Source organism: Eretmochelys imbricata, chromosome 13, assembly GCF_965152235.1.
Source record: "Eretmochelys imbricata isolate rEreImb1 chromosome 13, rEreImb1.hap1, whole genome shotgun sequence".
NCBI lineage: Eukaryota > Metazoa > Chordata > Testudines > Cheloniidae > Eretmochelys > Eretmochelys imbricata.
In genome coordinates, this window is record NC_135584.1 from 15101571 (window position 1) to 15173659 (window position 72089).

General features: G+C 39.7%; 1 protein-coding gene across 2 annotated transcripts; it reads left to right on the forward strand.

The window, feature by feature from the left end:
- The first annotated feature begins 26647 nt into the window (after positions 1-26647).
- Positions 26648-41120, forward strand: ZFP64 (ZFP64 zinc finger protein). Of its 2 annotated transcripts, none has more exons than XM_077832164.1 (6): positions 26648-26786; positions 28742-28978; positions 30374-30535; positions 31740-31802; positions 32497-32748; positions 38093-41120. In XM_077832164.1, the coding sequence occupies exons 1-6, from the start codon at positions 26738-26740 to the stop codon at positions 39391-39393; spliced, it is 2064 nt and encodes a 687-aa protein (XP_077688290.1). In that variant the 5' UTR covers positions 26648-26737; the 3' UTR covers positions 39394-41120. The 2 variants fall into 2 exon arrangements, with proteins under 2 accessions (XP_077688290.1, XP_077688291.1); XM_077832165.1 differs by lacking the exon at positions 26648-26786 and adding an exon at positions 27601-28037.
- Positions 41121-72089: the final 30969 nt, after the last annotated feature.

Here is a 72089-nt window from a genome sequence, read left to right on the forward strand (position 1 = left end):
GTGGTCTAAACACTACATGTCAATAACTGAAGAGCCAGTTCTGCATCCATCATTATTTTCTTCTTACAAAAATGAAGACCTCTTAAGACTTGGCTGATATTTGACCATTTGCTTTTAATTTTTCAGTCAAAAATATAAACTTGAAAACCCCACCATCACACATATCACTGTGCAAAAACGCATTATAACTTCTAAGTCTCAAAGAAATGCACAGCCCATGTAAATGACCTAATTACTTTATCTACAGCTGGTGTGTCCCAGGTCAGTGTACAGATATATGCAAAAGCCAATGGCAGCTTTGGGAAATTAGCTTTTTGATTATAAAAGAGCAATACATGTGTTCTCTCACGTGTAAAGTGTGCCACTCACTGAAAAATAATCACATAACATTGCTGAATAGGTAACAGAATGGACAGGAAATGTACTTCTGACTAGGGGGTGCTCTTATTAGCCATGTGCTCAAGGGGGCTGGAGCACATGACTTATGAGGAGAGGCTGAGGGAACGGGGATTGTTTAGTCTGCAGAAGAGAAGAATAAGGGGGGATTTGATAGCTGCTTTCAACTACCTGAAAGGGGGTTCCAAAGAGGATGGATCTAGACTGTTCTCAGTGGTAGCAGATGACAGAACAAGGAGTAATGGTCTCAAGTTGCAGTGGGGGTGGTTTAGGTTGGATGTTAGGAAAAACTTTTTCACTAGGAGGGTGGTGAATCACTGGAATGGGTTACCTAGGGAGGTGGTGAAATCTCCTTCCTTAGAAGTTTTTAAGGTCAGGCTTGACAAAGCCCTGGCTGGGATGATTTAGTTGGGGATTGGTCCTGCTTTGAGCAGGGGGTTGGACTAGATGACCTCCTGAGGTCCCTTCCAACCCTGATATTGTATGATTCTAATATTATGTGTAATATATATGTTATGTTATTATATGGCTGTTAGATATTTTTGATGGTAACTTCACATGAGAGCTGGTCAGCTAATATCCTCTGATAATCTTTTTGAATTTCACAAAAATTTTCATATAAAATATTCTATGCCTATTTTTTCTTTATTTACCCAGCTTTTCTCTGGATGGTCATAGCTACAGGGATCATTATTAAAAAGTTAACACTTACCTCTGCTACAGTGAAGTAACTGAGGTGTCATGACTCTTTCCTGTTCCCGTGGCATATGAATCAGTGTTCTAAAAATTCACTGTAGCAATCACAAAATTCTGCTGGAAAGAATCACTCAGTAAAATCTATTGAGATTTCAGCCTACCACCTCCCTTTGTTTCATAACTAGGAGGTGTCTAATAAATGCAAAATCTCAGTGAATAGAGCTCAGCGGGACCTATTTTTTTCTCCTGACTCCCGTGATTATTATAATTTGATTTTTATAGGTGTCTATCCTAAGACCCCAGCTAGGGAGTAATCTTTACTGAGTCATGAACTTTCACATCATTAAATCTCTCTACATTTATTTTAAACATATCAGAAGTGTCAAGTAACTTTAGATGTACAAAATTTTATTTGCATTGGGTAAAGTGAAATTTAACCACTTGGGAAAATAAATGAAATAGTTTCCTGAACAGTCAGGAAAGCAGTGAGGCTCCTGAGTCTGTGATTCTATTCATATGGCTATATAGCATATCTCTTGCATAGGCCACGACACGTGTTTACAAGGACAAGAATCTGAGTAATTTCCTACTAGTTTGAAGGGAATATTAAACTCTTCTGTCATTAGGAGGTATATTATTTATGTTCCCTTTTTTATTGTTGTTGTTGTTGTCTATTTTTTAAAATATTTCATTGTTGGCTCAATGCTGACTCCTGATAGAAAATGATGAAATGCCCAATATGTTAAGAAACTTTATCACTAAATCAGGAGCAAAACTATAAATTTTGGCTTTTGAAACCAAACTGACTGTTGAGGATCATTTTGCTCCTGAAATATTACAGCAGTAATCAATTTGCTGTAAAATCAAACAGTTTACCTTGGCAATCTATAGATGGAAAATACGTTATTCTTGAGCAAAGTTTATGCCTTGCCCAAAGGATAAATTAAATTTTATGGGAAAGATATACATTATTATCTGCTTATCTGCTTAACATATTCTTTTCCACATCATTATAAATATTTTAATCATACATTTGATCTTATGTATATTAATATGGTAATATTTTCCCATATAGGACCAAACACAGTTAATTCCTCACAGAACAGGGGAGAATAGTCCAATCTTCACCAAAAAAAAAAAAAAAGAAAGATAAAAATTTTAGCAGAGACAGGTAAAGATGGGGCTAGTTTGTGATCCTCTTGTGAAATAAAATGTTCCTGAAGTGAGGGGAGGAGTCAATTAAGTCATTATTATTAATTATTGTTTTATTATTTCACATTTATATTACATTTAAACTCAAGATTGGAGTCATGTTACATTAGGCACCGCAGTGCCTTGAAGGGGTTTATAATCTAAGACAAGCAATGTCTGAAAAGTGTGGGGAGACCATCAAATATATACGTACTTATATACATTTGCTATTGATTTTTAATTGCATAAAGGAATAAAAAGGAATCAACTTTCCCCAGCTGCCCCTCTGCTTAACCTTCATATGCTGGATGATTTCCTCTGGAAGTTACCATTAAAGTGGGTATTCAGAAAGGATTTGATGGAGAAGAGAGGACTAAGGAAGGCCTTCTATGCATAAGGGACAGCATAGAAGAAATCCTCAAGATATTCGTGGGAGGAGTGAGAAAGAGCATGGCATTATTGGTGGGATAGAAAGTCGATGTGATAAGAGGCAAGAGTGGATAAGTAAAGAGAAGCAAAAACCAATGGACTACTTACCTGTAACGGTATTACTCAACGAGAGTAAGGAGGCAGACTCAAGCCCTCTGTGAGTAGTTTATCTGGCCATCTTTAAGAGTAGAACAAGACAGCAAAGAAGGAGGCCGAACGCCTCATCTGTAGTCTTCAGTGTCTGTCATCTCAGTCTCATGTTATTCACTTGGAATACTCAACGTGATCCTATGTTGGTCAAATGTGGAGATATGAGTTGGGATTTTCAAAGATTTAGACATGAAAATCCTACTAATTTCAATAGGAGCTGTGTGGTTTAACAGTCACCTTTGAAAGTCTCAGATATAGGTTGTGGTAATGTCATTTTCCTGCTTGACAACCCTTTTCCACTCTAAACACTCACTAGTTTTCTTTCTGTCACACAAGTTATCCATCTTCTATTTTTTTGGTGATATGGGTACTCTTGACATATTTAATTTGTAGTCACCTTAATCAGTACTTGCTTCTCCTCTTTGTTTTCCATAAGTACTTGTCCCCATCATTTTTTCTTATCCTAAATAAGTACCTAAAATAGCTATGTTTAGCCTATACCATGGCCTCACAACAGGGAATATCTCTGTGCCAAGAGCCTTTCCCAACTTTTAAAGAAAGGAAAATTTAAGATGAATAGCAGGAAAGGGAAATCCCTCAATATGGGATCCCAACCCTCAGTATGGGACCATCCTGCATTGTCAGGAAGATGAACTTGATAACCTACCAGGTAACTTAACTTACTCACTGGGGTGCTGTGAGGATTAATCAGTTAATGTTTTACAGCCCTATGAAACTGCAAAGTGCTATGTAAGTGCTAAATATTATTATTTTTTATTATATCCTTTGCACTTTACATGCAAGAGTGAACCATTTTGAGAAGACAATGCAAGTGTGTCTATTATTATCCATGTTCTCAATCATCATGAGCAAGTTCTGCAACTCAAATTTTCATCTCAAGAGTATGCTGCTGAAATGTAATTATTGGAGGTGTATTAATGGTCTGCTGTCTCAGATCTTTTGTAAACGTTAATCCTATTCTTATAAAAACCAACTCTAAAATGTAGCTGTTTGGAGTAGGGGCCTTCTTTTTGTTCTGTGTTTCTACAGCACAGTGGGGGTCCTGGTTGATGGCTGGAGCTCATAGATGCTACTCTAATACAAATAAATAATAATAGTCAACCAGAGGTAATGGTGTCACACAAAAGATCCAAAGCATACAATAACCTGAAAATTATAATGATGATGCAAATAGTCAAATTCTGCCAAGAAATTGTGACTCACATAATATGTAATATGGGAAACCAGATAGCAAGTGTGAAAAATCAGGACACTTTTTTGGGGGGGGACAGGGGTATAGTTGCATATATTTAAAAAGCCCCTAATATCAGGATGGTCCCAATAATATTGGGACATCTGGTCACCCTAGTGTTATAAATACTGAGATGTAATCACTTTATGAACATGGTATATAACCTAGTCAGTGACGGGAAGTTATTGTATACTGGGTCATCAGACTTTCCTGTACAAATGCATTGATCCAGCTTAATATGGGCAATGGGAAAAATAAATAGGAAGGCAACACAGTGGTCCCAGATAGCAACTTCCCAGAAAACCTCAGGAGGAATTACAAGACAATGGCACGTTTCCAGGCTATAGGCCACAATGACAAAGCTGTTTTGCCAGGCTGGGAGGCTAGAGATCAAAAGAACACTTAGTTAAAAGCCTTGCCAGCAAAAGAAGTGAGGAGAGGCTGAGGGTGGGGGGGAGACAAGCTGACAGAAGAAAAGCTCTGTGGAAGAGTCTATAGGGAATTAGTCCTGCCAAGGTCCCCATGTGGAGGATGGTTAAACACCTGGTAAACTATGCATGCATATAATCTGTTTTATTGTTTTTTAATATGTTTTCATTAAATTACTTTTGTTCTGAATAAATTATAATTGGTTTTAAGGAGGCTGTCTGGGGACTGCAACCAAAGGCCTGAGTCCTGAGTGGTAATGGGAAACTGTGAATTTAATGATAGTTTTGCCACTTTCTTCAGTGGAAATAAGATTGGGCCCAGTGGAGGGACAAGGATATACTTGTGATATTTACTATTCCTTATCTTTTGGAAATGAATGGCACAATGGAGGTGGTTCCAGTAATCATGGTATCTATCTCTCACAACTCTACTATATTTGATTATTATTTGATTCTTGCATCCTGAGCAGAAACCTACCAGATTTGTCTGTCTCAATTCTGCTAAAGCTGAATATTTTCATACATATGTATGTATATCAAGTTTTTATGAGTATAATTTGGGCTTTTCAAAATAGTGACACAATAACAAAGCAAAATTGAGACATGCATGTAATTTAAATAATGATTCGGTTTTCTCTCTCCCTGGTGCTGGCACTTTGATGGTATTTTCCCTTCCATCTTCCTTCTGCTGTTCGTTCCCAATGAATGGATGTAGCTATGAGGCGACCACACCTAATGCAAAAGGTGTTTGCTACTTCTGCCAACCACATATCAAACCTGAGGGACTTGGACGGTTGTGCATTTGGTGCTCCTGCTGAGTTTGCTAAAGGTTACTATAGCAGTACTCTAGAAACAGCTTAAGATGGGAAGATAAGCTACAGGAACTGTCAGGTGGCAGCTGCCATTTACCTCTGGACACCATTTTTCACTGTCATAGACCCAGATCTTCAGCTACAGCCAAGCAGCATATCTCAGAGGGGAGTGTGCAAAACTGGCCTTCACATTTCTTTTCAGCTCAAATACACTCAATGAACTGTTCACATCAGCTTACAGACATAGGGCATGATTTTCTCCTCTGGCAGATCTCTGCTCCATGCAAGAAAGAGTGGGGAGCATCAGGTAGCCAGTTACAGCTCCATGATTATCAGGGCTACATTCAGTCCTGACAATGCTTAGAGCTGCTGCTGCTGGGTTATGCTACTGGCATAGAGTTAGTAGAGGATAAACTGAGGGGAGTGGAGCTCTGCCACACCACCAGACATGTCCCCTGTGCAGGGGTAGGGAAGCAGTAAGCACAGACCCAGATCTGGCATATTTACACTTAGCAGAGAGCCAGAGGAGTGATCCTGCTGGGCATTTGCAGCCTGATCTGAGCAGTGCAAAGAGATTTTAGCACTGTAGAGAATCTAGCTCAAAGAATTATTCACAGAAAACACTCTGTGAATAATTTTAAAGAAAAGAAAATTAAAAATTGCTCAGGGGCAATTTGTGAACAGAAAAAAGTGGTTAAATTTACCTAATAAATTATTTACAAGGTGAATAATTCATAGCAGATACAGGACAAGTTTAGAAGAGTGTGGTTCAGAGTCAGTAGGAAACTCCTGTAGTAAATGAAGTTGACAGAGAAAACTTTGCACTTTGTAAGACACAGTTTACTAGGCTGCAACATAGGAATTTCCATATAGAATCAGAAGAGTGGTCCATCTAAAGCTGCAAGAAACCCTGTAGTGGACAGTTATGAAATAACGTGCCCTAAAGAAAGCTTCTTTTTAACCATGGCCCCAATCCTGCAAACACATTCATATGCTTTAACTTTAAGTGTTGGAGCAGAAGAACTGATCAGGACATCTTTTGATAAAGTGGTTTTTTTTCCACCAAAAAATGCCAGTTCATCAAAACCAAACCTGTTCACTGGACAGGGTCAGTTTCAACAAATTTCCTGACTTCAAAAAGTTGAGAAAAAGTTTCAAAATTATCAAATGTCCAGTTCTGACATTTTCTAAATGAAAAGTTTCAGTTCTTTTTGGTTCAAAATTACTTTTCATTTGGAAATTTAACTTATTTTATACTAAAAAAGGATGGTTAGGGCACTTGCGTGGGAAGGTCAGTTCCCTGCACTGCCACAGACTTTCTGTATGGCCCTGGCAAATTACTTGGTCTCTCTGTGCCTCACTTTCCCAGCTGTAAAATAGGGATTATAGTACTTCCCAGGAGTGTTTGTGAAGATAAATACATTAAAGATTATGAAATGTTGAGATACTATGGTAATGGAGGTCAGATAAGCACTTAAAACAGATAAAATTACTGCCCTGCTTAGCTAACGAGATCTGCTGAGATCACAGCCCAAAGGGAATTTTGTAAGGCCAATAGCCATTGATTATGTGAGGTACTATGTTTTGAGCCCTGCTGCTGCAGAACCAGCAGGAGTTACAAACACTACTCTCAAGAACAGTGATATCAGTGTGGTGTGAAGAAGAATGCAGATGCTCCATGCTCGGTTTGTTTTATGCTCCATAAGAAATTTTCTGAAATTGAAGAGACCAGTCTGACAGACATTTTCTCTCTCGTGCTGATTGGCTGGTTGCTCCAATGCCCTCCTACACAAGCAATTCACTTCAACCTCTCTCCATGTGTCCTCCATGCTCCTCTCCTTTCTTCCCTTCCCTTCCCTGTCTCTGTTTCTTTCCTTCCCCTTTTCACTTTGGCTCCCACCCCTGTATATCCGCTGCTCTTTCTTTTGCCTTTTCTTTTAGCAATTCTCATCCTTACAAAAACTCAGATTTGGTTTTGTAAGGAGGAGAACCACCATGATGTTGACAAACCATCACATGGATCACTATGCTTGAATGTTGTATCCCTTTTTCCCCAACTGCTCATCTATTTTTTCTAATTAGATTGTAAGCTGTTAGGGCAGGAAGTGTTTCCTACTATGTTTGTACAGTGCTGTGCACAATGGGTTTCAAATCTTAGTTGAAGCCTGTAAGCATAACTGCTATACAAATAATAAATAGGTAGTTATATAAGATAAATAATTTTTTTCCGGGCCAAATTCCAGATTGTGCCCATAATTATGCAACATCCCTGTGCCAATAAATAATGCAAGTGCTCCTACAAATTGGATAATTCCTGTGCAAATGTGTACCAGGAGTGGCCATTTCTACTGCAGCTACCTCACTTGTGTCCATAATAGTGAATGCAAATTAGGCATTCAATGGCACATGTACTTTGCACACCTAAATTCTTTGGAAATCTGATACTTTATTTTCATATTTCAAAGGAGTTGTTGCAAATGATAGCTTTTATGTTTTTAAACCACTATCATACAGTTTTGCTGGTCCATCCTTAACCAACTTTATATTTTGCTTAGCTTTTCCTTCTTGTGCACATTTATAATTTTATGTATAACCTATTTGTAGTTTTTTATTTATTATCTGCATATATGCTCACACAAAGTTGTGAATTCATTGGTTTAAGTTACACACTTAATGTTATTTTAACATAGGGATTTTTTTAATGTAATGATATTTAATTTGCATTAGCACAAGTGACATACAATGGATCATGCTATTATCATGATTTATATCAGATGAACTGGCATAAATTCAACATTATAAATTGAGCCTATAAATGAAACTATTATTTTACAGGCATTACTGTAATAGAAAGGCTAAGGACCCTCCAGTCAACCTTAGTCAAACCCACTCTTTAGAGTTCTATATTTTATGCCTGCAATAAATGCTTTTGTGAAAGCCCATAACCCACTAAAAAAAAGTCATTCGAAGTCTATTAATTATAATAATACTATCCAAAAAACTGTGAGGGCTTATTTTTGTGACATCACTCTGATTTCTTACTGCCTTAAATTATCCCTTTGTTGGCTTGCTGAGATTAACAGTCATACTTTTGTCATTAAATATAAGGAGTTTTAAAGCCTGATCCACCTTAGCTCTAATTGATATTGCTTTCATTTGGCAGATAGTGACCTGATTTATAATTTAAATATGCATCATTATATGCATCTCTTCTGTATAATGAAAAAGCAAAGTTACTCTCATCTTTTTCTGCAATGTTAACATCAAGGAAAAGTATCTTTCTTTTTTCCCTTTTATACTCTGAGCCTAATTGAAAACTGTTCATTGAATTTCAACATGATAGAAAAGTCTTTTTATCTCTCAATTTGTCCATTAGCTATTATAATTGAAGTATCTGCTACACAGCTGAATTGATATTGTTCTTGTTTAAATTCTGGATTTCTCTAAATCTTCCATGAGGCATCAACTAAAAAAAAATATGGGTTAGGAGACATTAGCTAGCAATAATGCCTAAATGGGACATTAGACTAGCACTCCACATGTATAAAGCTTCAGAAAGTAGGAAGTCATCTAATTTTGCTGGGGAACGTGTTGCATAATAATCTTAACAGCATGACCGTAAGGATTGCTAATTGCCACATCTGTTTAACATCTGTCAGATGTTTGCCATATGTTGCCATCAATATTCCAACTGAGTACATTACAGGGAGTTTGATTGTCTTCAACTGTTATTTATTTGCCACAGACATTACGAAAGCCAGTGAGTCTATTTATGTTAGATCACTAATTATATTTTAAAAGCTTAATGCAATGTCCAGTTTTTCAGGTTCTCTAGACCCCATTTTTGGGATGTAACCATTAACTTTACTTTTCTGCAACTTTCTGAACTGATTATGAAACTTCAACTTTATGATAGTAAATAATTTTTCCACAAAATAGCTTATTCATGTTATTTTATGCTTTAATAGTGAAGTTTTTAAGATTTGTTAAATATACCACTCATTTACAAAACCCTCTTAATAAAAAAAAGAATAATAATTAACATACTACCTAGATCTTATGTAGTGCTGTTCAGCAGTAGATGTCAAAGGGCTTTACAAAGGAGGTCAGTATTACTATCCTTTGCAGATTTATTAGCTATCATGTCCATAGTTCAGGGATGGAGATAGTTTCATTGTCAAAAAAGAGGGTTTGGTGGTTGGACTCCTGAGTTCTATTCCCATCCCTGAAACTGACTTGTTCTTCTGGAAAGCCTCACAATGACCTTGGATAAATCATGTAACCTCAATTTACCCATCTTTAGGAAAAGTTAACACCTACCTACTCCACAGATGTGACATCAGGACTAATTCATTAATGCTTAACCAGATCCTTGAGTAAAGGGTAACATGGTGCAAAGTGTTATTCATATATTTATATAAAAAGACCAATATGCTTGGTCTTTTAGTGATAATTTAAATTTTTTAAATCTATATATTTTACTGGACTATGCTAAGCAACACAGTACTTTTTTGTTAAATGTTACTATTAACTAGAAAGCAGAGATTGACAGACTGCAAACGAGGCAAAATATGTATGATCTGATTTAATATGAGTTGATAGATGTCACTGATCTTCATTATAAACAGTGTGTGTAAATTCCATATGATGTATTATTTATCCATAGTAGCTGCCTTTTTGTTTCATTAATAAACCTGGAAATCAGAGATATACAGTTCTGATGATGAGATTTTGGCAATACGAGACATTCTGGTATTTGTCTGCAATTGCTCAATTATTTGCTGATTTTTTTCTTTCTATATAAATTATTTAAAAATGGGATATTTGTTCAAGACTCTTTTGATTTTAGCTCATTTGTCCAGCTGAATTCTTTTTTCTTCTTTAATGAAAAAAGATAGTGCAGTGTAAGGATTTCCACTTTGACCTAAACCATAGCTCCTTTTAAAATTTCCATTCTATTGCACCACATGGGCTATGTTAAACTTGTTTGCATTAGGCTATGAAAGGTCTGATAATCTTAACCAAAGCTCACAGTACAATGAGTCGTCAGCTGAAAATAAATCATCTTTTGGTCAAAAGCACCCAGATGCTACTATACTACCCATAATTAGAAATAGGTAGTAGGATTCCACTAAGGCAGTGTTTACTGATATGCACATTTTGTCCTGTCTGAGGATATTAAAAAAGATACAGATGTCAAACTCTAGAGGGCACCAACAGTAGCAAATGGACATAGTGCACTATCTTAAATCTCATTTTGAAAACTAATAGTTAAACCTAATCTCTGATCTTCACATTTTTAACCCAAATTAATCTGAGAGGAAAGTGTGTCTAATATGTTAAAACGTTAAGGGAAATCTTAATAAAGTTGACATAACTGGAGTAACAAAAGCTTTGGATAAAGTCCCTGATTAGATGGATCACTTGATGATTACCTGTTCTGTTCATTCCCTCTGGGGCACCTGGCATTAGCCTCTGTCAGAAGACAGGATACTGGAATAGATGGATCTTTGGTCTGGCCCAGTATGGCCGTTCTTATGTACTAATCCTATGGGAACTTGCCACTTTCCAGGTGGATATTACCTGGGAGACAGTATATTTCTAAGCTTTTTAATGGGCATTGTTCTGGACTCTGGAAATCTGACAGACATGAATTATTGGAATTTCTTTCCCTTGAAGGAAAACAATTTTGGGAGGGGGGGCGGGTTTATGATAAATAGCTCAGTAAAGTTGTCTGTCCAGTCACAATGTCTGTCCAGCACACCAGTAGTTTAAAAAGTTAATAGGATGCTTGCATGCATTAAAAAAAGGATAGAGTAAAATAACATTTTTAAGTGAATGCAGTGGCATAATATTGAAAATAGGAGGCCTTCTTCTTGAGTTCTCTGGCCATTTTGTGGCTGCCCCACTTAAGGAAGAAACAGTAGACACTGACCGAAAGAAGGCCATTGAAGATGGTTAAGGATATATTGGGGTTTTCTTATGACAAGATATTTAAAATACTCGGGCCAAGATTTTCATAGTAACCTCCCAGTTCCCAAGTCAGTGGGAGCTGTGGGGGTGCTCAACACCTCTGAAAATCCTGCCGCTTTTCATGAGCTGTTGAAGAACCTGATTTTTAGAAGCACTGACTACCAGAAGCGGCTGTTGGGAGTTAATGGCAATCGTGGATCTTGAGTACCTCTGAAAATCAGGCTTTCTGTATACTTAACTCTTTGCCTCCAAGTGAGAAAATTTTGGCCTAAGTTTATTCAACTGACTGAGGTTTTCAAACGTAAAAAGTGATCAGTACCTTCCATTTAGCCCTTCCCATAAAAGGCAAGCAAAGGGACCCTTGAAGAAATGAAAGGGCAAAACATTTAGAAAAGGCAGGGATGAGGCTGGTTTAGGAGCCATCTCATCAAGCTATGTAATCCAATGACCTGGGTGAGGTGGTCAAGACTTTGCTTACACCAGTGAGTTCAGGCAGACCTTTAAAGGGAAAATTTCAAAGACACAGAGAAGAGTTAGGTGCCGACCTGCCATTGAAATCCTCTGGGAACTGGGTACCAAGCTTTCCTGTGTGCCTTTGGAAATCTTCAATCTTAATCATCTAAAATTGATCCATGTTCTCCAGCCAATCTCCTTATTTTCTTCTTACGTGCATTTCTAATGCTGTTTCTAGACAATTCAATTGTGATTTTCTTATCTGTATACCACGGAGAATACCATACAAGACTTTATAAATAGCCATTAAGTTTATCTGCCTGTCACTTGGTTTTCATTATGCCAGATGACAAATGTTCTTGTCAAGGTTCCTTCCCCACTCTGAACTCTAAGGTACAGATGTGGGGACCTGCATGAAAGACCCCCTAAGCTTATTCTTACCAGCTTAGGTTAAAAACTTCCCCAAGGTACAAACTTTGCCTTGTCCTTGAACCCTATGCTGCCACCACCAAGCGTGTTAAACAAAGAACAGGGAAAGAGCCCACTTGGAGACGTCTTCCCCCAAAATATCCCCCCAAGCCCTACACCCCCTTTCCTGGGGAAGGCTTGATAAAAATCCTCACCAATTTGTACAAGTGAACACAGACCCAAACCCTTGGATCCTAAGAACAATGAAAAATCAATCAGGTTCTTAAAAGAAGAATTTTAATTAAAGAAAGGGTAAAAGAATCACCTCTGTAAAATCAGGATGGTAAATATCTTACAGGGTAATCAGATTCAAAACACAGAGAATCCCTCTAGGCAAAACCTTAAGTTACAAAAAGACACAAAAACAGGAATATATATTCCATTACGCACAACTTATTTTACCAGCCATTAAACAAAAGGAAATCTAAAGCATTTCTAGCTAGATTACTTACAGACTTTACAGAAGTTTTTGAGACTGCATTCCTGATCTGTTCCCAGCAAAAGCATCACACAGACAGACAGATACCCCCCCAGCTTTGAAAGTATCTTGTCTCCTCATTGGTCATTTTGGTCAGGTGCCAGCCAAGTAATCTTAGCTTCTTAACCCTTTACAGGTGAAAGGGTTCTGCCTCTGGCCAGGAGGGATTTTATAGCACTGTATACAGACAGGTGGTTACCCTTCCCTTTATACTTATGACAGTTCTCATATAGTATGAGAAGACATCATGTGATTGTTTCAAAAAAGGAAAAAAAATACTTGTCAGCATTGTACTTAGCCTTGTAGTGGGTATAAACTCAATAATGCCAGCACAATCTCCATCCTTTTTCCTCCCTGAGGTCCAGGAAGAATGATCTCTATAGCTTTTGGGTGCTTCTTGCTATCCATTCTATTGTGGACAGTGGTGAGCTCCTTATCTGGATTATGGTTATGTGGCCAAAGCATTGCCTCATCTTCAGTTTGATCATTCCTAACCATTCCATGGAGCTTATACACTGAAAAGAGGGATGAGAGGCAATTGTCAACAGTTTGCTCTTTTAAATATGGATAGATATTACTCATGTAATTTGACAGTTCTTGACTCTCAGCTGTATAATGTCAGTGAAATGGTAGGAATTTCAGCAGCCTAACTTCTGTCTTACTTCAAGATAAGTTTATGAACTGTAGCCCGAATCCATGCAACGCATGAGCAAATCAAAACTCATGTCATGTTGAACTGCTGTACTGATGCCTGCTTCTTACTGTTGCTTGACATGTCCGTATGGTCTTAGTTGTGTGGCGGTTTGTAAGTTCATAATTACATTGTAAAGCTTTTGGGGCAGGGATTGGCTCTGATTATGTGTTTATACAATGCATCGTGCAATGAAGCCTTGATCCTGACTAGGGTCTCTGAGTGCTAACGTAGTACACATAGTGTGTAATAAACATGATGACAGGTGATGGTCAATCTTCATAGTCCTTCTACTTTCATCAGTTATGCACTTTGTCTACAATGTGGAGACTCTTTGTAGCATTAAAAGGCTTGTCAAATAATGTGAAAATGATAACTGACATTCATATTATGCTTTTCATTACAGAGATTCTCAAAGAGATATACAAGAATCACTTCACCTTGCCCACATAGGCAACCACCTCTGGAGACTGCTGTGGCAGCTGTTTTCCAGTGTATAGCAACACTACAAAACTGTTTAAGGTAAGTTATGTGTCATTGACCACATTTTCATACATTTTAGTTGCTTGACTGAATGTCTAATTTGTGCATCTGATGTGATGATTGCTATTGCACATCCAATTTGAGGAATGTTATGCAAAAATTACTGATTTTTCTGTTTAATTTTAAAAAATAACATTCGGAGGAAGAAAACACTTAATATTCTAAGACAGTGGTTCCCAAACTTGTTCCGCCGCTTGTGCAGGGAAAGCCCCTGGCGGCGCAGGCCGGTTTGTTTATGTGACGCTTCCGCAGGTTCGGCCGATCGCGGCTCCCAGTGGCCACGGTTTGCTGCTCCAGGCCAATGGGAGCTGCTGGAAGCGGCAGCCAGTACATCCCTCGGCCTGCGCAGCTTCCAGCAACTCCCATTGGCCTGGAGCAGCAAACCACGGCCACTGGGAGCTGCAATCGGCCGAACCTGTGGACGCGGCAGGTAAACAAACCGGCCCGGCCCGCCAGGGGCTTTCCCTGAACAAGCAGCAGAACAAATTTGGGAACCACTGTTCTAAGCTGACACCTCTTCTTGGGGTCTCCAAATTCATCTTATCTGTGTCTATCTTGTAAACTCCTCAAAGAGTTTTGTGTCTGTCCAGTGATAAGCACATTGTTGGCACTTAGCAAATAATAATAAATATTAATTAATAAAATGCGTGTATATAAATCAGGTGTGCAGTTGTGTCTTAACAATATGAAAATCTGGACCTATATTCCTTTTCATCATGTATCATTTTCAATATAAATACAAATAATTTTAGATTTCAAGAATATGAAATGTGTACATAAGCTTGTATTATTACCCTGTGTATAAATTTTGATGTAGGTATTTATCGAGTTAAATAAATGTAATTAGGGCCATATTCTCTTAATTGGCAGAGCTGTGCTTGGTACAGGACCAAGTGGGTGGAAGGCAACAGTAGCTTTCAACTATCCTTTTGCCACAATCTTGGGGACAATCTGGGCGTTGCCTGGCCTCCAACATGGGTTTAAACTTACACTAGGCTGCCCAAGACTCCATGGGTTTGTTCTGAGAGCTGGAAATTGCTGGGGCTTAGGCAAGGAGTGGTGCAAAATAAGGTTGAGAATCAGCTTCTTATTTTTTAAAGTGCAGTAATTATATATCCAAGGGCAGAGTTTGATCCAAAATGTATGATGTGTACTAGCAAAATCTCTTTTTTGATTGTTTTGCCATCTTTAGAGTTGGTCAGAAAATGGGCTTTTTCAATAGAAAAATTCAATGTTTCAAAAAACTAAAAAAAAAACCCCAAACCTAACACCTTTCAGTTTTCAAGAACCAAAAACTGTAAACATTCACAGAAAACCTGAAAGTGTTTGGCTGAAACCTGCCAAAAACTGAAAAAAATTCTGCTGAAAACTAAACCTTTTTCAGTTTTTGGCCAAAAAAAAAATTGATGTTTAGATTTTCAGTTTTCCAACAAGAAATAAAAAAATTTGGAGTAAAGCAGACTCTTTTCATAAACATTTTTCTTTTGTTGAAAATGCAGTTCTACAACAGAAACAAATCTGAGTGGAAAATTTTCAACCAGCCCTTACCACCATCGAATGCCAGGATGCAAATAGCTTTGCAGCCTCTGACATTTGGCCTCCAAACTTCTGATACTTTTCAACAAGACAGAACTGGCATCACAGAAATGGCAATTTTAATTAAAACTTTCTCATTCACATACAGTACTGCATATCAGCAACATACCTGAGAAAACAAATACTTCTCAGCATATACAAGTTCAGCAGTTTTGCTGTACACAAATAGGTGATGCTTTATAATAAAGGTGAGTTCCACATAGATCCATTTACCCCAAACAAATTCTAGCAAATTTTGATTGCTTCTCAGCTTTTTCCTATGGTAGCAAAGAATTTCCTGGTGCATTCCAAGACATGATTTTCAAAGTGTGTGAGGTGAGGAAAAAAATCAAATTAATTTTTCCTCACAAGTAAAAGACCTCCGACTACTACCTTCAGTAGCTCAGGTACATGTGCTGCGGGGCTATGCTGTTTCTCATGTGTCAGTGCTATGTACAATTAAATAAATAATCCACAGAGGTTACTGAAACTAATTCAGTAATAGCAAATTATAAACACAGGTCTGGAGACCAGGCTTTCCAAGTACAATAATACTCGTAAGGTGGGCAAGAACAATCTACAAAAACTCTTCCTAATCTTGGTCCAGATTTGGGGCTGAGATTTTTAAAGATGCTGAAGGAATTTAGATGTCTAGTTCTTATTTAATTTTAATGGAATTTCTAGTCTTAATTATTTTAGGAGATTTTTTAAATTTAACTGTAAGCTTTTTGTTTAAAATTATTGTTTTCTTATTATTTTTAAAGCTGTCTTTGCTACCTCTTCTAATGCCCATAAAAATACCTTGTATTTCAATAGCACCTTCCATCTGATGATCTTCAAGTTCCTTACATATTAGTAACTAAGACCTGTGTGAAAAGATACATTATTATCCCTGTTTTACAAATAGGGAAACTGAGGCACAAAAAGCTGCATATAAAACCTATACCTCTTAACTCCCACTCCTATCCCTAAGCCACAAGACCATCCCATCTGCCATTTATTATGGCCATCTACTGATTTCCCAACTGCTCTTTTTTCTACTTCACCTCTCTATTGGACACTTAACCCTACATTTCCAAAGTGGTGCCTGTAGTCTTTCAACTCCCATTTATATCAATCGGAGTTAAGATGCTAACTCAGTGCACAATTCACCCTTGGACAGAGAGGGGCCAGCACAAGAAGTGGTGCACTATGTTGGCCCGCTACACAGGGTGAAATTTCACCCTCAGTTCATGACAATTTGAAAATGTAAGACACGGGCTGAGTCTGTCTAGATGTGTATGATGTAACTGCTGCATAAGTACTGGCATCTTCCGCAGCAAAGAGATGCATGTGTCATGCTGAAAATTTGTTTCCTGTGGCAAATCTTTGGAAGACCCTAATCTGCTGTAGTCTTTGAGTCTCAAGACACTTCTTAGAATTATCTGAGTAATTTACTAGGGAAGGCATGGCATTAGTGGCATGAGCAGAGAACTGGGAACTTGATATACCTTTCCTTCAAAATTTGACAGTGACTCCCACTGTGATCGTGAGCAAGTCCCCTTAACCTCTCTCCCTCATTTTCCGCCAATCTGTGACATGGAGATAAAAAAAATATTCACCTCCTATGGATCCTATGGGTGCTATGAGGACCAATTAGTTAATGTTTGTCTAGTTCTTTTGAAAATAAAAACGGCTAAGTATGATTATTTGTAGCATATTCTTATTTCTTTGTTTGATTTGGGGGCGGGGAGGAGAGAGGTGCAGTCACAGAAACAGCCTCATGAGACGTACATCTTATTTTCATGAGAGTCCCCAGAGATAGCAGTTATATTACTCAAAAGTTAACTTTATGTTGTAAAATACAGGTAGCAACCAGTCAAAAGACACAAAGTGTCTCTGGAATTTAAACTTGAGTGTTTTGCTTAATACAGCTGAGCAGAAATTTGTGCTGTCAGTGAAGTTTTCAGAGTCGGGCTATGCTATTTAAAATGGAATTTCACACTAATGAGACTAAAATAAAATAATGTCTGGAAGGAGATTTCAAAGTACACTCAATTGTATCAGTCACCGCATATAAACAGAGAAAATTGCATCCGTAACCAAACAGCATCCTCTGCTGGACAATAACATTTATTCAAATGGCTTTTACCGAAATGTTGACATTTTGTTTTGAAGACAATGTTTGGAGTCATACTGATCCTGAAGGAAAAGGGGAGAAAGTACGGTGCTATAGATTATACATTTGGCATAAAGAACTACTGTAAACATTAGTCTTTAAAATGGTGCTTCATGTTAAATCTCTAAATCTGGATAGAAAGTTAGACTCCATTTACTCCAAGAGTAGATCTTAGAAGCACAGAATCGTAGGACTGGAAGGGACCTCGAGAAGTCTTCTAGTCCAATCCCCGGCACTCAAGGAAGGACTAAGTATTCTCTAGACCATCCCTGACAGGTGTTTGTCTAATCTGCTCTTAAAAATCTCTAATGACTGAGATTTCACAGCTGCCCGAGACAATTTATTCCAGGGCTTAACTACCCTGACAGGAAGTTTTTCCAATGTCCAGCCTAAACTGCCCTTGCTGCAATTTAAGCCCACTGCTTCTTGTCCTATTCATTTTTAGCACATTTTGACTTTATCCTTTCATGTTTTATCATTAATATAATTCCTTTGTGTGCGTGGAGGGGGGGATATTTATCAGACCTGGGTTAATAATTTGTAACAAATAACATTCAACAAATGCACTCGCTCTCTCTGAATAGACTGTAAACAATTTACAATTTTCTCCACTGTATTTTTTTATATAAAAATTTTTGGGAAGGAATTTCTGTAGCTAATTTTTAGTCCATGGTTCTTTTATAAGCAGTTTGTTGCCAGTATTCGATACTCCATCTGTTCTGAGTAGAGACACTTGGTATGTTTCTGTTCCTTGGATAAACCCTAACTCTCATAATCAGGTTTCCAGTGCAAATCTGAAATTAGCTATCAATGTCTATTCTACAATATTCCCTTAAAATTCACTGTTCTTGCCAGTAAACTCATTTGCTACAAGGTTCACAGAAAGCAAACACCGAAGGGAGTGTGACCACAGTCAGAAAGAATTAGTTTTAAAATTCAAATTAATATTAGCTGCATTTTTGCATAGTATTTGCCCAGCTCTAATATTTAACCACAGAAATTGCTCTAAAGGAACATAAGACATTACCCTGCCATATTTGCTATCCTTTAACAATTTCATGCTCCTTTCAACACCTGGACAAATAGACTCTGACAATTTCTTGTGACATGATGTAAACCTTTAGGAAGGATTATTAACTTCGGAGTGCATGGGTGATGCAGAGTTCAAGAACATCCCTGGTGCGGTGCAAAAGCAAAAGAGGCCTTAGGTTAGGACTGAATAAACCAGATGCCCCAGTAATTTAGAGGTTTGTAGTTGAAATTGCTCAGCATGAATGTCAGCTGGGTGTTTTGTAAAACAATCACTATAAACAATTAAAAATGTGTTATCAATAGGGCTCTTTGCAAACCAAACCTGGCAAAAAAGATTTGTACATTGTAAGGCCAAAAGGGACCATAAGACCTCCTGTGTAAAAGGCCAAAATTAGGATCCCATGCAAACGAGGCTTAGCCTAAATGGCCAGTATGGGATCAAACCTTTGACCTCAGTGTTAGTAGCACTACAGTTTAACCAAATAAGCAAGCCAGCCCACAACAAAAAGCTTTCTCAAAACAAGAGAATGAATGAGAGGCCTTTATATAGTCAGTCTAATGCTCTCCCAGCTGACCTATTTTTTTGTCAGGTGAGTAGGGTCAGTCTATACTGGGATTTATTCCTTAAGGGTTATATTGAGTTTTTAAATTCAGTCCTGGAGGCTGGGGCAGTGCATAGCTGCACTGTTCCTTCCAACTCTGAGACACAATTCCTTCGCTGCTCCACACTTGCTCCAAGGATGAAATGTGCTACTGCAGCCTTTAAAAGAGTCCTGCTTCCTTCACCCCTTGCAGTCAGTCAGCACCACTGGCTGTCACACTGGGAAAATGGGAAGAACCATCATTGCACCAATTTTCTTGTCCATTAAATGTCCATTCTTGTCTGTCATATTAAACATCACAGGTACTAATAACATATAAAAGAGCCTTTACACACATGAATCATCCTATTGAACTCAGTGGGAGCATTTGTATGATTAAGGAATATGGGCATGTGGTTAGGATTTGCAGGTCCAGGCACTAAGAATGCAGTATACTCCCCACTAGTTTCATAAATGCTTCAAAATTATACAACACAAAATGCATTTTTCCCCAGTCTTATCCATCATCACTATGTCAAGTTGAAGACATCTTTTAATTAAAAAGGTGGGAAGGCTTGTCTCCTATGGCTAATATAGAAGCAGTGATCATTTTTACAGTCATCACACATAGTGAAACACTCTTAATTCCTTTTATTTCTATTTGCACAAATTGGGGTGGAAGGGGGGTGGAGGAGCCAGAGAGAGTTTTTATTTTATTTTATTTTATTTTATATATTTTGTGGAGAGATCAATAGGCATTACCAGTACTTAAATTATGTGGCCTTATCTAAATGCTTGGACTTTATGAAAGATGATAAGATTTGTAGAGAAAAACCTCAAAGAAGAATATTATTCTTGGTAAGCTTTGGTGTGCATGAGTTAATAAATTATAGTAGTCCTGGTCCTTACGAATTCTGTTCTGTCTAAATTTCAGTTTTGTTTTCCACTTTCCCTCCCTGGCGGAGTTGAACCTGGGAATAGCATCACTCAATGGCTCATTAGTTTGATAAACTGGCATAAGTGACTATAGCTACAATAGGTACCTCTAGAACAGAAGCATTTATGGGGCTCACGGGAATTCTGAAAAACACCAGAAAGTCTTTAGGTACTGAATCACAGCCAAGTATTCTGAATCTTTAATTTTTTTATTTTTTTTCTGCAAGAATGTCAGCACTAAAATATGGAATATGCTTTTCCCACTTGGTTTCTATTACTTGTAAAGCATTCAAAAGCTTCTAGAATAGAATTATCTCTGTACCATGCTAGAGAGCAAGCAAAACTCCTCCGAGTATTAAAGGAGTCCCTCTGCTGGGGTTGCTTTCCATTTTCGACCCAATAATATCATAAAAATGACTAAATATTAGTCTTGAGCTGTGCAATTTTGAATCCATCATATATTTGTTAGTTATCATGTTTATCCTAGCAGTGTTTCACCATGCTGCTTTATTTATACAACACATGGCTAAATAAATTTCACAAGATAACTAGTTTATTTTCAGAAGTGACATATCCATCAAAATAACCTGTTAATTATGACATAGCAAACCTTCAGTATAAATTGTTTGTTTTAAAGGTTGTTCAGGTTATGATAGCAGCCAACCAGTATCTAGGAAAAAAAGAGAATTTTAAAAAGAAGCACAAAGCAATAAGAGAAAGAAGGAGTGACAACCACAACAGAGACAGGGCTGGCAAAGATGAAAAGTAAGATGCAGATGCCTTTTTTTAAAAAATCCAACCACTTTAGAATTCTTTGTTGTGGCTCTGAGGAAGCACATACTAAGCTTAAGCATGAATGGGAGTTATGTATGTATTTAAAGTTAGGCATGCAAGTATGTGTTTTGCTGAATAGAGATATATTTAAGCGTATGCTTAAAACTAAGCCTGTGCTTAAATGATTGCTGAATCAGGGCCTGACTGTCCCAAATAGCAAGAGGGAAATTAGCATTCAGTGCATCACTAGTAGGACTCTGGGTTTTCCCAAAGCTACAGACAGCAGATCTAGGCTGCAGAACCAGGGCCGGCTCTAGGTTTTTTGCCACTCCAAGAGCGCAACTGCCCAAGCAAAAAAAAAAAAAAAAAAGGGTGGTCGGAATGCTTACTTTGCCGGTCCTGTGCAGAACCTGTTGAAGAAAATATTGTGAGGATCAATTAATTTGAAGTTTTAGGACCCAGTTTAACTCCCACTGAAGTTGCTGACCACAAGATGCTAGGTACTCAGCACTTTGGAAAACAGGCCACTCATTGAAGTACCTAAATATGAATTTCACCATTTCATTTTACAAAGCTTGACCTGTATCCTGTAAATGCACAATATTTTTCCAAGTTAAATGAAGGTATAAATGGTTTGATATTAGGCCTAGATCTTCAGAATTATATGTTTGTGCACTTAAAACCTAAATCAGGTTGTGCATTTACCACAGCTCTGCATACAATTGGTGCATATGCAAACAGACAGCATATGTGCACGCAAATGATGCAGCTGGTCATTTGTTTGTTCAGCTTCACACACACTGTAAGTTAACATGTAAATTCCAAAAAGTGAGGCTGATGAACATTAGTAATAAATCATTGATGTGTGGAAATAAATATGTATAATCAGAAGCTTACCTGGAAACTGAGTTTAATCCAGGATACTTACCCCTAAAATTTCCTAATCATGGCCCTGCATTTTTTATTTTGTGATGGACAACAAAGCTTGATTGCTGCACAAAACCCTGAAAATTTACCCAGCATAGTTTTTAAACCAACTTTCTGACAATGAATAATTAGATATATTACAAGGAAACAAATTGTTATTTGGTTATATTATTCATTTGAGGTATATTCTCTGTTGTCAGTGTGTTATGTGTTAGCACAGTGAATAATATTCACACCGAATTATTTTAGGGTTCATAGAGCAGTAAGAGATATCTTCATTTAATCCGATCGCTTAATCTGAGAAGCACACTTATATTGAAAATACTGTATAAATAGAGAATGTATTTGATGTCAAACTACCTACCTTGCATTATGAATTGAAATGACATTATTTTAAAACATTTGAAAAAGAATTATTGTAATTATACGTTATCATCATGGAGACAGATTACCTATTCTTTTAACATAATTAATTTGATGCACAATGAATTTATGTTGCTGCATATGTCATTATCCATCAATATAATGATGAATTACTAAGAATTATTTTCTAGAATCTTTATTTTAATTGCCCTGTTTATTTTTCTATAAATCCATCCTTCATTTGTCTCTTTCTCCTATCTCTGAAAATTTTAATTACCATTTACATTTATTTTCCTTTTCTCGCACCCACTGGACCTGATTCTCATTTCACATGCAGTGGTTTTACCCCACTGTAAATACACTGGGTACAGGGGAATAAATCCTGATTTACATCAGTGCCTGCAAACTTAGAATGAGGCCATATGCCTTTTTTAATTCCAATAATTTTTACCTTTGTACTTTTCGTAATATTTCTCTTCTCCTACACCCATTCCTTTAACATTCCTTTAATCTGATTTTTTTTCTCTTCCCTGTTAAACCTTTCCCACTCTATCTGGTTTGCAAGACAAATACAACAATAAAAGGTATAATATTTTAGGAGTTTGTCTCACTTTTAGAGCTTTATCTATAGTTCATATAAATTAAAAGGTATCTTTCGGTTTACTTCAGGGGATTTTGGATCAGCTCTCTGGTTTTTCTACGATGGCAAGCTTGGATAACACTGCCCCTGTGTGATCTCAAATGACATAAGGATGTCTGGAATTTTTGTATAAAGGTAATAGTATATGCAGTTCTTGCTGTGCATAAATCCCTTTCCTTGGGAAACGAGTTAGGCCATGATTGTCCAATGCAGTGCTCTGAAATGGCTGTTTAGAATTCCCTGGTTAGGGAACTGTTTACACCCGTATGTTTTTTAAATTCTTCTTTCATGATTGACATTTGTCTTTTTTGGGTCTAGTTCACTTGCACAGCACTTGGAGAGGGTCTGCAGCAGTGTGATATTTTCATTTCAGTCAGGTTAAGGGTGAAAAAGATTACACATGCATACTGATTTATGCCTTATAGATTGGAAATAGCGTCAGGTGTGAGCTCCACAGAGTCTGCTCGGCGGTTCAAGCTCTCAGTCTAGTATTATACTGGCAAAAGTCAATCCTCGTAAAGCAAGGTGCTTTATTTATTATTTATGTAGCGCCAAATGTTCAGTAGGCCCTATAAAGTCAGATATGAAAACCTGGTCTCTGTCCAAAACAGCTTTCAATTTAAATAAAGCCCTAATCCTGCAAACATTATGCACTTGATAAAATTTACTTCTGTGAGTCAAGTTATGCTATGCTTAGTGTTTATAAGAATATTTCTGTAGAAACATCTCATGAACTGGGTGATTCTTTTGAAAGTTAAACATTGTTTAGTGTGATTAAATATGGAAGTTCGCTGAATTGATCTTCAGCGGTGCTGTAACTCAGAACTGCTTTCTAACATTGTGTGTGAAGTTCCACAGATTAAAGAGTACAAGAGTGCAGCTTCACCCCTTTTTCATTTCAGGAGGTGTTGGCAAATGTCTTTCCTCAGAGTGCCCTCAGTTCTTTCCTTGCAAGCATAGGGAGCTAAGAAGCTCAGGCTGCTATTGACATGCTGGACTGCCCCCAAAATGCTTGTTAGTAGAGAAATGGCAGGAATAAGGGGAAATAAATTCCTTTATGAACTGCCAGCTGTAGGAGTGATGTTTGCCTGCATCTAATGCTATGTCTACACTATGAGTTAGGGATATAGTTTCCAGCTCACATACACATAGTTGCACTAGTCTGATGAGAGCTACCACAAGTATAAATATAGTAGCGTAGCCACGGTAGCATAGCTTAGCCGTGACAAGTACAAACCTGCCTGAACCCCATAAGTAAGTACTCGACAGCTGCACTATTTTATACTTGTACTTCCTATGAGTTAATGTAAGTCTTCTTTTTAATCCTATTCAGCTGACTGAGCATCAAGAGTAACAGTGATTGTTGGGGAACTGGATGGTTCCAAAGACTGGTAATGCATTGGCTACTGTGCCTTTCACCTCTGTCCACTGGCACTGGAACAGTTTTTCTAGTGGGGGTTCTGAAAGTCATTGAACAAAACTGTAAACCCTGTATATGATGGAAACCACTTCAAGCCACGGGGCGCTGCTGCATCCCCAGCACCCCTAGTTCCAGCGCCTTGGTCTCATTGGTTCAACTCCAGTCTTCACTGGTATCAATTAAAAGTTGTTACCCAAGTGTCTCTGGACATCCAGTCCAAAGGAGAAGGCACATTAGTGAGTAAATTTTCAATTCTGTTGCCCATGCTGTATCTGTTGTGTGGATAAAGGAAGGACTTCAGTCTTCCTGGGTGTCATTCTAGCCCCTTCCACAGGTAATAAATTCAGTGAAAACAAACAAAAACCCAAAACAAATAATGTCTGAGATCTGTAGTATTTTCTAATTGGGTCAGGCTGATGTTCTGATGGAAGGGCAATAACACAGTGAAAACTTATGAAAACAAATTATTCTACACTCCAAAATACAACTATAGCTGAAATGAAGTATAGTACTATTGCAGAAAAAAACAATTTGGTTATATTTACCTTGGATAAAAGTAAATATGCTGGAAAAAATAGTAAAAAGGGTGAGAGCTAATGTTTCAATGATGAAGCCTTCTCTAAACTGTGGAAAAATAGATTAAGGTTGATTGTTATAACTATCCTAACCATGATATATTTTGGACACACTCCAAAGAAAGCGTCATTAGCACTTACCATATTTTCTACTTCTAGGTTGTTTTCATAAACCCATTTTATAGGCAATAACTATATATTTATGCTGACACAATAGAAGGTGTGTTTCCAGAGTTTCAATGGAAATTCTGTAAGTCTAATCTAGTGTGATTTGAGAATCCCAAATGCATTTCTAAAACCATATCAATGTTCAGGATATAATAACCACTGTGGTTTAATTCAACTTTGGGGATTATTCTAAATCATTTTATGGTATTATTTAGACATCATATCTAGAACTGGGATTAAAATTTACCTGTAGTTTCAAAGGGGGATATATGTAGTGTTTTCAATCATCATCCTCCTGTACCTACCATGTGTTATTCAACACATTTGTTCAGCAGGCTCTGCTCTGGAGACCAGAACTAGGATTTTCCCCTCCTGCATCCTCGTCAGTCCTATGTCTGTAGCATATTATTTTGGCAAAATAAATCACCAGAGATATCATATAGATGCCACTTTCCCAGGGGAGTAAAACTAGTTGTAACATGAACTGTAATTTGAAACTATCCGTTTAGTGTATACACTAAACTGCCAGTATTTATAATTAACTACACATAAAGGACTAGGTGAAAAGAATATTCAGAGTGCAAAGTCAAGCACTCAAAAGTGAGGAAATATCAGAATTAAATTTGCCTGTTCAACCTTAATTTGCCCCCTTTGTGCAACTGCATTAGGATATAGTCTTTAATCACATAATACTTTTCCAATCTGCTCCCTCTATGGTCTTCTCCCCTCTGCATTTGAGGGAAACTGTTTTCCCTTCTATTCTGCCTCGGAACTAGCAGAGGAATCAGTGAGAGCACAGCAAAGAGATTATTCCTCCTTTTACAGTTGATACCTAGTACGCAGTAGCCTACGGAGTAGAGGCACTTAAAAACGAGGAGGCCGGTGGCACCTTAAAGACTAACATTCATTTGGGCATAAGCTTTCGAGGGTAAAAAGACTCCATGCATCTGAAGAAGTGGGTTTGTTACCCATGAAAGCTTATGCCCAAATAAATGTCAGTCTTTAAAGTGCCACCGGATTCCTCGTTGTTTTTGTAGACACAGACTAACAGGGCTACCCCTCTGATACTTGGAGGCACTTAATTTGCCTTGCAGTGCTTGTAAATATCCGAGCTGTGGGAGCAGTCCCGGGTGCGCCGTGTGTGGGATGGGTAAACACGAGCACCCTCTTGTGCAGAGCTGGGGAGAGACAGGCAACAAGCAGCGTGGAGCTGTATGAATGATAACCAGCAAGCCCCAGCCTGCAGACACACACACAGCACCAGCCTGCACCGAGTGCCTATGGAATCCGCAGCAGGCTGCCTGGCGCTGTACAGAGACCCGGCTGCAGCCTGCCCAGCGTAGAGAGACTCTAAACAGGCACCTGCCGAGAGCCGCCCAGAGAGGCGAGGGGCAGCAGCCGCCCGCTCCCCTGTGTCCCCACGTGCCGTCCCAGAACTAGCAGGTGGGTTCCGGGCCCCGTGAGGGCAGCGGCCTCCGCGGCTGTCACTGAGCATGCTCACAGCGCGCGGGCACGCTCGGCTTGGGCTTCTCCACGTCCGTCCCTGCCCGGGGCGCGGGGGTCCCCGCCGCCGCCAGTGAGCCTCTTGCCGGGGGGTGGAGCTCCCGGGCCAGGCCGTGCCGCGCGCCATGAACCCGGGCGGCGGGAGGGCGCCGGGCTTCCCGGGCCCCGTGCCGTGTAAGTGCCGAGCGGGCAATGCGCGCTCCGGGGCCCGCGCTGGGGAAGCCGAGCCGAGCCGGGGCCCGGGCAGGCCCCGAAACCTGAGTAGCGCAAGAAGCGGGCGGGAGCCAAGCCCGGGAACGTGGCTCGGGGAGGAACGCGGGGGAGAGCAGCCAGCGGGCTGGGCGGGCTGCCCCGCCGCGCAGCGGGGGCTGGGGGCGGCCGCGGAGAGAGGCTCCCCGGGCGGCCCCGCTTCGGAGTTCCCCCGTCGGGCCGGGGCCTGGGCGAGCAGCAGGTGCCGCCGCCCCAGGCGGGGAGCCGGGGCGCAGCGAGGGGCCGGTCCTCGGAGAGAAGGCGGGCGGCGGCCAGAGCCATCAGCCGCCGCTCAGCGCGGGAGGGCGGACCGCAGCGGGTCCCGGGCTCCGACGCCCCGCCCAGGAAGAAGCCCCTTCTTCCCGGCAGCGGGCGAGAGGCGCTGCCCGGCGGAGATGGACCCTGGCCTGCTGCCGCCCGTCCCCAGCTCTCCTCCTCCGGCCACAGGCTTGCGGAGGAGACGGGCAAGGGGGGTGGAGATCGGGGGTCAGGGAGAAAGAGGGATCTGGGGGGTGAGGGGCGGGGACCGTTCTCGCCCCCCACTGGGGAGGGGGCGTGAGACGCTTGTGGGGCGTTGGGGGCGGGCAGAAGGCTGGGGGCGGCAGGAGTAGGGCACAGAGGTGTGGGGGCAGACAGGGCTGTTAAGGAACAGTAACGGTAAGAAGGAGGAGCTGTGAGTGGGGGAGAAGGCAGCGGGAACAGGTCGGGGACTTAAGGATAGGCCACATGGGGCAGTTAGGGATAGGGGAGGCAGGGGAAGAAGTTGGATGTTAAGCAGTAAGGGCAAGGGAGGAGGCGGGGCAGAAGGCGGTGGGAGGTAAGGGCAGAGGGGAAAAGGCCGTCTTGCTGCTTGGGCTCTGCTGGGCAGCACAGAGGATGCCTGCAGGGGAGCCAAGCAAGAGTTACCCTGACACCTCACTCCATTCTGCTTCCAGGACTATCCATGTTCATTAAGGACCCATCCACCCACAATTGGAGCACTGGGCAAGGGGCTACATTTTCTGGGAAAGCTCCCCAGGTGCATAGGGCAAGCCCCCTGGGCTTAATGCAAGGAGCAATGGTGTAGGTCCTTTGGTCCAATTCACAAAGGCATTTTGCAGTAGTGCAAGCCTCCTGGCTGTGAGAGTGTCACTGCGCAGCATGCAAAGATGCAAGTTCCCAGAGCGCAACTGTCATGTAAGCCCCTATAGCCTAGTGAGTAACATGGAAACAGAATGTAACATTATCAGCAACCTAAGGTTCAGCATTGCAGGCATGCAAGTTTCACGAATCAAGTTTCCCAGGAATCTTAGAGTAACTTTTTTTTTTAGGTTGGCTATGATCGAATGGCTTTGCACTTCAGGCTGCTCAGCACACTCTGCTCCTACTGAAGTCAGTGCCCAGAAGCTTCATATACCACTAAATATGTTTAGTTTTTCATTGGTTGTAATACCCATGTGCTGTCATCTGCTGAATGCTATGCCTCTTCACATAAAAGACAGTATTTATAGAAAGAAAAGGAGTACTTGTGGCACCTTAGAGACTAACCAATTTATTTATTATTAATATTAATTTATTAATATAAATTGGTTAGTCTCTAAGGTGCCACAAGTACTCCTTTTCTTTTTGCGAAGACAGACTAACACGGCTGTTACTCTGAAACCTGTTAGTATTTACAGAGTTCAGCATCTTGGTTTCACAGTTCCTATTATAGCTCTCCCAATAGTAGGTGAAAGGGAAATGTTGCAGTTATTCAATGAGAAATTGGAATGCATGATATTCTAATTGAGGTGTTGATCCATTTGATAATCTTATTGGAGTCTCTCTTTGCTTTTGTGTAGGAATGTTTTATGTTTTGATTTCATCAGTGTAAATTATTTGATCTCCTTCCATTTTTGTAGTTCCAGGAGGCACCACTGTCCTAGTGGAGCTCACCCCAGATATCCACATTTGTGGCATTTGCAAGCAGCAGTTCAATAACCTCGATGCCTTCGTTGCTCACAAGCAGAGCGGCTGCCAGCTGATCAGTGCAAATGGAACCACTAGTACAGTCCAGTTTGTTTCAGAAGAAACTGTGCCATCAACACAGACTCAAACCACAACCAGAACAATCACTTCAGAGACTCAGACCATCACAGGTATTGCTTAGGAATTTGAAAGCACACATCCTATAGAAAATTGAAATGTAAATCCATGTACCCCAGCACATTACGTTAAAACACCAATTTGCACACAAGTATTCACATATGATTTGGTGAGGGAAGGAGAAGCAGTCTGACTATGTTAGTTTTGGTATAACACTATGCACTTAATTTGACAATTAAAACTGTGAATCTGTTTATAGACTGATACAACATGCAGCCAACACTTAATGAAAGGGAAACTGTAATCAGTGGCAGTATTCATGAAAAATACTTAAATTACAGGACATTTTTAGTGGTGCCCTTGTTAACAAACACAGGCTTAGAGTTTTTTTGGTCTTCAGTCCAGGTCCTTCTTATAAGAGAACACTGCACTGGAACAACTGCTCTCACAATTAGTTAGCTAGAAGTATTTACTCAGTATTCCTACCTCTGCAGAGGTTTAAGTTAGGCTGAAGCATATGCAGACCTTTACTTGCATAAAGTTACATGCGTGCATGTTTTCAGGCTCAGGGCCTCATTTAGTTTGAATTAATTTGAACAGACACATTAATTTTCAGAGAGATTTGCAGAAACGTTTTGGGATAAAGAATCTGATATACAAAAGCCTTAAAACTAGTGAAAAGATAGGATAGTCAAGTGGACTGAATTCAGGGCTGGCTGCCAGGAATTTTTGAGTTCTAATCCCTGCCTGTGATTCACTGGATTTTGGATGAATTTCTTAAATTATCTGCCTCTTATTTACTCACCTGTAAAACAAAGGCAATAATACCAATCTATTTGATGTTAGGAAAGCGGTGAGATTTAATCAACTTAAAAGCCATTAATTAGTCTGCATTAAAATGTTTTTTCTTACTCTGTTTACAGTTGACACCTAAAATTCCTATAACTGAAAGAGATTAGATATTTTAAAAAAAAAAACCCTATTTTTTCAGTTTGTTTACTTCATACTTTTGACAGCATTTTGTATAAAGCCAGTTTTGCTGTTTCCCCTGAATACTGATTTAGGGCTTCGATCCTGCTAACATTTAACAACGTGTATAACTGTATTTATATAAGTAATCTGTCCCCACACAAACAGCAGAAGAAACTGACTCAGCCCTGAGTCCTGTAATTGGATCCACACCATCACACCCTTGTGCTTGTGTAAAATCCCATGGGTTTCAGTGCAATTTTGTACTGGTGCAAAGGACTTGCAGGATAGGGGCCTTCGTCAGTTTCTTTTTTTGTTTACCTGGGGCTTTCACTTGTAATAGGTAGAGAAAAACATTTTATAAAAGAATAGGCAAATGTGATTGTAAAACTAGAACTAGGTACGGGTGGTGCTTAATAGAATTTGATACGAACTGGAGATGTTTATACTAAGAAAGTGGGCCATTTTTATGTTTTTAGTTTCTGCTCCAGAGTTTGTTTTTGAGCATGGCTACCAAACATATCTGCCCAGTGAGAGCCGTGAACCTCAGAGTGCTGCTGTTGTCTCTCCATCATCAAAAACGCGTTCCAGAAAATCCACTACTGCAGTTGTCCAAAAGAAATTGAACTGCTGCTATCCAGGTTAGGTATTGGCTACGTTGTCCTTTTTTTCTTTCATTTTTGCAATTGGTGGGCTTAGGATAGTTATAAATATGCTAGGCTTGCCTAATTTCATGAAATTAATCTGTACAGAATCTAGAAGACAGCATGATATGCTCCTTTAGGCCTGATCCTACACAATTAAAGTCAGTGGGAGTTTTGCCATTGACTTCAGTGAGTGTTGAATCCAGCCCTCAGACTCTGATCTTGCTCTAATGATGTGTGCTGGCCAGGGTCACTGGGGCTCTACCTGGCTTCCAGGTGTGCTGACACACATCGCTGTAAAAGTATGTCCTGATTTGTATCTTCCTAACTGTGTTCCCAATCTTGCAACTCATGTGAAGAATCCTGAAAGTTATTTGCACTGTATCCACAGCTCTGATGAACCAAAATGTTTGCAAGGATGTACTGATTTTAAATATTGTCAATATTTAAATCATATTAATCAGTGAAGTTACTGTATAAATTCCTGCAAAACAGATGCTTAATTCTTTCGTATAGGATTCAGTTCTGCAAGCCTTGGAAGTTAAACTTTCCTCACATGAGTAGTCTTGTTTATTTAAATAGAGTTTACAGTATTGTTTCAAGTCTTTCCTTTACCTGAGAATCTTATTTCACATGCACAGTCTTAGTATGCACACACACAAACTTTCAGGGCCCTACCCAGTATTCTGGACTCAGGCAAAACTCCTGAGAATGAAGGCCCCAATGTGTTAGCTAGGCGCCCACTATCTCTAATCTGAGACTATATATGAAATTAATTAGTCTCCCTGTGTCCCCTGTGTACTGTAGAGTGCATCTCAAAACCCAGGCAGAGATTCCACACAATTTGTTTTAGAGATTACCACGAAAAATTCCAGAATGAGTTAATGCAGAGAATGAATTATCTTCTAGGGAAGCACTAGAAGACTAAAGTTTATAGGTAAGTATAGCTACTTACTTATTGTAAGTAAGTATATGCAAACAAGATGTGGACTTCATTTTCCGGCAATGTTGAATGCCGTCTCTTTATTTTTATACAAACACAGAGCCTTGATATATTTGACAAAGAAATGTTACAGATACATGCCGAGAAAGGCAACATCCTGAATCTGTCAAAGTACATGTCCCCTGTCCCGTTGTCTTGTTAGTTTCTCTTAAATTTAAAAATCTAATTTTTTGTTTGTGGTATCTAATTTATTTTCAGGTTGCCAATTCAAGACATCCTATGGTATGAAAGATGTGGAACGTCATTTAAGAACACACACAGGTAAAATCTAAAACCATCACCTTCTATTTTTCCTTCTTGTTATTGTCAGTAGATTTTCCAGCAAAATAAGCATCTAGTTTTAGGTGGTACAACCTACATGTTCAAGAGGCACAATCCCTCCCCTAGCTTCTTGGAATGCAAGGACTGTCTTTTTGCATGCCAAGTCTCTCATTATGGTACAAACTACTTTAGTGTAGGCCAGTTTGTAACTTAGTCATCTGGCCTTCAGAGTTCAGAACATTAAAAATGATGTATGCTTCACTCATCACTGACACACGAGAACCTCTGTGGCATGAATGGGAAGCTGTTTTTCAGTGCATCACCGCATTGTACTATAGATTAGGACAAGAAGTTAAAGAAAATCTAGTTTGACACACTAATTCTAAAAAAATATACAAATCATTTTCAAATGAACTTTCAAAAGCTAGTGTAAGGGGACAATTTTTTCAAAGGGTCTTCTGAATTGTAGTTGCAGTGTTTGCATTCCTTACCATCTTTTCTGTGCAGATTAGGAGGAATGGTTAATCTGGAGGTGTTTGAAGGCATAAACATTGGAGTTTAATTAAAGGAGGCCTTTGGAAAATTCAGGCTATTGCGATTTGAAAATTCTATATAGTTTCTTTTTGTTTTGTTAAGTTCCAAGATTGTGTCATTACAAAAATTGTTATTTTGACGCTCTTTTGATGGTTTTCAGGAGATAAGCCCCATAAATGTGAGGTGTGTAGCAAGTGCTTCAGTCGCAAAGATAAGTTGAAGATGCACATGCGTTCTCATACTGGGGTGAAACCTTACAAGTGTAAACACTGTGACTATGCAGCTGCTGACAACAGCAGTCTCAACAAGCACCAGCGCATCCACTCAAATGAGCGTCCTTTTAAATGCCAGATCTGTCCTTATGCGAGCCGCAACTCTAGCCAGCTTACTGTCCATCTCAGATCCCATACTGGTAAGTCTAGACTGTAAGACTTCAAAACGTGTTGGGCCATATTTGAGGTATTTTAATGCTAAAAATGTAGATAGGTGCCCAGTGGGATTTTCAGAAGTGCAGAGGTGTCTGACTCCCAATCTGGAGTCAGTTATAGAACAGTTGCAACAGTTTAACTAAATTGATTGAGATATTGAATTAGTTAAACCAGTACAAACTCCAAATGTAGACACCCTAGAACTATTTTAATTTCTCCATAATTCATCTAGTTTACATCTGCAAATGACCAAATTCAGCTAAACCTCCATAGACCACTGCTGGTGGGTCCCCTCCAGATCAAGGCTGAGGCATGTTAGCAAGACAGTAAGAGGAAACTGGCCTTGCTGCTGCCCGTGCTATACTTGTTCTGTGAATAGATGATTTCAGTCTCCAGGGTTGTCAGCCCACACACCTTTTGCAAACACTAAATCCATAAGTTCTTATAGTTAAATTATTTTCCTAAATTCTCTTTTAATCAGAGATTAATTCTTGTAGTTTGTATGCAATTTGCTGTAAAGATAACTGATCTTTTTTGTGACAGTACAGTTATCTCTGACATATGATGCTTTTCACTTATTCTGTGGTATTAGATTGGTTTCCATGCTTTTTACGGGTTTGATAAGTTCTGTGAATGTTAGCTGCAAAGCGATTACTATTCAGGGTTTACTATATTAGCTTTGAACCTGCTCTAGGTTCTGATTTTGAATTGAGGTATTACACTGTACATTAGTTCAGATGTAGGCAGTGTGGAATTTATTTCCAGCAGATAAAAGAAATAAATCACATGTGAAATGTGGAGGAGCGGCGGGTCAGACCAATCTGTCCTGAGCAGAGGAGTCTTTTATGCTTCACAAATCTGCTGTGATGCCACAGGCAGGACAACTAGGGAGTTGTTTTACAACGTTCACCTGTTTCTGCTGCTACATAACAGGATGTGATGGGCAGTAGGAATTGTACATGGGGGAGTCAGATAGTAATGATAGATAGAGTCCAGAGAACACCTGATGTAGATTTACCTCCTCTAATGCAAGTGTGCGCAGGTACATATATGTAAGCTGTAGCAGTTGTGCCTCTCGAAGGATTAATCCATGGAAGAAGGAAAACAGTAGTTTTGTTTTATTCTTCTTCGCTTTTCCACCAAAGTGTGGTAGATTTTTCACTGCCACCTGTGAAGACTGGTTTCAGAGTAACAGCCGTGTTAGTCTGTATTCGCATAAAGAAAAGGAGTACTTGTGGCATCTTAGAGACTAACCAATTTATTTGAGCATAAGCTTTCATGAGCTACAGCTCACTTCATCGGATACATCCGATGAAGTGAGCTGTGAAGACTGATGAATTGGCACTTACATATTTTCTGCCACTGGGAGGCCAAGTGGCCCTGATTCGGAAGGGTTCAGCCAGTGAAGAACAAGGAGTGAATAAGCCCTTTGTGATTTTTAGCAGATAAATAGGGTGACATGGGCATGAGAACGCAGGCTTGCTTTGCCAGTTTAAAATCACAGCCTTTGTGTCAAGTTACCCTTTCAGGGCCACATGCTCCCCTCTTCCAAATAAATAATTTGACTTATTATACTAGAACTTGTGGAATTAAAGTGGTCTCTTCCCTGCTGTTCCAGGGTGGATGAGGGAGAGAGGCATGTGCCAGGAGCAGATTCTCTAGGATCTGCTGAGAAGTCAGCATAGTTCCCAGTTTATCCACATAGAAAAGTTACCCTTCACTTTAGGTTTCATGACTCTTCACTTCATTAGTAGCACAACTCCCTTTGAAACCATGCTGCATTTGCCTTTGCCCTTCCAGGCTTGAAACTAAGATGAATTGCAAACAAAGAGGGGAGTTCTTCAAGTAAGTCTTGTATGGATTACCTCTGGGAACACCTCATTCTGTAGTGGGGATCAGATTTCGTCCCTCCCTCCTATCTATCTCTGGAATGCCTATTCTTGTCCATGGTGGCTAGGAGGCAAGAGGGAATGTGTGTAAGTGTGAGCTGTGTTCCTGTTTCCACAGATTTGAGGTCTTTTCTGACCCCATTACTACTTCCCTTCACTGCTCAGTATGCAATGTCAAGTCTTTAGAGTTTAGTTTCTTGCTCTATCTTTCCCGAGTAAATCTTTTTAGATATGAAGAACTTGTAGGTGTAATTTGTTGCATATAAATACAAAGCTTTAAAAAATGATTACATCCATATTATTGTTCACTAAGAAATTAAATGGACTGGATTGGGTTAAAAGAAAAATTCAGACAGGTATTCAGGATGCAGGTCCTAATGGTACTGATCAACCATTCTTTGTACTGCAGGAAATCTGTTAGAAATTCATAGAGGTAAATGTTTTTGTGACCTACAGTAGAACCTCAGTTACGAACATCTTAGGAATGGCGGTTATTCATAATTCTGAAATGTTTATAACTGAACAAAACCTTATGGTTGTTCTTTCAAAAGTTTGCAACTGAACATTGACTTAACACAGTTTTGAAACTTTACTATACAGAAGAAAAATGCTGCTTTCCCTTTATTTTTTTTTAGTAGTTTACGTTTAACACTACTGTACTGTATTGGCTTTATTTTTATTTATTTATTTATTCTCTGCTGCTGCCTGATTGCATACTCCTGGTTCCAAATGAAGTGTGTGGTTGACTGGTCAGTTCGTAACTCTGAGTTTCTACTGTGTATAATTTGGAGTCAGATTTTATAAACCCTTGCTAATTTGATTAATCCTTTCATTCTCTTAATTTCAGTGGAACAATTCACATGAGTATTAGTTTTCAGGATCAAGGCCCTGAAGTTCTTTGGTACCTCTGCCAGTGTCAAATTATGCAAGGCCAGTAGTGTAAATATGTATAATAGATCAATCTGCAATTTAAAAAAACATGTATTGCAGAATTTGAGTACAAAAGTAACACTGTCAGTCCATTATATGAAAATTGAGCTATTGAAATATGCACTATGCCTTCATCAGTAAAGTAGGTAAAAATTCAGTAACGGAATCTTACAATTCAACTAGAAGAGTATGCAGCTGTGACTGTAAAATAAATAAGCTACACCAGCAACCAGTGTATCTTCGTTAATAAAAATCTTTGTCACAAACATAATACGCTATATATCTCAATTATTAAACAGATGTGAGATTTGCACAGTATGCCACAACTTGATTTGAAAAATAAGCAGCTAAATCAATGACATGTAGCTGGATAAACAAATTATGCAAAATTATACAAATATCACAAAGATCTATAAAATATTAACTATTAAAATAAATTAGCCATATGCAGTTTGATTATTAATGAACAAAGCATTGACTGAACTTAGTACATTCCTGCATTTTATTTGTCTTACATAGCACCCTATAGTTCTTTCACTTTTCTCCTTCCATGGCGTGACAGAGTAATAACAAAATGATGTCTTACTGTTCAAGTGGATCAGAGAAGAACTGTTAAGAATGAATAGTATTGTTTTGAAAATGCTATTTACTACAGTCTGCTGCTTCTTTTGTTTTTTAAATCATATTCGGAACGGAGTCATTGTCTTGTAAGTCCATGCCCTGGATTTGATCCACTGATTATGAATTAAATATATGTGGTTATTTTGGCTGCACATATTGTGACAACCCTACAAATGCAAGAAAATGCAAAGAACAGAGGTTTAGGCCCTGAAGATGCAAATGCTTATACATGTAACTAACTTTACCCATGTGAGTAGTTCCCTTGAAGGAAATGGATTATTCCTGAGGTTAAAGTTGAGTGAATACAAAAACGTTTGCAAGATTTAGCATTTGAATCCTTTGGCACAGATTTTCAGCTGCAGCAGTTTCTAGACTTCATGTGTGTGCCCATAAAAAATTGTGCACGTACATGTACTGTGCAGGCACACACCTCTACGTGCGTACTAATTTTAAAAAAATCTTTTAGCTGTAGTTTGTGGAAAGTTGGTTGGTAACATCATGCAGAATCCTCCATTTCCAACAGTTGAATTGCATTACAAATTGCAAGACAAAACTATACGCTAAATAGTTCCCTAATGTTACATTTCTCTATAAGTAAACTCATATGAACCCACACATCATTATTTATCTTTTGCATGTTTCACTCTTTTTAATTTTTCTTTTCCAATTATTGTGCCCCACTACAATTAAATTTTTCCCCATACAAACTGTAGGAAAATCCTATAAATCTGGAGTAACCACTGTATTTTCTGTGCATCCAAGTACATGATACTAAGTGTTGTCCTTCCCTATCACCTTCCCTCTTTGCTTTTTCAACATTTGCTTCAAAAACTGAAAATCTAGCTCAGGGATCGGCAACCTTTGGCACGCGGCTTTGGCAGTTCCCACTGGCCTCAGTTCGTCGCTCCAGGCCAATGGGGGCTGCGGGAAGCAGCGGCCAGCACATCCCTCGGCCTGTGCCAGTTCCCGCAGCCCCCTTTGGCCTGGAGTGGCGAACCGCGGCCAATGGCGGCTGCGAGCAGCCGAACCTGCAGACGCGGCAGGTAAACAAACCGGTCCGGCCCGCCAGGGGGCTTATTTGAAAAATAAAGGTGCAGATTCTACAAATGGAAGAAATTTGAGCCAAATATCCTAGGGCAAATGTGGCATAGAAGAATAGGAATAGACATGTGTACATTATTTTGGAGGATGATTTTTAATTTGGGTCTTCAGTGGTAAATATTTTATGATCAAAATATTTTAAAAAGATGATTAGCTAGTAATTTAATTCCACATAGTTTGGAACTGATTTAACACTCCATCATGCTTAAGTTCTCAGCATGACTACAGTTATGTGTATATGCTAACGTATATGTTTAGGAAAGGTTTATAATGCATCAAAATCTAGCAAAGAGACAACTTTTTTGTTTTTTAATGTTTATCTCAATTAGTTAAAAGCATTAGTTGAGATGTTCAGTCTTATTAATGAAGGAGGATTGAGAATCTTCAGTAGCTTGTTTTGGAACAGTGTTCCACCATTTATACCACTAAAATGAACTAGAAATGGAGAACATCTGGAATACAAATACCAAGAAACTGCAGGGCCTGCAAGCATGCCCACATATTCTCTCTACCCACAAGCACTGTGCGCCAGGAGTGGCTACTGTGTTTCCCACACAAAAATGTCTCTGATCAGCTACAGATGAAACAAGAGAATGCAACGTTTGAATTTCAGCTCATTAAAGAATTTAGTGCATTGTGGAAATATGATGGGAAATTTTAACTGGAACAAATTGAGTTTACGTACCAGTTTAAGTTTATGCAGTTAATTGCAACTTTCAGTCTATCCCGGAAGTACTGTAGATTCATGGCTTGACTCCTCTAATTTAAATGCGTGTTTTGTTGACAGGAGATGCTCCGTTTCAGTGTCGGATGTGTAGTGCTAAATTTAAAATCAACTCGGACTTGAAGAGGCACATGCGTGTGCACTCTGGAGAGAAGCCATACAAATGTGAGTTCTGTGATGTCCGCTGTGCCATGAAAGGGAACCTGAAATCGCACATCCGTATCAAGCACAGCATGGAGAATACGCTCAAGTGTCCAGAGTGTGAGTTCCAGTGCGGAAACAAAACAACCCTTCGGCATCACTTAAGAGCCCATCAGCCTGAGCAGCCAGTGAAGTGCTCAAAATGCAATTACTCTTGCTCTAACAAGGCAGCTCTCAAGGTGCACGAGAGAATTCACTGCGAGGATCGCCCTTTCAAATGTGACTTTTGTAGCTTCGATACCAAGCAGCGGAGCAATCTGACCACGCACGTGAAGAAAGCTCATGGAGACAAAGTCAAGATCAAAAAGCAAACTACTGAGAAGAAAGAGGGAGATAAGTTAAAGCATGGCAGCTCCAGGCAAGTAGCCAAATTGGATGCTAAGAAAGCATTTAAATGTGGCCTGTGTGAGGCTTCCTTTGTCCGAGAAGATTCTCTTAGGAGCCATAAGAAACAGCACAGAGAGTATAATGGGACCAAAAGTACTGAACTGGCTGTATTGCAGTTGCACATGGACCCCAGTAGGCAGACCAGTGCCCCAATCACTGTAAGTCACCTTCAAGTCCCCATTCAAGCCACTCAGGTTTCTCCTTACAATGAAGGAAGGGTCAAGATCATTGCTGGCCATCAAGTGCCTCAAGCTAATGGAACAGTTCAGGCTGCTTCAGTGAATGTTATGCCTCCCACATTAGTTGGCCAGAATCAGGAGGACCTATCTGCGAGTAGCCAGTTGCAAATACTGCGCCAAGTCAGTCTACTGGCACCGCCTCATCCCCCTGTTTCTCAAAGCGAAGCTGTGTCAGTGGGGCAGCCGGCCGTTCTTCTCACTGCCCAGGACCAAAGTGACAGCAATGCTCTCCACCAGACTTTGATTTCTGCTGCTTCAGTCAGTAGTCACAGGGCTTCAGCAAGCCAGACTTTCATCAATGATTCTGGAATCAGCTGCTCTGACTTGGAAGGGCTCAATGCTTTGATTCAGGAAGGGGCAACGGAAGTGGCTGTGGTTAGTGATGAAGGTCAGAGTATCTCTGTGTCCACTTCAGCTCCCCCTCCTCCCATCTTTTCCTCATCCTCTCACACACAAGCACCTAAGCAGACCTACTCCATCATTCAAAGTGAAGCCCATACAGCTTCGCTGTGTCCTGCAGACTCCATACCGGATTAGTTTTAAAAAACTAGCGCAAATTCCACCCTGGATTGCCTTGTGAAGCCTTGGAGTCAGTGGGATTTTCATGACACTTAGTGAGGGCCAGTTTTTCAGGAGTCCTAAGATTGGCCTCTGAAGTTCCATTTGCACCACTTTGCACATGTAGTCGTATGTTGCATTCTCACATACTCATACAGTGACTTGCACATGAGGGTGTGCACAATTACATGTATTGGAAACTAGAGGCTTCAGTCTTTGAAAAATGTGAACCTGAATATCAAAGCAACTGTTTAAAATTTCACATTTAAAAAAACTTCCCAGAGCAGGATTTACTTTGCGCAGCAAATGTCTTATTTAAACAAAATAGCTTTTTTTTAATCAGATGCAAAGAACATCTCGCTTTAAGATACCATCCCCTGTGAAAAATCTGAGGGCAGGCCTATATTACAGGGGAAAGTCGATCTAAGCTATGCAATTTGAGTTACGTTAGTAGCGTAACTCAAGTCGACACGTAGCTTAGATCTGCTTTCACAGGGTGGGGGTCCAAACTACGCTATGTCAACAGGAGACGCTCTCCTGTAGACTTCCCCTACTCTTTTCCATCTGGTGCAGTACTGGAGTCGACAGGAGAGCAATCTGCGGTCAATTTAGCGGGTCTTCATGAGACCCGCTAAATTGACCCCTGATGTGTCGATTGCCACAGCATGGATCCACTGGTAAGTGGAGACAAGCCCTGAGCAAGGTGGCTTTGTACAACGAACCAAAACAGTTGTTCAGAGACCCATTAACACCTAGCCAGCCTGTCCCAAACCTCCTCTTGCAGGTTACTATAGGACCTGCCCTGTAGCTGTGCTCTACTGCATATAAGCCCTGATCAGGCAAAGTATTTAAACATATGAGTAGCCCCATTGTTTTAAGTGGAACTACTCTCATGCTTAAAATTGAACACGTGCTTAGGTGCTTTGCTGGATTGGGGCTGTGATGGGAGCACCCTCTGTGGTTAATCTGTCTGTTGCTAACATAGTACAGCAGTGGTTCTACTTTTTGGACTTTGTACATGGTACCAATAATTTCCCCAAAACAAACGTCTGTTCATTTTTTTATTACTTGTTAGACAATTCAAACTACTGGACATAATTCTAATAGAATTTCGTATTATCTAGGTGCTACTATTTAGATGATAAAAAATTAACAGTATATTAAACAACATTAAGAATTAAGGGCCCTAGTCCTTCAACTGCTTATGGATTTGCTTAACTTCACTTGAATAGCCCCACTGAAGTGTTTGCAGGATTGGGGTCTAAATTTGTAAATGTTGATTTTTTTTTTCATTTAGATTCAGAACCAGACTAATCAGGATGAATTGGAGCCAGATTTTCAAAAGTGCTCAGCACACAGCAGCTCCTAATGTGACAGTTCTCACCAGACTTTTCCAAAATGCTCAGAGCCCTTCTGGCTGAGTTTTTTTTAAAAAAAAAATCTGGTCACTGATTTCTAATTACAGGAAAAGTCTATTGAAGTCAGTAGGAATTGGGGGCACTTAGCACCATGGTTGAGACGCTCATGCAGAATCAGGCCCCAAAGTATTTCTGTTAAAATAATAGGCTGTTGTCTGTGTGTTGGTGATATTTTGTGTCATAACAGACTTTTTATGCAAATCATGTATACAGCACGATGCTCTGTATCAGAAGGGTCCTTCAAAAAAAAATACAATATATTTTTCCAAATACAGTGCTGTAATTTTATGTCATTTGTTTTGGTTTTGAATTATTTGTTTTCAGTTGTGTGATTGAAAACAAATGTATTTTGCATTTCCATCTCTGTTCTTTATATGTAAGAATGCAGCATAAAGAGAGGAAAAAGAAAATGTCCTCAACCTGTTGCAGTACAAAACCTAATTATAGATTCTGTTTTGGGAATCAAAAAGCTAGTTAATTTAAAAAAATATAACTACATTAATATTAGTACAGAACAAGATAGAGGTGGTTATTTGTGTGCTTAACATCACCATGCAATGAATGTGTATTTATATAAAGAAGAAATATGTACATGTCAGTATTTGGCTTCAGTCATAAAAAATCAGTGGATCTGATTAACAGTTTAGTTAGGTCAGTGGTTCCCAAACTTGTTCCGCCGCTTGTGCAGGGAAAGCCCCTGGCGGGCCAGGCTGGTTTGTTTACTTGCCGCGTCCGCAGGTTAGGCCGATCGTGGCTCCCAGTGGCCGCGGTTCGCTGTTAAAGGCCAATGGGAGCTGCTGGAAGCGGCGCGGGCTGAGGGACGTACTGGCCGCCACTTCCAGCAGCTCCCATTGGCCTGGAACAGTGAACCGCGGCCACTGGGAGCCGCGATCGGCCTAACCTGCGGACGCGGCAGGTAAACAAACCAGCCCGGCCCGCCAGGGGCTTTCCCTGCACAAGCGGCAGAACAGGTTTGGGAACCACTGAGTTAGGTATATAATATGTGCCTTTTTAGAGAGAGAGAGAGAGAGTGTGTTTCTCCATGGATATGAAAACATGTTTTGATAGGACACATAAGTAGGGCCATATTTGAAATTAGTTTTATAGTATCTCTTTAAAAAAAAGTCCGTTTGCACATGCATTTTCTTCCAGTCATACTTATGTTTGCTTTCACAAATCTGAATCATATCCTTAAAAATGACATGGGAAAATGCAGACACAAATTATAGGTACAGTTTTAGAACCCTTCACTTTTGTTGACAGAGGAGTTGATTAGATGCGTTTTGTATGCATGAATCCACCAGCAATGCCAACTTATTCCATGAAAGCCCTCAATGTAGTTTTTGTTGAGGCCTTAAAATCATGTTCTTTTTAAGAAAGCAGTTCAGAATAATAATCTTGATGCCTGAATCCTGGCTTTGGTTTGATTAGAACAAATTAGCAATATATACCCTCCAACCTTCTGGACGGGAGAAAAGGCTATTGTTTAGTTATAAAATAAATTTTGAGAATGTTAAACAGGGAACTAATTTATTAGTAAAGAAGATGGCTTCTTAGCTCCCAAGCTACACTGCTGTTTAAAGGAGAAATTTGTGGATATCTACATCAAAAATATTATCAACAGTCCATACTCTAATATAGTGATTCTTGTTCTCAGCCTTCCATATGATGGTTCCATTTGCAGCTGCTTCTCTTCATAGCTGTCTGAGAGTCATCTGTGCCAATTCCTAAAGTGCTATGGATAGAGGCATGCTGATTTATGGTGAGCTCGCATCTGAGGAGGACTAGTTGCAAGTCATTGAGCAAACCCGCTGTAATGTAAGATCAGAAACGGAATGGGAAGGGAGGTTGCTGTACGCAAAGCGAAGAAGAGGAAAAGTATAGTCTGAGCAATTAATTGGGAGCCTGGAAATTTTGAGTTACAATCCTGACATACTTGGGTTCCCCAACTGTAGAATGGACATAATACTTACCCTCTCAAGCATGTTGAAAACTTAATGATGTTTGTAAAGCACTTTGAAGATGAAATAGCACTTCGTGCTCATATTATTTATGGTCACTGATCTTCAGGGTGTGAACTATTGCTTTAGCTGATAGCATAATATTTTACCTATGTTTGAATTAAAGTGCACAGTAAAATATGTGATGATGTAGTAGATCAAGATACATTGGGACTTTTACCGCACTCGAGCAGTATCGCATGTGTCCTTATTGTGTGGCAAACTGGGGTGCTGTAGATTCATGCCCTGGGTTGGCGAGTAGTCAGTTGTCAGGTAGACAGACCCTTAGTGTTCTCTGTTCCTCCCAGTCAAACCATCTATAAATGCTTCCGGGTATGTAGTCAGTGTGCACATTCTAACTTGTGAGATTGAAACTGGGGAAATGGTATGTAGTTTGAATATAGTTACAGTGGGCAGGCTGTAGGGAGGAGCAAGCAATAGGTAAAAGAAGACATTAAACAAAACAAGCAAACATTTTAAATCTTTTAGCAGCAAACAACATTTTCTCCCCTCTCAAGACAAAACTTCATTGAGCTTCTAAAACCCTAATGCTGTAAGGGAGGGTATTCGGTTTGATCCCTCATTAGTGGAACGACATGGCAAAGCCCTTATTGACTTCTGTGTTAAAGGAACCAGCCCCTTTGTTGTACGCAATGATAGGCAATTGGAGAACAACATTGAAAGCAAACTCAATAAACCAAGCACCAAAGGCTTATGCCCACTTTAGGCAAATATATATATTTTCAAAATAAACGGGAGAAAAAAGACAAAAGAACAAAAAAAGTAAAGGAATGGGAGAGGAAAGGAGAATGACATCGTGGTTTCCATCTGCTAGAGAAAAATAATCAAAGGTTTCTAAAAAGTTAGACCCAATCTTTTCAAATTTGACAGAGGTCCCCCTTTTCCAAAAGGTACTTGCTCTTTAGCTGCCAGGTGAGCCAACTTGCTATGCCAAGCTTCTGTTCCTGGAGGCAGTCTGTTCTTCCACCTAAGCAATATAAGTCATTTGGATACAAGCACTGCTTTAGAGAACGAAGTTTTCTATGAGTTGGAGAGGTTAAGATGATGGGAGGTATCTGTTATCATATTAATCCTCCTACCTACTTCTAGCCAAAAGTATTATTGCATGGGATAGTCCCAAAACATGTGAGCCAGTTTGGTCTGGGAGACCCACATTTCCAGCAGCAGTCTGTTTTGGCAAGGTCAATGCACTGCAATCTATGTGGGGACCAGTGTCAACAAAAACAGCAGAAGATCATTGTTTATCCTTGCAATGTTCTTGTGTCTAAACCTGAAAATCTTGCTCCTACTCTATTTAAATAATGCATTTGGACACCTCTTGACTATAAAATCAACGAGCAAAGTCAAATTCTGGGCATAAAAGCAAATTTGCTCATAGGGGAATCTATGATAATTGGAATTTTAGGTGGCAACCCAGACATATGAAATATTTAGGAATCCTCAGCCCCAGTGAGCTGGAGAATCTGTTCAAAATTAATTTAGAGCCCATTTTAGTTCATTGAGATATTTGGGCAGAGGGTGAATCCTTACTCTTAGCCTTTGGGCCAAAATTTATATTATCAAAATGAATATGCTTCCCAAAATGTATACCCTGTGAGTTCTCCCAGTTACTATTCCTCCATTTTATTTTAGGAAAATTAACAATTTTTTTAAAATACTTCTCTGTGGGTGGATAGGAGGCCAAGACTGGCTTTATTTGACTATAACAGGGTTCAAAAAAGAACTAAAGTTCATGGAGGATAGGTCTATCAATGGCTATTAACCAGGATGTACAGGGATGGTGTCCCTACCTTGTGTTTGTCAGAAGCTGGGAATGGGCGACGGGATGGATCACTTGATGATGTTCTATTCATTCACTGTGGGGCACCTGACATTGGCCACTGTCCACTGAATGCATCCGATGAAGTGAGCTATAGCTCACGAAAGCTTATGCTCAGATAAATTAGTTAGTCTCTAAGGTGCCACAAGTCCTATCGGAAGACAGGATACCAAGCTAGATGGACCTTTGGTCTGACCCAGTATGGCCATTCTTATGTTCTTAAGTAAATTACAATTCCCAATCACAGCTGGAGGCTTCTGTTTCCCCAACTTTCAGCATTATCATGCAGACTTTATCATCAGCTAGACAGCCCTCTGGCTCCAGAGCATAATAGTGCTGCCTAGCTGCTAGTGGAACAAGAGTTGGTCCATCCCCTCCAGTTGGCAGGAATGCTGGGTTCAATTTATTATGGTTTTGATTTTAGAATGTCTTCTACAGCATTGGCTACCAGAGACTCACGGGCTAGTTTGGCTAGAAAATTTAAATTCCATCTCATCTCACACGTTGATGCTGTACTTCGAGGCAACCATTTGTTGAAAATTGACAAGATACCATTTAGTGTGGAAAGTAGAAGGATAAGAGGATAATTTGGTCTGTTTATTACAGTTTTTCCAATATAAATGCACAAACCTTTAGCTGCTGGAAAGCAAGATTCGGTAGTTTTCATATCTCTGTATGCAGCTATTGCTGTATATTGGATTTCAGATTTCTTTAAAGTGATGATGAAATATTTTATATCATCTGTAGGTGGTGCCAGAGATTCAGATAAAATTTGAGCTTAGCCAGTTACTTGAAGTACATATATTTCCTGTGAAACAGAAACTTTGTGATTTTCTGTCTTCAACTCTTTGCTAGTTACAAATGAAAAAACATCTCTATAGCTACTTCCATAAGAAGTTGCAGGACACTTAACAGCAAAAATTGTCAGCATGTTAAGAGCAATTAAAAGAACAAACTATGACAATCAGTAAAGATCTGTGTTGTCCCACTCAAAGCAGATTTCTAGATAGAACCAATTTAATGTAAGTGTACAGAGAATTAATTTTAAAAACTCCCTTTCAATTTAGTTTTAATCTGTAAACAGTTTGCAGCCTGTAGTAGAGCAGCTGAGTAAGTTGCGTAAAATAAGCAAAGTCAGCACAAGTGTTATTGGTCAAAATTGGCTGAATTTACACTTGTGCAGCTCCTCTGTGTGTGCACTACTGTATCAGAGTTCCCAGGAGCCTTATATTAACTCCAGTGTCACCATTAGACAATTCTGTTATCTGCATTTCACTTTCTCGAAACAGAGTTGTTTACCTTTTAAAATAGGAAACCAGTAGATTGATGTATTATGAAGGCTAGCCCTTTATGCTAGTCCTATGTATAGTTGTAAGATAAACAGGAAAGATAAAAAGGTGAGAATGAATAGGCAATGGCATAGTACTGCTGTCTTCAACAGTTCAGCGGTTTGCATTACACTCGAGGAAATAATCTATAGAGTTAGGTTTTTCCCCCCTCCATACTACAAAAATAGGGTAGCCTGAAATAAAGTTGATTTTTTTTTTCTTCCACAGAACACTAACACAAACATGCAGTGCTGACCATTGTGTATTAGAGCTGATAGAGCGTGTTGCTTTAATATCTGATACTTGTTTAGTATGTTCATGCTGCTATCAACTGAATTATTGTTTCCTTGTTAATTCATAACAAGTCCCTCTCTCTTATGGAGCTTGTTTGTTTTTCTTGAGTGCCATGGAATTCATAGATCCTCCTGGAATTCCGCCAAGGTCATCAGGTTCTTAAGCAATTTGTCTGTCTTTTCCGGTGAAAATAATATGTGTACATATATAGTGTACATTTATAGTGTCCGTCATCTGAGGATTTGAAATATGAGGATCCTCGAAGTTTGAGTGCAGATATTTACATAAGCCTCACAACATCCCTGTGGTAAGTATTTACAGCTATTTTACAGTTGGGTAAACTAAGGCATAGAGTTTGTGGTTTGGCCAAAATGTAACCTTATCAGTTAGTGGCAGAGTCCAGAACAGAATTCAGGAGTCCTGGCTACTAGACAGAAGTACCTTCCACTCTACACAAAATAGATCATGCTTAGTTTCCGCTGCAGTAAATTCTGCTCACTGTAAGAGGAACATATCAAATATAGGGTAAATTTTTCAACAGTGCTTAAACGGTGTATGAGACTAACTTCCATTGACTTTCTTTGGGACTTAGAAGCATAAGTCACATAGGCATTTATGAACATTTTACCCACTGAGCCCAAGGCATGAGTGCTATATCAGTTACAGTCCTGACTTTTTAATAATGATGTTTTCATCCTGGACTATTTTCAGTAATAATAACAATAACTCACTAGCTATTAGCAACAACACTAAGAAATCATTGATTCTTAGTATACATATTTCAAGTAAAATATTTTTCCCACACTTAAGGCTTTTGTTTACTATATGACATTGATTGTAAAAGTAGGCCTTGGTTTCATAGACGATGAACTGTCATTTGTAAGAGTGACTGTACTATATTATTAGTCTTAATGTTTTATGTAATTTTTCCTGTGTTTTCTTGTAATGTAACGGATGGAAGCACACAAAACCAAAAGAGGAAAATGCCTGTAACATGTTTCATTTTGTGTCAGTATTGCAGTTATCTGTGTGATCTCAAGTGTCATGTGCCGCAATGTCTATGCGAGCACAGTGGGGTGGATTATGGGCTTAGCTTCAGGGCCGTATGCTATTTTCCTCAATCAGTGACACTACTCTCCCCGTCTCTGGGGGACTTCGTCTGTGACTTATACCAATACAGTTTACCTGTGCATAAAGCCACCGTAAACACTAATGCACATTGAAGCTTGATTTATCAACTCTGCCAGAGGTTGGCACTGGTGGAGCTACACCAGTCGTCACTTACACTGGCTGAAATCAGGCCAAATCCCTACTGTAGATGAGCCCTTAAGATGAGTATGATTTTGCCCAAAGTTAAGTCACAGCTGGTCTAGGCTTGGAAATATGAGTTGAAACCCTAGCCCCACTTGAAGTCGATGGGACTTTGACCCATGGAAGTATCACATTTTGGCCTTCATTCCACATACAGTCTCAGTGACTCTGGCAGAACCAATAGTAGTGTAGGGTACCATTCAGTGTGAATAAGAATATCACGCTCTGAGCCGTAGGGTTTTTTTTATTATTAATCTTTATGAGGAAAAGATGAAAATGTTAGAAAAATGCAGAGACACTTTCTCTGAGTTACAAGCAATTATAAAATGCCTTTTTGTGTTTTAAAAAAGAAATGTTGCACAATATTTTTCTGTAGCTCTCTCTCATCTGACCTTTTTCCATGTTGGTAGCCAGCTTGCATTCAGTGTCTGTCCTTGCAATTGATGTTCTACTACCAATACAATATTTGATATGTCCTCTGTGGAGAGGCCTGCATCCTGTAATTTCAGGGGTATTGATTTGATGATCTAATAGCCTTTTGCATCTCCAGTTAGAAAATCTTTAATCTTTTTTATTTAAATTTTAAGACCAGAAACCAACTTTACAAGTAACTAATGTCCTTCATCAATTATCCAGCTAACCTTTCATAAGATAATGGTTTCTATAGTGACCTCTAGGAAATAATGTCTCAGATATAATTGTGAATTAGAAGTCTTTAATAGGGGAAGACTTATTTTCTCTCCCAGATATCTAGTTCTGCCTTGGCATTAAGTGTGGTTTGGCTGAAATTTTTCTTGGTTAATGGCAAAAGAAAGGTGAATTTTATGGAAAAAAGAATCAAGTGAATAGGATAAAGTAGTATTTTAAAGTTTTACAAAAGAAATTAGATTTTCTTTCAGTATATTCTTGCATCTGTTTGCCCACCTAACTGAAAGACTCTGTTCTTAAACATCTTTCATTCTACCAGGACCCCAGAAGGGTAGAGAAATGAGGGACACAAAACCATTATTCCTTCACTGTAGACTGGAGAACTCTTTCTGCAACCTCAGATGCAGGATTCTCTATTTCTGATGTAAATTTTCAACAGTGAAAGAGAGGGATCTTTGCAACTAAAATGAGTGATAGTCTTCAGAATGAAGGACATTTAAGAAGTATTTACAAAGTTTAGTTCCACTAGGATAAGCAGCATTGCAGGCATAGGCCAGGTCTCTGCTACAATCTTTTGCCATCATAGCTATGTTGGTCAAGAGCGTGATGAAGTATGATATGCAAGTGACATACCTCTGCAGGCTAAGGCCTTGTCTACGCTGCCACTTTACAGCACTGCAACTTTCTCGCTCAGAGATGTGAAAAAACACACCCCTGAGCGCTGCAAGTTTCAGTGCTGTAAAATGGCACTGTAGACAGTGCACCAGCACTGGTAGTTACCCCCCTCGCAGGGGTGGGTTTTTTTTACAGCGCTGGGAGAGCTCTCTCCCAGTGCTGGTGCCACAGCAGAGCTTTACCGTTACTAGTGAAGACATACCCTAAAGAACCTGATGTAGGTGCGCTTATACCAGCCAAAAAATGAGTTTTGGGGATTATAGCTTATTTCACTTATGGAAGGGCCAAAATAAGCTATTCCAGCAAAAGCACTCCCTTGGTCAGACTGAGGTAACATCTTCAATGTTTTCTTCGCAGGCAGGAGAGCTAGAAGCTTAGGCCAGTATTCTCTAATCCACTAAGGCTACTTTGCATCACATCATATAATCAGTACAGAGTGACAATAAAATGGCTAGAGACAGCCTGTGGAAATTCCCTTGTGTAAAAGAGCTTTCCATTGGCCAAGGTAGGTTGTTGTCCAGCCACACCCCGTTTCTTGAAAAGTGGCGGGGAAGGGGCATGACAGGCATATGGTGGAACACAGCTGCACTACATCTGCTCGTCCACTGGAGTAAGCTCTGTTATATCAGCAGTAAAAGTTAAAACTGGCCCCTTACTGCTCCACCTTTCACTGTGGCCCAAACAGCCAAGAATCAGGGACTGCTACTTCTCCATCACCTTTTTGCTTGTAGTGTATCCTTAGGTAACTCACTTGCAGATTTCAGTTTTTAAAACGTAAAATATTCCCTGTTCCTTTTGAGAATAGACCAGGGCAGGAGCGTTGCAACATTAAGTCCCTCTGAACTAAGTTGCCATATTATAAATGTGAAGTATTAATATAGGCCAAGATTTTTTTTTTTTTTTTTTTAAGACTCCAAAGTTAGGTTGCTAAAATCCTATTCAGGCACCTAGATCAGTGGCTTGATTTCCAGAAGTGCTGCTGACCCTGTAACACTTCTGGAAGTCAAGCCACTGATGTAAGTTTCTAATTTCATAATTGACACCTATTTTCTTCTAAATCTTCGTCTTAGTGCTACTGGAAACCCACTTTAAGTGGGTCACAAAAAATATACTTGCTGCTGGATGAGATACCACAGTGATGAGCAAGGTATAAATACCTAGATAGATACTCTAGATAATCACATTTGAGGGCTGCATAATGGCCTGAAGGAGAATGTGAAAGAACAGGAATGTATAAACCTTAAACTGTATAATGCATAGCAGGCAAATAATTCAAGTTCTCTGGGAAATGCCTTTCCTTAACATTCATGGAGGGTTTTTTGTCTGTCCTTTTGCTAAAACTGTACAGCAACATGAGATGCCTCTGCAGAGAGATGTAAAATGAAATGGGTAAATAGCGGGTTTTTAAAATTTTATAAGCCTGATTTAAAGCCTGTTAATGTCAATAGAAAACTTTCCATTGACCTCCCAGGACTTTGGATCAGACTCTGCATACAGTGTGGCTAGGAGAAAATGAACAAGTTGCAAACTTTTGCTTTTTTCCCTTCCTTTAAAAGTGTTCAAAATTTATCATACAAAAATCAATTTTTAAACAATATTAAATGCTGCCTGCTTTGTAAATCCATGTAGATCAGCAGACGGTATTACTTTTAATAGTGATATTCATGATGGGGGGAAGGGGATTGCCAGCAAAATTGCTTTTTGGTTGACTCTGCTTGAGAAGTGCTCTGCAGGGACCCATTCCCAATTGATTATCTTTCACTGCTAATAGCTTCAAAGACTATGTGGTGGACAGTCCACTTTTACATTTAAATATAAATCATGATAGCCTTGACAGACTGATGATCAAAAAAAAAAGGGAAGAAAAAACAGTAAAATAGATGTACATCTGATATAACTTTCACCACCTCCTCCAGGGCAGTTGTAATAAAACTAAGATGTTTACAGTTTGATAAAGCTCTTTATAATGGATTGTGAGTGAAGGCTCTCCCCAAAAGATCTACAATTGATGGTCTCCAAATAGCATGTCAGCATTACAAGTTCAGAACAGTGTCAATGACTCCCATTTATACTTTGTTTGAAACTGAGAATAAAGTTCTAAGCACTGAAACAACTAGTGTGGGCTGGTCTCAGCTAAGTGTATATAATTCAGTACTTTGATGAAACTAAAGCAAAAGAGAGATCTGGTAAATCAGCAAGGAGTCTGGTGGCACCTTAAAGACTGATAGATTTATTTGAGCATAAGCTTTCATGGATAAAAATCCCACTTCTTCAGATGCACGGAGTGAAAATTACAGATGCAGACATAAATATACTGACACATGAAGAGAAGGGAGTTAATCTGGTAAATCATCTGGTAAATCAGATTGTTTGCAGTGGAATCATACTAATAAACCCAACCTACTAATATTGTCTTTGATGTGGCATCATCTACAAAACACATGTTTAGAAATATGTAGCTGCATATATAACACACAAGATCCTTATATGGGGCCTGATCTAAAGCTCCTTGAAGTCAACAGGATTCTTGCCATGGACTTCAGTGGGCTCTGGATCAGGCTCCATGTCAAAATGCACTCAGTGATATTCCTCGATACAAAAAATTGCATAACTTTTCCATAGGTTGAACTTAATTAGGAAAAGACCAAATAAAGCGAATCAGTTTGTGCTACTTGCCTGTTTATCTTTCTGACATGTCAATAATCTATTAATATTCTGTGCCAGATGTTTAACTATTTTACATTGGATAGTTGCATACCTATATTGCTGCATTTGCATATTTAAATCCAATAATTACATGCACAAAATTCATAATTTAGCCATTTAGCTACACAATTATACAAGTTCTGTGTGACATCCAAGTATTTACATGCACAATTAGCCTGTTCTTTAAGAAAACCATGAGTTTTACATGACATAGTGAAGACAGACTAGGAAACAATAAAACCTAAAGAAAAAAAGGTTGCCAGGCAAACACAATGCAGCATCAATATGAAGTGTCTAGTACATCAAACAAAAAGTTGATTCCTTCTAGATCACAGGAGATCAGAGCTGTTTTTAAAGTTAAAATATTAAATATAATTATACAAATATAAGTAGAGAAAGAACTTTGATTTGAACAAACCCAAAGCATATTGCTTGAGGGAACCCTCACAACTGAGCCCCCTGTCTTTCTAATTTAAAGCTATGCTGCTTTAAAACTGTTACTAACAGCAGACTTATTTTGCTGTAGTTCATTCTTCTTGGTGAAGTAGGGAATTCAGCAGTGGAAAACTTTCAGTGAAACCTGTCATGCTTACCCTGCCAGCTGACTTATCTGATGTAAGTAGGTATCACTATCATAATACAAAATAGTTTGGTAGCAAGGAGGTAGTTAGAATGGCTGATGAGCTGAGCCATCGGTAGCAAATGGATTTCTATTAGATAAATGCAACCCTGAGGCATAATGAAGCACAAGTTATGGCCAAGTGTCAGTGATCATCTTATAGTAATAATACCCTTGGAGTTGTTTTTTTCATGATCATGAATAATTTATTGCAGTTTAAGAAAGAGGGCAAAGTTAGAAATGCAGAACAATTATATCCGCTAAATTCTGCAATCCAGGAATTGACCTAATTTAATATTTTAGAAAGCTGGTTAATCACAGTTAAATGAGTCCAAGGAATTTTAAAACAAATTGTTTGGTAGAGAAGCAAATAAAGTGTTGCTGCAATTGCTGAAACAGAGGTCAAAGCCCCTACATGAACATACTCACTTTATACCTACAACCTGTTGATAATGATATCAATGCAAAGTTGCCTGTTAAAGCTGCATTTAAAAGCAAGTCTCCTTTCTACTCCATGGAAATCTGCTATAAAATCTGCTATAAATACCCACTTTATAACAATGGCCCAATATATAAGTTACTTAGTTCAAAAGAAGAGCTTTCGGTGGGAGGGGGAGGAGTAGAGTAACAGTAATGTGTTGTAAAAGCTAAGTGGTTTTATTGGCACTTTAAAATACCCTTTTATGCTGAACACTGTTGGCTCTGCATATATACAACAGTAGTTATGTATTAAAAATGTGTGTCAATAGTTCCGCTGGCATTGGGTACTTTGGGTGCCAGATGTTCCCGGAAAGCTTGATTCACTACCCAGGCTGGATTTTACCAAATACTGGGGAATCCTGGTCATCCTCAGTTAAAGCACTTCATCTATCAACCACAAAAAGCATTTTACAAATTGTGCACTGTCATACACCCAATGCAACTGTTTGGGAATGTCCAGGTGTACATCATAACAGTGGAATATCTAGTCTGGAAACCTCAGGTGGTTCAGAACAAGTTCTAAAGACACCATAATGGATAATTATAGAATACGCTACCCATTGAGTAGGTCTCTCCCTAGCAGATGGCACAGAGTGTGACATAATATCCAAGATACTAAATATGTAAACCTTAAAGGGACAAATTTTCATACAAATTAGCCAGGTAACTGTTCCCACAATCACCATAACTGTGCATGTAAATTGGGTAATCTGTTTAAGATATTTCTAGAGTGATCACTGTAGTGTGATTAGCTGTTTTCATGTGCAGTTAGCACGTTTGCCTTTGCAAAGGCAGTAACTGCACATGGAGTTGTGCACACATTTGAACTATATGAAAATCTGATTTAATCTAACAAAAATAGCATTATAAACTGGTGCTCTTCAGCAAATAGGATCCAATCGTTCTTCTCTAGCATCTTCCACCTGAAGATCTCAAAGCACTCTACAGATACTACTGAACTACACCCCACTATACCTCTAAGCTAGGTAAGTAATATCTCATTTTACAAACTGAGATTTTCTAGAATTTGAGGCCAGAAGGGACCATTAGAAAAATTTTGTATGACTTGTCCATCACAGGCCATTAAATTTCAACCAGTTACCCCAGTATGAGGTTCAATTTGTATTCACTAAAGCATGATTTGTTTAGCTAAAGCATAGCTTCCAGAAAGGTATTCAGTCTTAATTTAAAGACATCAAGAGATGGAGAATTCACCAGTTCTGTTGGTAGTTTGTTCCAATGGTTAATCACCCTCATTGCTAAATATTTGTGCCTTAATTCTAATCTGAATTTGTCAGGTTTCACCCATTCTTGCTATGTGTTAATAAAAAGCCCTTTAGTACCTGTGTTTGCTCCTACTGAAGGCATTTATATACTAATCAAATCTGTCTTTTTTTATAAGCTAAATAGACTTGGCTCCTTAAATATCTCACTGTAATGCATTTTCTCCAACTCCTCTAATCATTTGTGGCTCTTTACTGCATCCTCTCCTATTTTTAAGATGTGGATACCAAACCTGATGCAGTATTCCAATATGGTCTCACTACTGCTATATACAGAGGCATGGGCAGCACGTCTAATAGGCAAGGGAAGGCTGTGCCTCCCCAAACAGCCCCATGTGGCCCCACCCATGTTGTAGCTGGAGGCCCCTTCCCTTCTTGCTGCTTTTTGGCCCCAGCTCAGGCAGGCCACTCCTCTTCCAGGAAGGGAAGCTGGCTGGGGCTAGGGCAGCTGTCTCCGCCAGATTGGAAGGTTAACTGGAGAAGGTGATCAGCTGACCAGAAGTGGCAAAACCCTTACAGCTGATTATTCTGAGGCAAGAGACCTGAGACACAAACCCAGCTCCAGGAGGGTGGTCTCCTTCTCCCAACTTCTTCCCAGTTGATTGGGTGAGAGGGGAACCTTGCCCTACCCTCTCTTCAAGGCTTTGGGGCCTTAAACGTATAGTGTCAGGATTCTTTCCCCCAAGTACCATTCATTGCTGGGACCCTTGCGTCTCTCTCTATATCTGTTCAACTCTTCCAGACCCTTAAAGGGCCATGCTAGAAGGTAATGTGTGCTGACGGCTAGATGCTACTGCCTTCCATGCACACTACCCCATCACAGTATATTTAAACCATTACTGCACATGAAGTTATGGAATAAAGTTTCATTGTATTTGTCAAAAATTCAGCCATCCTCATGCGGCATGTAGAGAGGCTGTTTTGTTGCCAGAGAGCAACCTTTTTTTTTTATAAGCTTTTTTCATTGTGGATGTGTAACAGGCTGTGAAATAAAATACTCTCAGAGCAGCACTCTTTGAATCCTCTTCTTCCGCTACACTGTATGTGAATCATTGTCTGAAGATGGAAGAGGCAGCTTACTGCTGGGGGGCGGTTCAACAGTTTTCTTTTATGGAGACCTCCTGTGACAAGTACAGCAATGACTTTACACTGAAATTAATATTAGGAAAGTATTTCTAGCTGTCTTTTAGTGAGTTTTGCCAGCTAAAAACCAGGAGGAGCCAACCCCGCAGAACCAGCCAGCTCTTTACGCCACCAGCAAATGCTTTGGACACCACAGCTGGACTGTGTCTCTGGTTTAGTGGTCAAAAAGTATTCTAAGTATAGTGGTCTTTGAAATAGCTTCGTGGAGCCACATTTTCAAGTCCCAGCCAGGTCTACTCATGTAGCTTAAGTTGGAAGGATGAAAAACTAAGTTAAGTACCAAGTAGTTTACTGCGTGTAAGTCAAAAGAGAGTTTAACAGCTACTGTCTGGACATTACAGGCAATTAACATTAATGGGACTACCTGTGTGAAAATGTTTCAGAGTAGCAGCCGTGTTAGTCTGTATTCGCAAAAAGAAAAGGAGTACTTGTGGCACCTTAGAGACTAACCAATTTATTTGAGCATAAGCTTTCGTGAGCTACAGCTCACTTCATCGGATGCAACCGATGAAGTGAGCTGTAGCTCACAAAAGCTTATGCTCAAATAAATTGGTTAGTCTCTAAGGTGCCACAAGTACTCCTTTTCTTTTTGAGTGAGTAAAGTTTGCAGGATTAGGCCTTTAATATTTTAAACTCCTTGGAGTAGAGTGGACCTTGTTCTCTTATTTGTTTGTGAAAAACCTAACATGCTTTTGGTGGCATATAAGTCGTTAATAACAGATAAAATGATTTCAAAATATTTTGTTTTTAGATTGTATTTGTAACTTTTAAGCTTCCCCTATCTAATCTAATCATGACTTGAGATCATAAACAGTGGTTCCCTTCCTCCATCCATAATTATTTTAAAGCATTTCTGTTCACTTTTACAGTGAGAAGCATTTTAATTAAAATGTCAATTTTAATTTCTTTTAAAATAGCTGAATTCTCTTTTTACAAGCTGCATGCATCAATTATCAGCTCAGTGGAGACCATGCATTATTCTAATGATGTTCAGATACATCAGATTGGAAATACTCTTTTCCAGTATTTTAATATACTTGGCTCTGCTACTGTGTATAAAGTGTGTCAACAAAATTATCCTGCCAGTTCTGTTATTAGCCTTAAGATGTCACTAACTGACTTGGCCTTGGCTTTCTCTGCTGGTTTGTAGTACAGCTGGGAGGTTGGGATGGGGAAAGCGGAAATGGCCTGTTGTTCTTAACACATCTCCTACTTCCTACAGTGACTGACAGACAAGGTGCTGATGTCAATTGTCTGGCCTTACAGGCATTCATTAAACCTACTTATTTCACCATCCTTTTAGTTTCTTTTTCTTCCTTCGGGTGCAGTTAAACTAAAGAAATGTGAAGTATGTTACTAACTAACTGCTTTTTCCTCATCCTGGCTTGCCCCAACCCACCTCAACTTTTGGGCACGCACTCATTTTATCATGTCTGAACTAGGGCCTCGTCTACACAGTTTTGGTATTGGTATAATAATTTTGATTAGAGGGTGTAGGGTTTTTTTTTTAACTGAAATATTTATACTGGTACAACTCCTAGTCCTTGTCTACACTGGCAAGTTTCTCCGCAGTAAAGCAGCTTTCTGAGTTGTAACTCCCGAGGTGTACACACTGCCAAACCACTTAGTGCGCAGAAACTGCGCAGTTGCGGCGCTATAAAAATAACCATCTCGACGAGAGGCGTAGAGCTTTCTGCACCGGGGGTACAGCGCCCAGGTGCCAGTGTAGACACCCTGGTCAGTTACGGCACTACAGTTGGCCTCCGGAGGGTGTCCCACAATGCCTGTTCTTGCCTCTCTGGTCTTTGGTTTGAACTCTACTGTCCTGCCCTCAGGTGACCAACCGTCATCCTCACCCTATAAATTCCTTTGCAATTTTGGAAGTTCTCTTCCTGTTTGCTCAGTGATGCGTGAAGTGGTCTCAGTGCATCTTTCCAGGTGGCCAGGCCTGCTCCATGCACCAGGCGATGCCCCCACTTGGAGCAATGCCGAGCTGCTGGACCTCATCGCCATTTGGGGAGAGGAGGCTGTCCAGTCCCAGCTGCACTCCAGCCATAGGAATTATACCACCTACGGACAGATTTCACAATGCATGATAAAAAAGGGCCATGACCAGGACACACTGCAGTGCAGGGTCAAAGTGAAGGAGCTGTGGAACATCTACAACAAGGCACTGGTCCAGTGCTGTGCCCACGAGCTGCCAGTTCTACAGAGAGCTGGATTGATACTCCGCAGTGACCCCACTTCCACTGCGAAGGCCACTGTGGATATTTCGGTGGCTCGCATGCCAGTTGAGAGTGGGCCGAGCCATGAGGAGGAAATCTTGGATGAGGAGGAGAAGCGGGACCCAGAGGCAGAGGATGACCCAGAGGAGGCTAGCCAGTCACAGCTGTCAGATCTTGGCAAAGCACAAACAGGAGAGGAGGCCCCTGGTAAGTGGCTTTGATTTTGGGAATCACTGAAGCAAGTTGTTGGGGGAAGGAGGCTTGTGTCTGTATGATGCGTGTACCACCACAGGCCGAATCTGGGCGGCGGAACAGGGTGTTGATTGACTCCCTCACTTCACGGGAATCTGCCTCAGAAATCTCCAGGAAACTCTCATGGAGATACTGGGCAATCCTCTGCCACAGGTTCTTTGGCAGAGCTGTTTTGTTTCTTGCCCCATTAGGGGTAACTTTCCCGCGTCACTCTGCCTTCACTGGGGAGGGGCGGGGAGATCATTGCAGCACCTGCCCTGACCCCTATGGGGCTCATCTGTAACCCACAGGCTTGCAGGATTCCCTACTCACCCTCAGCAGCAAGATATCTTCCATAATGAACACAGCCTGTGGAAAATGTGGGGACAGTAGGGTCTGGGAACACGGATTTCCCCTACCCCTGCAGCTACTCACCATTTTGGGGGTCTTGTGGCTCATGTGTGCTTGCCTGGGGTCAGCCAGTTAGTGACAGGTATGTGAATAGTGGCTGTGTTTTAAATCACTGAATCAGTTTTCTCTGTGTTGCAAACAATACTGCTTCTGTAAAACGTTGCGTTTTGGCTTCACAGAGATGACCTTGGGAGCCCAGCCTCCCTCTTTGTTATCGCCGGCTGAATGGTTGCGCAGAATTAGAAAACAGCCATGAAAAACTAAGGAGGACTTTCTGCTTGAGGTTATGGTGCACTCCACAGCCGAAAAACAGGAATTGAAGGAGTGGAGGGACAGTGAGAAGAGGGACCGAAAGGAGAATGCGGCGCACCAGAAAGAAGCCGCGGAGCGGCTCTTAAACATTATGGAGCACCAAGCAGACACGCTCCAGGTGATACTACCTCTTCAAACGGAGCAGCTCTGTGCCCGCCCTCCTCTGCAGCTGCTGTCGCAAAACTCATTCCCATGTACCCCTCAGACACTGCCAACACACTCTTATCAACCTCCTAGCTCCAGTCTGTACCCCCGGCATTCCACTCCTTCCCCTGTCACAGTCCTGCACTGCGGACTCCCAGTACCCACTGCACTCAACACCTATCCCTTTGCGGTTTAGTCCTGCTGAAGTATAGTACCCGCTGCACTGAACTCCAAAGGAGAAGCTTGGATATGATCCCTGGACATACACAAATCTTTAACCGTCCTGGGACTCCACCTCCTCCTGGGACCCTGCCTTCCCCCATCCCCTCACTGCTGATGTGTTTTTTTTTTTGTCTCTCTGTCTCCTCCGTTTGTTTTCAAACCAACACAATTCTTTTCTTAAAAAATAACAATCTTTATTCTATTAACTGAAAGTAAACAGAGCTCTGCAAAGAAACAGACAGTTATCTTGAACCTTCATAGTGCATCATTTGCACCAATCACAATCACCTCCTGGCATTACAAGCACTGCACTCTCGAGCATAGCAACAAATATTAGTGGCTTTCAGCTTCAGATTGCTGCCTCAAGGCATCCCTAATACTTATGGCCCCGCGCTGCGCCCCTCTAATAGCCCTGGTCTCTGGCTGTTCAAATTAAGCCTCCAGGCGCTGAGCTTCAGCGGTCCAGCCCTGAGTGAAGCTTTTACCCTTCCCTTCACAAATATTATGGAGTGTACAGTTTGCGGCTATAAGCATAGGAATATTGTCATCAGCCAGGTCCAGCTTCTCATATAGGCAGCGCCAGTGGGCCTTTAAACACCCAAAAGCCCACTCAACAGTCATTCTACACTTGCTCAGCCGGTTGTTGAACCGCTCCTTGCTGCTGTCAAGGTGCCCCGTGTGTGGCTTCATAAGCCACAGTATTAAGGGGTAAGCAGGGTCTCCCAGAATCACAAGGGGCATTTCGACTTCCCCTATGGTGATCTTCTGGTCTGGGAAGAAAGTCCCTGCTTGCAGCTTCCTGAACAGGTCAGTGTTCCAAAACATGCGTGCGTCATGCACCATTCCAGACCAGTCTGCATTAATGTCCATGAAACGCCCACGGTGATCCACAAGCGCCTGGAGATCCAAAGAGAAATACTCCTTCCGATTAATGTACTTGGTGGCTAGATGGTCTGGTTCCAGAATTGAATATATGGGCCATCTATTGCCCGTCAGCAGTTAGGGAACCCCATTTGTGCAAAGCCATCCACAATGTCAGGCATGTTGCCCAGAGTCATGGTATTTCGGAGCAGGATGCGATTAATGGCCCTGCACACTTTCGTCTACACGAGTCCAACGGATGACTTTCCCACTCAAAACTGGTTAGCCACCGATCTGTAGCAGTCTGGAGTAGCCAGCTTCCACAGTGCAATCGCCACGTGCTTCTCCAATGGCAGGGCAACTCTCATTCTCGTGTCCTTGTGCCACAGGGCTGTAGTGAGCTCATCACACAGTCCCATGAATGTGGCTTTCCTCATCCAAAAGTTCTGCAGCCACTGCTCGTCATCCCAGACATGCGTGACGATGTGATCCCACCAGTCAATGCTTGTTTCCTGAGCCCAAAAGCAGTGTTCCATTGTGGTCAGCACCTCCGTGAACGCCACAAGCAATCTTGGGTCGTAGCTACTACGCGTAACAAGATCAATGTTGCACTCCTCTTGCCTTCATGGTTTAAGAAATAACTCGACTACCACTCGTGATGTGTTAGTGAGAGCGAGCAGCATATTGGTCAATAGTGCAGGATCCATTCCTGCAGACCGAAGAGGCAGAGCGCGCAGTACACAAACTGTTGAAAAATGGCGCCAAATGTGGATGGAAGCACAAGGATTGCTGGGATGCAAAGTAATACATCACGGAGCATTCGGACAGGACCCTGGATGCCCCGTGACCTCCTCCGCCTTCCCACAACTCTTAGCGGCAGAAGAGGAGAGATGCTCGCTGGGATAGCTGCCCAGAGTGCACCGCTCTGAATAGCGTTGCAGGTGTGAACATGCTATTGCGCACGCAGCTGACAGCGTGAACACACAACAGCGGTTTCCCTTCAGCGCTCTCTAAGCGGCGCTGTAACTGCCAGTGCTATAAGTCTGCCATTGTAGACATACCCCTAGTATGAGCACATTTATACCAGTATTAAGGTATCTTATATTGGTACAGTTTATTCTCCTCCCCATGCAAGAATAAGCTATAGGTATAACTGCATCCACAATGGGGGGAGATAATACAACTTTTGAGTGTAGGCAAGACCCAGATTATGCTTTCTTTGGTGTTATCCTGTTCAGTTTAGGTTTGTGTAGGGTTTGATCCAAAGCCCATTATAATCAAAGATTCCTGTTGACTTCACTGGACTTTAAAGCAGACCTATACAGCACCCATCACCTTGGTATCTGTACATCTGGGATCCGGATCAGTGACCATGTCTTTCTTTGTCTTCTGTGAAGCATCTCTTTGAGCACTACAAAATAATGACAATAGCAAGGGGCCTCTTAGCCCAGTATTGAAACAAGACTGCAATATTTACAATAGATAACTAGTGTGGATTCCAAACAATTTAGTTTGACATCACATTTACAGATTCAGTCACCTTACAAAGACCTATATAGCACCTCTTCTCAGCATTTTGCCAGGATCAAGGATCAGACTGGCAAAAATGTTGTGACATTCTTATTTATGCACACATCAGCCATTTTAACCATATTTACATTTTCTAAACAGATCTAATATCATTGTTTTTATATGAACACTGGTTTTTAATTAGGCCTAAAATGTAGCATCAGACTTTTATTCATAGATCTTTATTGCTTGAGCAACCACTACAACACAATGTCACTAATTGTATATCTATCTTTGTTTCACACCTACAAATCAAATTGCAAGCACTGTCCTAGATTATAGGGCTTTTTCCCACTTATTTCATTTGTTTCTCTGTTTTGTCTCACAGAAACATATTCCTGATCTTATTTTCAATTCACACTGTAGATGTTTTCCTAGCTCTGGCCTGGTCTACAAAGAGGTTTTTTACTGATATAGTAAAAAATTACTATAGTGGATTGTCTACTAAAACAGTTATAGCAGTCACTACTGGTACCATACCAGTATAGCTTATTCCCCTTCCCTGATGGGAATAAGGTATACCTATATAACTGTGTCCACGCTAAGTGTGTTTTACCATTTTAACTGTACCCATATAAAGTGATACAGCTTGTGTGTGTAGACAAGGCCTTAGTTTTAGACCTCAGGCCTTGCCTGCCCTGTCATTCACTGACGATTGCACAGCTGTGCTTGTGTACATATGTCAACACGGGAAAATATGAGGGTCTTTAAAAGCATATTGACAGTCAGCAGAGAAAATCAGTATCCTGTAAATCAGGAAAGACGTTTTTTTTGTAATATCACTCATTAATTTAAGGGACTAATTAAATACAATGAGAATCATCTGGTTACCAGCATTAGTTAACTGATGTTAAATGTTTAGTTTCAATTCTATGGGGAACAATGAATTTTCAGCCTTCTGTGGTTCACTGATGTCAAAAATAAAAGAAGCAATAAATTGTAAAGCAGTAGACTATACTGAGCTATGCCGTAAGAGAACAAAATCTAGTGCTTAGATCATCGGTCTGTTTGCCACTGCTCTACCCTGCATTCAAACTCCCTTTCTGACCTTGGGCAACTCCATCTCTCTGTTCCTCAATTTCCTCTTCTGTAAAATGAGGATAATACTTATGCAGCTGCACAAGCGTGTTGTGTGGGACTAAATGAATGTTTGTAAAGCTCTTATGGAGATTCTTAATTGGAAGGTACAAAATGATTCCAGTTCTTCTGACTGTTTAGTCTAATGTTAACATAGGAGGTATTGGTTTTTTTAACAGTCTTTTACATTGGATGTCCCTTCCAATTGTACAAAATGCAACAGTTTAAGTTATTATGAGTTTTGGCAATTCATTTTTATTTTTATTTTTTTTTAGTTCTCATTAAATTTTGCTTTGATTTCAAATGACCTAAAATACTCAAAATGAAGTCATAGAAAGCCATTGACATGTGGGTCACCATGATTTAACTCTGTCTGTGACAGCTGTGACAAATAAAACCTGGCATATGTGCAATTGAAAGCTTTGTCAGTATCTCACTTTAGTCAATATCTGGCTTGAGTTTTGGAATCACAGTAAAACCTGATCTCACACTTTGTTCTGAATGGTTAGCAGAGCTCTACAGCTCCCCTACTGAGGGATTCCTATTGCTGTCACTAGAGCTGATTGGTACATTTCAAAACATTAAAAATATCAATGTCCGCAAATTTTTTTGCTGAAAATTTGCCATTGTTTTCCAGCTCTAGCTGTCACTTTCCACACGATGGCTGTTGCCAGCAATAACAATAGGAGCATGATAGACCCTAACATTGCCCCCTTTTCCTGGCCAAAAGAAAATGAATAAGCTTTACATAAATAAAAATCAGGAGAGATTTTTTTTTTTTTAATCCTGGTTTAGTTTAAACCATCAGGGTCTGGTTTTCAGAAAATTAGGCTTGGAAATGCATGTTCAAAATGTGAATTCAATTTGCATGAACAATCAATAGGTCTGTGTGTGAAAACTTTGCAACTGTGAGTGCAAACTGGGCAATTTCAAGTGCAAAGATCGTTAATTGGCCATTTTGTGCACTATGGCCTCAATCCAGCAATGCACTCAAAACCACTGGGAGTATTCATGTGGTTAAAGTTATGCCCATACCTAAATGTTGCGCTGAATCAGGACTCGGTGACTGGAGTTGCATGCCTCAGAGTTTGGGAGTCTCATTTTAAAATTACTGCTACACTCCCATAAACAAAAAATAGTCATTCTCAGTCATTGTAATAAAAACCTTGATAAATTTTCATAGAAAAGGGGATCTTTCAGTAAATAAAAGCAGAATAGAAGTAACTTAAAAAAGTTCTCTGAAATCTTCATCAATAGAGAAAGGTCCAAGAAGCTCTCCAAAAGCTAAGCACTTGATGTTTTTATTTTCTTCTGGATTCATATTCACCTTCCTGCCAGATCAAAGAACCTGAATCTTCAGATATGAATATTGCCCATTTTCAGATTTGCACTTAATTCTTCTAATGCATGACTTGCAGTGAGTTTTTATGAGGAAGTTTTATAGGCCAGGTCTTATATTCACCACAGTTTGTATTTGTAGCTGTTGAATAATAGCTGACTGCGTCTCCAAATATAATAAGTATGTAGGCAATGAGTCAGACTTAATAGTCTTCATTGGATTCTGATATTTATTGCGAAGTTGAACTAAGTGCTTTGACAAAGCAGTTTTTACAAGCACTAGTATGAATTGAAGTTAGCAGTTACATTAATTTAATCTCTGATCTGTGGATATGATGAAAAGCTTGGCAAGAATTTAGACAGTAGCCATGGTAAACGTTACAGAACACCATTGTGGTTAAGGGATTATATAGCTATTGCCAGTGGCTGTACAAAAGAAATGATGTTTTAACAGTTAGCCAGTGAGAAACCATAGTATTTCCATTATTATACAAACTGGTCTTAAAGTCATTGCCTTTCTTCCTGATGTGTTAAAAGCAATTACATTGGTTAATAAAATTCAAAGACCAGTTTTGTTTTTCCTATTCACAAAGTGTAAAGGACAAATCCTCTTTAGAATGCTTGGTGATATAGTCTTGCCATTATCTCTCCAGCTATTTTTCTAAGTAAAATAAGTTACATATTTAACCCTGTCTGAGACAGAGAGACAGATTAACATTAATAGATAATATAGGCTTTAAAAATAGAACTATAAACTGGAGAAAATCAGGCAAAAATAGGAAGGAAAGGTAGAGGAGAAGATTTTGCTCGGGGAACAACAGCTATTATTTAGAACATACGGACAGGCAACTGGCAAATATTTCATTTTCTCCTACTTAGGCTTGGGCTATACTTAAAAGTTAGAGCAATGTAGCTGCAGTGCATGCCAACCTAACCCCTGATGTAAACATGGCTAGTTCAATGGAAGGCTTTAATTTGATTCCGTCATCTCCCATTTACTCCCAAGCCAAATCTGCATCTCCTGCTCATGATATCAACTGCAGAAGAAATAGATTACCAATGGGAGTCAGTGTGATGAGACAAGCAGTGCTGAAAGTGGTGGGATTTATGGGTAGTCATGATAGGCAGATGTATTGCACCATAGGCAACTACACTGCACACATTGCTGTTTCTATACCAATCATAGGCTGGGAACATGGATGACTATAATGTAACTATGGTCTCAGAACAATTAGGGAGAGATTCTCACAGTCATTTTTGTTCTTACTCCTTGGATTTCTTGAGTTATAGAAATTGCAGAAATTATCACCTACTGTCATATGTCCCTGCAATATGAATAAGTGTGTGTGTTTGAAAACAATCCTCATACACTTCAACAAAGAGCCTATTTTTAGAGCTGTGCAAAATGTTCTCAATGAAACACAAACCCATGCCAAATTTTTCTGGATTTGGATTCCAAAATACAAGCTCAAACCCAATTCTGAGAGGTTTGCTAAAATTCACAAACCTTCTGGCTGAACCTGGGTCTAGTTTCAAATGAACCTGGGCCTATTTTCTGTTTTTGCATCAGCACTACAAGATATTTTGTTTAGCAACACAGCACCAAGTGAAACTCTATAGTTTCCACTGAATTTCTGTTTGAGATTTTGGCTTCATTCATGTGTGTAATTCAGGCTGTTCATATCCCACACATGCTGAAGCTAAAGAAAATATTCACAAGATCTCTGAATCAAAATTGCAAAGTTTCATGCAGCACTTGCAATAACAACCTGCTTCTTTCAATTTATTTATGACTTGAGACTATCCTGAGCTCTGGATGCATGCAAGAGCCTCAAAGGGATGATTGTCTGTTCTTTAATTCACCTATAAAATTCAGTAAAATTAGCTGATATATTAGATGTGGCTGCTCATTTGGAAAGTCCAATTCAAAACCTAGCCCTGATCTTCAGATCCAGCTTCTGTCACAATTTTGCACTGTCAGGTGCTGGAGCCTAATCCCTGCTCATGATATTAGAATTTGCAGTGTCATAACCTACATTCTAATACCTACTTGCTTATGTGTTTGACCTTTCAGAAATAGGTACTGTACATATGTATTCATGCAAAAATTGTGCCAACTTAGGGCTGCAGTGAAAAATCAGGTTCTCAAAATTTGTTTATCTTATTTCACTTACACAGACAAAGATGTATTTTACAGTTGTTTACAATTGAATTATAAGTTCAGAGTTGTTCAGAACTGCTACAAACTGAAGTTACATTTTTACAACCCTTATTCATAATTATATGTAAATTGGGAACATGTTTTTCAAAGGTAGGTGCAATGACTGTGTTGCCCAGTGCTTGTATCTGTACAATGGGTAATTATATGCCGAAAGGACCATTTTGGGACTTTCATTCAGATTTTTTCAGATGCATTAAGTGTATTTGCATTTTTGCGGATCCACTAACTGGGCCAAGATTTTGAAATTTTGTCTTTAATGTGTGCTTTTAGTTGCTCACATTAAATATTTTTACTGTATTTCCCCTACCACCTATTGTGTTCCCAGTAACTTTTCTTCTGTGGAGGGAGGTGGGTGACAGGCAAAATGCTGTCTTTGCCCCTCAAGGATTGCTTCTTGGTTAATTAGAATATTTGGCTCTTTACCCTGATGATTAAATGCACAGCTGACTGGAATTCAGAATTAATTTACATACCGAGCCACCCAATTCATGATATTTTGCAGATAGCCAGCTGAGCATGACAATGCTTTTAAAACCCCATTTATGGTTTAAAGGTTTTTCTGCAAAATAGCAGTTTGTGATAGAGTATCTAGATTGTATAAAATGAAAAAATATAATTTAAGGAAGCTGACTTTATATTGGGATAAGAGGAAAAACATCAGTTACTGATTACATGCTTCAATCAAGGTAAGCATGTTTGTCTAAAGTATTACTACAACTTGAGTTTCAAACACTTCAGGATTGTTTGCCATTTTTCCATGTATCGGCTAGCCTACGGCATTTCCTTTATCAAAACTTTGGCAAATCTTTAACCCAATCAGAGAATCTTGCCTAATTTATGCAACTATCTATTTTTTTCCAGTGGCTCACTCAATAATATGTTTACCTCTTAGGTCTGTGAAGACCTAGAATTAAAACTGAAGAGTTTGTTTTATGCCTATAGTTGCTCGGGAGAAAAAAAGATGGTTTCAACATCCTGTAAATTATACCAGTTTTAAGCAATAGAAATTTGCATGCAACAGAAGATATATTGACATTTTGTTTTATTGTTTATTTTTAGAAGCTACTTTTAATGGTCACACACACACACCCTGGGAAATCAAATAATTACAATTGAACCAACCAACACCTCAGTTATTTGAATTGATACGACGTTGGGGACGCTGTCCATACTTCAAAACCAGACTGAAGAGATCAACCATTGATAATTTAAATCTTCACTACTTTATCTCTTTGTTTGCTGCTTGGAATGCTATTGATATCTTCTTTGTCTCTGTAATTGTTTTAATTAGCCACCCAGCATGGGCCCCTGACAGTGCTTGTGATAGAGTATTATGGTCAACACAGCAGGGTAGTGCAGCCTGTTAACATGAAACACAGACTTTATGGCAGGCTTAATTTCTTTTATTTGTGGCAATTTTATTTTTTCTGTGTTCTTCCTTTTTGTGTGTGTGCATTATTCCTTGAGGGATGAAAATAACTTCCCAAGAAGCTTTGTTTTTAAAGACTGAAAAGTGTGAAAGCCTTTATCACAAATATTTATCAGGGAAACTCCAAGTGCTCTGATTAGCATGCCACAGCTCAAGAAGCAAATTAAAAATATAGGCTGGCTGAATTACCTAACATTATTGTGCCTAACTGTTACAAGAGAATAAAAGCCCTTGTGAATGTGGGTGGAGGGGAAATATTCACATACCAAACATCATCATGTCTTCAGCCATTAGGCTGAAATTTCTGTCAGTGACTGTACTTTTTTTGTTGGCGCTTCTTTGTTTGGCCCTACGTTTTGTTTGTTCTTATTGAGCACATCCTTCTTTTGTAAATGGAAATCTGGATGTTCAATTATGATGCAGAGCTGCAACTCATTAGCAGTACATTTTCGTACTGTTGCCATTTCCAGACAATTCTGTCACTGAATGTGGGGGCTTTTGGGAATGTTTGTATTTTTTTGACAGGTTTCAGAGTAGCAACCCTGTTAGTCTGTATTCGCAAAAAGAAAAGGAGTACTTGTGGCACCTTAGAGACTAACCAATTTATTTGAGCATAAGCTTTCGTGAGCTACAGCTCTTTGTTAGTCTCTAAGGTGCCACAAGTACTCCTTTTCTTTTTGTATTCTTTTGGATTTTTTTAAAGTGTTTTTGCTAATGTGAAAAATAAACCTGATTGCAGATACAGTATTTCTGTATCTATGAACAGAGGTGCGTGGAGAGGTGCTTCGTAAAAGCAAAGGGTTTCCTTTGAGTCTGGATTGTTCAAATTAGCCCAAGGTCAGTCCCTGCCAATTATTACCTCACTGCAGCTGTTCTCTGGACATTAATAAAAGCATTTGCTTTATTAATGTGGAATCCAGTTAACTGTTTAGCACTTACAAAGCAAAGTATGTTGTTTTTCATTGTGCTGAGCATATTTGCTTCATTTTCTTGGACTTTTAGAGGATGGCTTATGATGTAAATATTAGTTTCATAATTTGATAATGGATTGAAATTGCTCTCTTTCATAGTTCAGTACAAAGTCAGAATCTCTATTTTACGTTTCCAGTCCATCAGTAGTTAAAAGTAACTTATGTTTAAATGTTCAGTGTTGCCAATTCTGTTGACTTTTATAATAACTTACATGATATTTGGTATCTGCAATGTAGTTGTAGCCATATCAGTGCCAGGATATTAGAGAGACAAGGTGAGTGAGGTAGTATCTTTTTATATGACCAATATCTGTTGGGAGAGAGACAAGTTTTCAAGCCACACAGATCTCTTCTTCAGATCTGGGAAAGGTACTATTTGGTGTCTTTCTTAAAGCTCTAGCTCCAGGAGTCAAGTGATAATGTGAGAATCTCAGTGTCCATTTATTTTAAAAGTATGTTTAGAATCCTTATGATTGTGGAGGAAAACTTGAAAATGTGATTGTTCAAAAGGACAATAAAAGACTTGGGGGCTTTTAAAAAGAAATTGGCTTAAAAATAAATCTCATGATTGGGGGTGGGGGAGTGTCTAAATCATGATTTTGAATGGTTGGGTTTGGCAGCACTGTTACTTTCAGCATAGAATTGATAAATGCATCCCTGCAGAAAGGACTATAACCCATATTATAAAAAGAATAAAGAAGAAATAGAAAAGATGTAATTTTAATGATTGTTAGAAAGGAAAACCAAGTCACACTTTCATACCTTACTAAATTTAAAAACTGACTTCTTCCCATCAATAGAAAACAAAAAGTATTCTTACTGATAGAATATTTAAGGGGTAAAAGTATGCTCTGCATTGGACAAAACAAGCACAGTGTTCGGGAAAATGAATTTCTAGTGTTCTGACACATTTCAGTGTTTCAGGTGGATCAAATTTTGGCTCTGTGCCAGTGCCTCCCTAAATGTATTTTAAAATGTAATTATTTTATTATGTATTTATTTATATAGTGCCCACATTGCGTAAGCAGCTTAACAGTCATGAAAGGGCAGGGATCAATATTTTCATTAGCACAAAGGGAGTGGAAATTGCCCTTATATTTCCTACTGAGGATTCTACTGTCATATTAGTATCCCTCAGCAGGCAAAGGGCTGGCATACCTACACTCGGGTGCCACCCCCCTCCCATCCCCATGGTGGAGGGTTCATTGGCGGTAGCAAAGGGGCATGGCAGAAATACAATTCTCAGCTGGTGAACAGTCCTTTGGGGACCAGCTAGTTGAGTGAAGAGAAGCCCTCAGGTGCAAAACCAGCTCCAGAATCAGGGAGTTATAACTAGATACCTGAATGCTCCCCCCGCCCCCCTTGCTGAACTGAGTGTATCTTGGCCATTGCAGAGAATCTGGCCCATAATCCCTTCTCCAAGCATCTGACTTTAGGCCCCCTGAAGTCAATGGGTAGGGCTCAGTCTTATGTATGGTGGCTGCATCCTGCAAGGTGCTCAGGGCTAGATCTGCAATGGGGAATTAGATGGAGTGTTGCAACTAATGTTACGGCCCCAAGTTCGGTGCCCAGGCAGTCTATACAATGCATGGGGAGAGTTAAGTGCCTCAGAAGGGGATTCACAAAAATAAGCAAACTGAGCAGGGAGCTGTCTAAGCTAACCAATAGGAAATGTCAAGGAGAAGGGTGAGACCTAAGCCCCACCCTTCAACCGGTGCCTCCCTCTGCTCAGGATTCATAGCTGTGAACCCTTTTATGGAGTTTGGCACCTAAGCCCTTTCTTACATAAAGGTGGTGGGATAACCTTTATCCCAACGATTAGAGCACTCACCCACAGTTGTGGGAGACCCAGTTTCAAATCCCCTCCTCTGCTTGCTGTGGAGCAGGGATTTGAACTCCCAGGTGTGCCCTTGCCTCTGTGCAATGGGGGTGGGTCTCGCCCAATCTCTCCTTTTGAAGCTGTTCCACTTTGTATAAATAACCTAATAGTCATTGGGCCAAAGGGAATACAAGTGATTCTATAGCTCCAGGGTCAGGCAGCTCACCTGGGATGTGGGAGGTTCAAGTCCCTGTACCTGATCCAATGACCTATTTAATTATTCACCTGCCAATGGTATTTATACATAGTTTGAGTACATACATGCTTACATATGCAAATGACAGAATTTTCATGGGCAGATTAATGTGTCCAAATATTAGTGCACCTAACATACACACACACAATTAGAGTCTGTTTTTTTGTTTTGATTTTGTTTTGGGGTTTTGTTTTTTTCAATTTTGGTGCATAGATCTTAGCATTACAAGTGTTTAATAATAGATATACCTAATAAAACTGCAAACAGTTATTCTTTCTACCAGAGGTTGCACTTTCAGTGAGCAATGACAACAAGGATCATACAGGAAAATAAAAACGTTAGGAAAAAAACAGACTATGGCTAAATACTTACTCAGTTTTTATTCAGGAAAATCTCAGTGGCAATTTTTAGTGAGTAAGAGTTGAATGTATAAAATCTAACATGACAATAAACATGAGGAATTAATTTGTAATTCTTGAAGGAGATTTTTAAAAGTTATGAATGGCTGATATCTTTCATATAACATCTTTCATCTTCAAGAATCCCAAAATACTTTGCAAATTACAGGCAAAAACTTAATTGGGCACATCCAAAATTCCATGGATGCTTTTGTATGTGCACACATAAGCTGGGTGGATACATCAGTAACTAAACACATTTAGATTCCTAATTTGACTCTCAGAATGAACAAACTTTTTCACTAAGTTGAAAGGAAATTCATGAAAAACTTTCATATTACAAACAGTTAAAATCACTTCTTTGGGAAACTTTCACAATGTGTATCCTCTATCTGGCTCGTGCTATTATTTGTATTATGGTTATGCCTAAGGGACAATTGAGAATGGAACCCTATTGTGCTAGGCACAGAGTAATGAACGCTCCCTGCTCTGAACAGCTTGATTAGTTTTTACCTATATTTGGTGGGCAAATCTCAGACACCAAATGGTCCAATCCAACACCAGCTGAAGCCAATGGGAGTCTCCAACGGATGCTGGCTCAGGCTTCAAAAACTAAACAAGTTAGTTTTAGACAGGTAGAACTTTGCACATGGGAAGACTGGAGCAGGAAACCTGTCTAAGTTATCTGAGTCTTGCACGCGCTAGACTTCAGCGCAGGAAAAATAAGGGCTGCATCATCTCTGCTACTCCTTTTACCAGACAAAACCAAGTCTTTTAAAACTCGAAAAGTGCACTACTGTATTTGTTGCTTAGTAGCTACCATGGGTCAGAGTTAAAGTTCTGACTGGAATGCCTAATATGAAAGGGATACTAGAATCTTTTTTTCACCTTAGCTGATCAGTTCCATATTTTTTAATGCTTAAGTTTTTTTATTAGCTATACCATTCTTCACATTTCTCTAAGTTGTGGCCCAGCATGCAGCCATTACCACGTTGTGGGAGTGCAGATGCAACCTTTGTACACGCATGTGTACACACACACCAAGCTGTGCTGGGAACTCCTCACCTGAGTGCATGGTGGAGGTGTGTGTACACACACATGTACTGTGATGTGTATGTGAAAAAAGGCAGTGCGCGTCTTCTCCCTACTCTTTAAAAGAAATGATTGACTTCATTTTATCACACAATACCTAGACAGTAAGTAACACAAGCGACAAACAAGAATGTGGCATAATGATGGGATAATTTAATTCACTGCTGTAGTTACAAATGTTTTATTTCCATTCTGGCTGTGAGAATGGGTGAGTTTCTGAAATGGAAGAATGCATAATGTGGCTTGAAAAACTATTAATTTGTTGCTCAAGACTTCCTGTAGTAATGCATTTACCAAAAGCCATCTGAGTGTAAACAACTAATTGTAAAGGTCGGGTGATTATTTTCTAGTTTT

Excerpts from the sequence above, each read along its gene's own strand:
- ZFP64 (XM_077832164.1), top strand. The coding sequence starts at position 26,738 with ATGAACCCGGGCGGCGGGAGGGCGCCGGGCTTCCCGGGCCCCGTGCCG. Across the intron at positions 26,787-28,741 it reads CTTCCCGGGCCCCGTGCCGT|TTCCAGGAGGCACCACTGTC; the intron begins GTAAGTGCCGAG and ends CCATTTTTGTAG. Across the intron at positions 28,979-30,373 it reads AGAGACTCAGACCATCACAG|TTTCTGCTCCAGAGTTTGTT; the intron begins GTATTGCTTAGG and ends TTATGTTTTTAG.